General features: G+C 40.8%; 1 protein-coding gene across 1 annotated transcript; it reads left to right on the forward strand.

Moving 5' to 3' along the window:
• The first annotated feature begins 1005 nt into the window (after positions 1-1005).
• On the forward strand, positions 1006-17367 carry LRRC25 (leucine rich repeat containing 25). Its single transcript, XM_053465722.1, has 3 exons — positions 1006-1057; positions 13360-14291; positions 17184-17367. The coding sequence occupies exons 2-3, from the start codon at positions 13375-13377 to the stop codon at positions 17347-17349; spliced, it is 1083 nt and encodes a 360-aa protein (XP_053321697.1). The 5' UTR covers positions 1006-1057; positions 13360-13374; the 3' UTR covers positions 17350-17367.
• The last annotated feature ends 54722 nt before the right edge of the window (positions 17368-72089 follow it).

A 72089-nucleotide genomic window follows, 5' to 3' on the forward strand; every position in this document is an offset into this window, starting at 1 on the left:
CTTCCATAGCTGTACAAAGGTGTATTCTGGTAAACAGAATAAATAAATCCCAGAGACGGTTCCCATGTACAGGCATCTAATGGTCATCTATATAGCAGCTTTCAAAATGAACTCGGTAATCTGCAAAATTAGACTCTGAACTGGGGAACTCAAAATACTCTGCGAGTGAAGGATAAGGAGCGTAATGGATTTCTTCAAGTTTTCACATTGGACTTTTGGGTTTTTGGTAAAACCTTTCCAGATCTAACAGCATGGACAGAAAAAGGACAAGCACAAGTAATGAAGAAGCATCAAAATAGCAAAAACTTTAAGAACACTGTGATCTTAAGTAACTTTTAAAAAAATAAAGAAAATGGGAAAACTACCATATTTGTCTTCATGTCGACAACAATGAGCCTTCTCACAAAATTATGAAAAAAATGCTACTTTTGTCCTCGAGCAAAATATCAAAAACACTAACCGGTTTTAGCAAGAATTTTTTTTATGTTTTTTTTTTTTTTAATTGTATGTCCTTAAAGATCAAGCGTGTGCCGTTTCCACTGTAATGAAGGTAAAGGGGCAAAACAAAATACGATATGACTGTGACTTGAAGTACAAATCCGAAGTATGCCTAAATAAGGCATAAGCAAAAAGGTTGTTCGTTATTCATGTTGCATATTTATAATGCCATAATCCTTGTATAACAAATGTTAAAAATGTTGGGGCAGTTAGTTTCAACACCGGATTATTAGCAAAAAATAAAAACTACATCATTGTTAAAAAAAAAAAAAAAAAAAAGTTTTTGTGTGATCTGTGGCATCTGCTTGAACGCTAGTGCTAACCTACAGAACAATATGAGTTTAGAGTGAGAGCTAAGATAAGCAAAAATGGTAATGAGTTGGAGTTGGAGTTCCCGTACGTGACAGAAAGGAGAAGTATTTGGTGTGCTGCAAGAGCATTGGTTCCTTATTTTCAAAGACTGACATTCAAGTAACATAAAATAGTCACAGTAACCTCATCAGACTACAGAAAAGCAGTTTACTCTCAGAGGTTTTGAAAGAAAGCACTGGGACTCAAGGTATGTTATGCACATATGATAAAGATGTCCTCAGCACCTACTAACTAGACTTGTGTAGCAATTAAACTTTATTTAAAGCTGTTTAAAGGGGACATTACATCCTTGAGACCCAAATGTGCCTGTCCTCTTTTCTTTCCATAATATTCAACTTTTCTAGAAGCTCAGACTGTTTCTCGGGTATGATTGTACTACCTTTCATACAGCACTTAAATTTACAATGATCATGATGCTGAAGTTAGTTTCTTATTTGGACACTTTATTTAATACATTTTTCTTTCAGTTGTGTAAGATGTGGCTGAATACTGAGAAATCTTACATTAGTCTTATGAATAGCAGCCAATTCGCCCTGTGGTAATAAGGTGTTTAGGGCAGACAGAATACATAGTAAGCCTGTGCATTTGGATGCGTACAAATTGAAAATGTACCTAATTTTGGTAAATTCAGTGAGGTCATCTCCACAATCCTCCAATCAGGGGAGAGTATGTATGATTGTACATATGCGAGTATGATTGCTATTCTATTATTGTATGTATTTTACCTTTAATACTTCTTCTAGTTTTACACAAGCGCCCCACTTTTTTGGTTTTGAATTTGCAGTTAGATACTGGAGTCTTTTGTGGGTTGCAGTTGTCTTATTGGTTGGTATATCCATAATTATTAATTATTATTTAATTAATTTTTTCTTTTTCACTTATACACATTTTCTATTGAGAGTATGTCACCGCAAGAGCCGTCATGTTTGCTTTACTTGACCCGAGGGCAATATGGCGGTGCTTGTGGTGACATCCTCTCCTCAATCCTCCAATTGGGATAGAGGATGCCATCTAAGTGCCTTCATTTTACCCACAGTTCAGCTGCGCTTAAGGTGGCATCTGAATCGTTTTTTGGCCCATTTGCACACACACACACATATATATATATTTTTATTATTATTAATGTAAATATATAATATATTATTTGTAAACTGAATGCGGTTCATTCAGGAAATGTGAACTTTTTAGGAGTCAGACATAAGGTAAACCCATAATTGAATCCACCCAATATGTCATTATTTGTAGGTAATAATCTGCTTGCTTTACTTGCACCTTCACCTAAGGGACAACCAGAGAAATTCTATGCAAATATGTGTTTATTTCCCATGATCTTATAGTGAAGTTTTGTATTGCAATGGTGCTATATATTCACATACATGCTTCCCTTTTTAGTATATAAATTCATAGGAAGTAAGCCAGCTTCCGTATTCATGTATTTTGTGACATTGTAAATGCCATGTATTGTGCAAAATATTCAGAAACTATACCAACTGGTCTTTTCTTACACTCGGGCAGACTGAAAGCATTGAATAATACACAAAAAGAACAAATATTTGCATTCTGGAATTTTGAGAGGCTCATAGGTTAGCATTCACTATTTCGGAAGTCAGATTTTTAGTATAGCAACAGCTTGCACAGTGCAGCAATTTTCGCACAGCCCTATGCATCACAACTAAAACTTTACAGAGGAGCTTCAAACTATTTAAAAAGGAAATCCTAAACAAAATTAGAGAACCATTGAGACCAGATGTTTGTGTAGTTTTTGTATGTATACCCATTAGCGCAGAACAAGATCTTCCATGGTCTGCGGCTTCTCAGCTTTTATGATCTGTAGCCATGCATCAGGGACTATAGTTTGGTGCATACTTATAGGTTGACTTCTGAGATCTATTGCTTATTACAGTAAGCTGGCAAATAGTTATAAGTACTCATCAAGTGTGCATTGAGGATTGAATAGAGAATCAGGATAAGGTCTTGAAGATATTTTCTTTTTTCAATGTCCATTGCAAATAGTATAATAATTGCTAGCTGCAGAAAAGGTGCATTTCTATACTTAAATTGGTCCAAGAAAATGGGGTTGCACATCAAGTATGAGTCTTGTTCATTAAAAAGTTGGTATCATCGCCCATAGAGAGGCACACACAGACAGACATATGCATTGTGTAGGGTCTTTTTAAATTCTTTACTTTTTATGTCTAATTGCAAGTATCAACAGTTTATACAGAATATGCAGTTTAACGCAAATTCCTTTTGAACGTCAAACCTAGCCTTCAGTAATTTCCTGTATTGCTCCATTTTTTCAGTGTTTCTGAAAAGAAACTCTTCCTGTTCATTTACAGTAAATAGAGAAAATCTGGATTGAGAAATTATGTGAAAAGTCAGTGCAAACAAGAGATTAGGAGGGTGGAAGTATAGTAGTCTGGCATACCAACACATCCAATTCCCTTCCCATGAGGCTCAGCCAACATCATGGGAAGAGCAGTTAACAGTAGATGTTAGCTGTGAATTACAATTCCCATGATGCTCAGTCAGCCAGGTGTCCACCATGACTAGGAATTGTGGGAGTTTAAATATACAACTAACACCTGTCACATCATCTGTTCAGTTCACATGAGGCTCACCCAGACATACTGCTTCCAAGATGCTGGCTAAGCATCATGGTTAGTGCAGTCAACAGTAAAGCTGCACATGCTAGCTGTAAACTACAATTCCTATTATTCTCAGCCAGTCAGGTATCCACCATAATGCTGACTGAGTATCATTGGAAGAGTAGTCAACAACAGCAGATATTATTTTTCATTAAAAAAGGCTAATGTTAGCCTCTCTCACAGGACCATTGCACACTGCCTTTACACACACCCTGCCCATAAACACACATATACACATACGCTGTCCTTACACACGCACACACACACACACACATATACATACACTGCCCTTACACCCACTTATACATATACAGCCCTTACACGCACCTGTCCATACACACATATATGCTTCTCTTACACACACATATACACATACACTGCCCTTACACATACCTGCTCATAAAAAACACATATACACATACACTGCCCTTACACACACACACACATTCACATACACTGCCCTTACACACACCTCTCCATACACACTGCCTTTACACACACACCTGCCCATAAACATACATATACACATACACTGCCCTTACACACCTGCTCTTAAACCCACATATAGACATACACTGTCCTTACACACACGTATAAACATATACTGCCCTTACACACAACTGCCTTTACACACACATATACACATGCATTGTGCTTACACACACATATACACATACACTGCCCTTACACACTGCTTACAAATACCTATACTCCTCTTACACACACCAGTCCATACACACACACGCACACACAAGCTTCCAAACATATACAATACATATACACTGACATTACACCCCTTTCTCCCCATCTCTTACCTCTTCCATCATCCTTCATCCTGTATCCTGTGGCGGGAGCGCGAGGTCTGTCACTTTACTGCTTCTTCATCACTACACGCCGGCTATTGCTGCAGAGCACAGGGATGGCATCATATCCCCGCACTCGGCATTATTTGCCAGCACGTAGTCATGAGGGAGCAGTAAAGTCTTGCGCTCCCTAATGTTGATCCGACTAGAGGAAGATTGTGATCTCACAACTAGTTCTGCAGGCTGCAGCTGCTGCAAAGCGGGACAAAGGTAGGCATGGTCTGGGAAGGGGAAGGCTTTCTTATGTTTATACTCAACAGAGGAGTAGATGCCTATGGTTCATATTTACAATGAGCAATTCTGGTATTATATATATATATATGGGGCAACATATAATTGATCCACAGGGACTTTTTCACATTCAGAACTCTGTCCCAGGATTTCTCTTTATGAATATGGTCCTATGTCTCCTGAGGTCTATGGTTGTGGCTCTGTTGCATAGGTCCCATCGCCGTTTCTTTAAAAATGTAAAGTTCGCCGAACCGTTTCTTATGGGCAGGTGTTTTTTTTCTTTTTCATTTAGCCCGGCTGCGGGTAAACAGCAGGGTTAGGATCCAGGTCCTCTCCAGCGCTGCAGGGACCTGGATCCTCCTCTCTGGCAGCCTGGGAGCGTCTGCGCAATGCAGACAACTCCCTCTGCAGCCGGTACGTCCGCCGGGACTTCTATGAAGGAGCGACGGCATTACATGACCTTCCGGTGCTCTAGCATAGAAGACCCAGCAGAAGTACCGGCCAGAAGCAGTGGAGGTTGTCTGAGCATGTCGCGCAGACATGCATTGGCTGCCAGAAATGAGGATCCCCCGCAGCACTGCAGTAGACCTGTATCCTCCTCTCTGACAGCCAGCGAACATCTGCGCGATATGCGTAGACAACGTCCGCTACTGCCGGCACTTCCGCCGGGGCTTCTATGATAGAGCTCCAGCAGCAGAGGTTGTCTACGTGCATCATGCAGACGTACACCGGCTGCCCCCAGTAGACACCAGGGCAGAGTGGGATATCAGGGGGGGGGATAAAGCATATCTAGGGGAGCAGAGTGGCATATCTGGGGGCAGAGTGGCATATCTGGGAAGCATAAAGCATATATGGGGAGCAGAGTGGCACATCAGGGGAGCAGAGTGGCATATCTGGGGGCAGAGGGGCATATCTATAAATAAGGTGCATTATGAATAAAAGGGGGACGCATTTCTGTTTGTATAAAATCTATGCTGACCATGCTGCATAATAGATGCCAAAAATGTTAAAATAAATGTATTCCTGTTTATTAGATAAAATACTGTTTACCATTCCACTAATGTGTATTTTTTCTATAAAATAGCACCAAACTTTAAGGGTGCGGCTTATAATCGGATGCGGCCTATAATCAAGCCAATACAGTAAATGTTACTTATTTATATCTCTTTGTGTGTGAGACTGCCTGAGTCTCTTTGTATGTGAGACTGCCTGAGTCTCTGTGTGTGTGTGAGATTGCCTGAGTCTCTGTGTGTTTGAGATTGCCTGAGTGTGTGTGTGTGTGAGGTTTTTATTTTTAGTAAGAAAGCTCAGAAGTGGTTACTAAAAAATTTGAATCCCACAACTGCAGTCCCATGCTACTAAAGCATAGTTCCCAACATTTGAAAAAAAATCCAGGTATACTTTGAAGAACAGCTGTCAATTATTTTACCACACCCTCTACCCCAAAGCTCCACCTACTCTGCCCATCCCACATAAATAGCATAATACAGATTATATCACCCTGGACTTGCAAATGCACAGGACACTTTAGTTTTAGGGTAGTATGTATGTAGAGTAGAGTATGTAGCAAGGGGAAGGTTCTAGGTTTCTATGTATCCTGGGATTGAACCCTGCAGACACCTGTCCGTGTGCATGGCTAATGTGCCATTACGGGGAGGGCCCAGGCCAAGAAACAATATTTTTTACAACTGCTCTATATGAAAACAAATAGATTTTGCTTAACAACCAAATCCTGGGTCAGCTCTCTTGCATAGACTGTCAAAATATAAAACACTGCCCTTACACACATATATAGACTACCCTTATGCACATATACACTGCCAATTCACACATATACTGCCCATGCACACAAACCCACTCCTGCCCTCACTACCCTTACACATGCCTGCCCATACACACACATATACACTGCCCTTACACATGCTTTCCCATACACACACACACTGCCTTACTGCCTTTAGACATGTCTGGCCACACACATATACACTGCGCTTACACACTGCCTATTTACACCAATACACACGCATATATGTGTGCCCTTACACATGCCTGTCTATTTACACACATATACACAACCTTTACATACCTGCCTATACATCTATACCCTGCCTTTACACTCACACACATATGCTTTCCTGTTGGGGTTAGCTTTAAAGTGTGGCACTGTTTAACATAATTTTTGTATAGGCTACTAGAGCTATTTGAGTGCCTCTCTATAACTTATTTTTTATACACACACACACACATATACACTACCCATATTGACATTCACTTCTCTTTGCAGCCACATGATTACATGTCCTAACATACACGCACTTTAAAATTCCGAACACTTTCGTATGACCCCCCCTTTTTCTTTATCTCTCCTATTCTTTATCTCTATATCCATGTCTCTTATTCTCCACTTACTCATTATCTCCCTCTGTCAGTGGCGGAACTACCGGGGTCGGGACTGTGACCAGGCCCTGGAGTTCTGCCAGTCAGGGGGGCCCAAGGGGTGCCGAGCGGTTGCTGAAAACGACCGCTCGGCAACTCTTGGGCCCCCCTGACTGACAGAAATCCAGGATGCCTCCGCTCCCCGCCGCTGCTGCCTCCTGCCTCAGCGCTGCCCAGAGTGAAGTGTTGGGAGCGTGAGGCATTTGTCTCGGGTGCCGGCGCTTCACGCTGTGCGCCGGCATATGACGTCATATGCCGGCGCTCAGCAGTGAAGCGCCGGCACCCGAGACAAACGCCTCACGATCCCAACACAGGAGTTGACGGTAAGTGACCTACAAAGGGGGGGTAGGGAGGGAGTGGGTAGATCGTGAGAAGGGAGGGAGTGGGTAGATCGTGAGAAGGGGGGTATAGGGAGGGAGTGGGTAGATCGTGAGAAGGGGGGTAGGGAGGGAGTGGGTAGATCGTGAGAAGGGGGTAGGGAGGGAGTGGGTAGATCGTGAGAAGGGGGGTAGGGAGGGAGTGGGTAGATCGTGAGAAGGGGGGGTAGGGAGGGAGTGGGTAGATCGTGAGAAGGGGGGTAGGGAGGGAGAGGGTAGATCGTGAGAAGGGAGGGAGAGGGTGGATCGTGAGAAGGGGGGTAGGGAGGGAGAGGGTAGATCGTGAGAAGGGGGGGTAGGGAGGGAGAGGGTAGATCATGAGAAAGGGATAGATGGGTTGGGGCCCTTAACAGATTCTCGCACTGGGGCCCTGAGGTTTCTAGTTACGCCCCTGCCCCCTGTATCTCCCATGTTTAACATTTTATCCTTCCTTTCTGATAGTCTCTCTCTCCTTTCTCGTTATCTCTCCTCCCCATTTTCTCTCTCATTTCTCTTTAGTTCTTTCCTTTCTCACTAGTATCTACCCCCTTTCGCCCTAATTGCCCGTCTTTTCATTTTCCTCTGCATCTTCTCCCCATCTCTTACTTTTCTCCAACACCCATGTACATGTATTGCCCTTACACATAACTGCCCATCAGGGCCGGCCGAAGACTTAACGCCGCCTGGGGCGAAGTTTAAAACGCCGCCCCCCCTGCCGACGCCAGGGGGGCGGCATTTTAAACTTCGCCGACGCCATAATCTACGACCCCCCTGCCCCCTGTATCTCCCATGTTTAACATTTTACTTACCTTTAAACAGTCCTGCGGCGAGTCTCCCTGCTCTGCCACGGTGCCGGCTTGTAATGCTGAGCGCCGGAAATTGACATCACTTCCAGCGCTCTGCATTACAAGCCGGCACCGGGACCGAACAGGGAGACTCGCCGCAGAGGAGAGAGAGAGAGGGGGGCGCCGAGCGGGTAAGCGAAAACCACTCGGTGCCCCACTCTCTATCTCCTCCGCTTCAAAAAAAAAACAAAAAAAAGCGCTTGGGGCTGCAAAGTGCCGACCCTTCTAAAGTGCCGCCTGGGGCAATTGCCCCAGTCTGCCCCATTATAGGGCCGGCCCTGCTGCCCATACACACATAGATTACCCTTACACACTTACATACACTGCTCTTACACACTCATTGGCTGGGGTGCAATATTACATCAAATGGAGCTTGTATATAAAAATAGGTATGGATTAGAGATATGCAATCTAGTATGTCTAGGGTATATAGATAAAAAAAGGTTTGGGGAGTTGCAGGTCATGACACTCCAATTGGTCTAATATTACCTCAAAGGAAATAAGGAGGATATCACTGTAATGCATTTTTATCATGCATGATTAAATTAAGGAGCGACGGCATTACATGACCTTCCGGTGCTCTAGCATAGAAGACCCAGCAGAAGTACCGGCCAGAAGCAGTGGAGGTTGTCTGAGCATATCGCGCAGACATGCATTGGCTGCCAGAAATGAGGATCCCCCGCAGCACTGCAGTAGACCTGTATCCTCCTCTCTGACAGCCAGCGAACATCTGCGCGATATGCGTAGACAACGTCCGCTACTGCCGGCACTTCCGCCGGGGCTTCTATGATAGAGCTCCAGCAGCAGAGGTTGTCTACGTGCATCATGCAGACGTACACCGGCTGCCCCCAGTAGACACCAGGGCAGAGTGGGATATCAGGGGGGGGATAAAGCATATCTAGGGGAGCAGAGTGGCATATCTGGGGGCAGAGTGGCATATCTGGGAAGCATAAAGCATATCAGGGGAGCAGAGTGGCACATCAGGGGAGCAGAGTGGCATATCTGGGGGCAGAGGGGCATATCTATAAATAAGGTGCATTATGAATAAAAGGGGGACGCATTTCTGTTTGTATAAAATCTATGCTGACCATGCTGCATAATAGATGCCAAAAATGTTAAAATAAATGTATTCCTGTTTATTAGATAAAATACTGTTTACCATTCCACTAATGTGTATTTTTTCTATAAAATAGCACCAAACTTTAAGGGTGCGGCTTATAATCGGATGCGGCCTATAATCAAGCCAATACAGTAAATGTTACTTATTTATATCTCTTTGTGTGTGAGACTGCCTGAGTCTCTTTGTATGTGAGACTGCCTGAGTCTCTGTGTGTGTGTGAGATTGCCTGAGTCTCTGTGTGTTTGAGATTGCCTGAGTGTGTGTGTGTGTGAGGTTTTTATTTTTAGTAAGAAAGCTCAGAAGTGGTTACTAAAAAATTTGAATCCCACAACTGCAGTCCCATGCTACTAAAGCATAGTTCCCAACATTTGAAAAAAAATCCAGGTATACTTTGAAGAACAGCTGTCAATTATTTTACCACACCCTCTACCCCAAAGCTCCACCTACTCTGCCCATCCCACATAAATAGCATAATACAGATTATATCACCCTGGACTTGCAAATGCACAGGACACTTTAGTTTTAGGGTAGTATGTATGTAGAGTAGAGTATGTAGCAAGGGGAAGGTTCTAGGTTTCTATGTATCCTGGGATTGAACCCTGCAGACACCTGTCCGTGTGCATGGCTAATGTGCCATTACGGGGAGGGCCCAGGCCAAGAAACAATATTTTTTACAACTGCTCTATATGAAAACAAATAGATTTTGCTTAACAACCAAATCCTGGGTCAGCTCTCTTGCATAGACTGTCAAAATATAAAACACTGCCCTTACACACATATATAGACTACCCTTATGCACATATACACTGCCAATTCACACATATACTGCCCATGCACACAAACCCACTCCTGCCCTCACTACCCTTACACATGCCTGCCCATACACACACATATACACTGCCCTTACACATGCTTTCCCATACACACACACACTGCCTTACTGCCTTTAGACATGTCTGGCCACACACATATACACTGCGCTTACACACTGCCTATTTACACCAATACACACGCATATATGTGTGCCCTTACACATGCCTGTCTATTTACACACATATACACAACCTTTACATACCTGCCTATACATCTATACCCTGCCTTTACACTCACACACATATGCTTTCCTGTTGGGGTTAGCTTTAAAGTGTGGCACTGTTTAACATAATTTTTGTATAGGCTACTAGAGCTATTTGAGTGCCTCTCTATAACTTATTTTTTATACACACACACACACATATACACTACCCATATTGACATTCACTTCTCTTTGCAGCCACATGATTACATGTCCTAACATACACGCACTTTAAAATTCCGAACACTTTCGTATGACCCCCCCTTTTTCTTTATCTCTCCTATTCTTTATCTCTATATCCATGTCTCTTATTCTCCACTTACTCATTTCCCTCTGTCAGTGGCGGAACTACCGGGGTCGGGACTGTGACCAGGCCCTGGAGTTCTGCCAGTCAGGGGGGCCCAAGGGGTGCCGAGCGGTTGCTGAAAACGACCGCTCGGCAACTCTTGGGCCCCCCTGACTGACAGAAATCCAGGATGCCTCCGCTCCCCGCCGCTGCTGCCTCCTGCCTCAGCGCTGCCCAGAGTGAAGTGTTGGGAGCGTGAGGCATTTGTCTCGGGTGCCGGCGCTTCACGCTGTGCGCCGGCATATGACGTCATATGCCGGCGCTCAGCAGTGAAGCGCCGGCACCCGAGACAAACGCCTCACGATCCCAACACAGGAGTTGACGGTAAGTGACCTACAAAGGGGGGGTAGGGAGGGAGTGGGTAGATCGTGAGAAGGGAGGGAGTGGGTAGATCGTGAGAAGGGGGGTATAGGGAGGGAGTGGGTAGATCGTGAGAAGGGGGGTAGGGAGGGAGTGGGTAGATCGTGAGAAGGGGGGTAGGGAGGGAGTGGGTAGATCGTGAGAAGGGGGTAGGGAGGGAGTGGGTAGATCGTGAGAAGGGGGGGTAGGGAGGGAGTGGGTAGATCGTGAGAAGGGGGGGTAGGGAGGGAGAGGGTAGATCGTGAGAAGGGAGGGAGAGGGTGGATCGTGAGAAGGGGGGTAGGGAGGGAGAGGGTAGATCGTGAGAAGGGGGGGTAGGGAGGGAGAGGGTAGATCATGAGAAAGGGATAGATGGGTTGGGGCCCTTAACAGATTCTCGCACTGGGGCCCTGAGGTTTCTAGTTACGGCCCTGCCCCCTGTATCTCCCATGTTTAACATTTTATCCTTCCTTTCTGATAGTCTCTCTCTCCTTTCTCGTTATCTCTCCTCCCCATTTTCTCTCTCATTTCTCTTTAGTTCTTTCCTTTCTCACTAGTATCTACCCCCTTTCGCCCTAATTGCCCGTCTTTTCATTTTCCTCTGCATCTTCTCCCCATCTCTTACTTTTCTCCAACACCCATGTACATGTATTGCCCTTACACATAACTGCCCATCAGGGCCGGCCGAAGACTTAACGCCGCCTGGGGCGAAGTTTAAAACGCCGCCCCCCCTGCCGACGCCAGGGGGGCGGCATTTTAAACTTCGCCGACGCCATAATCTACGACCCCCCCCGGTACTTACCTTTAAACAGTCCTGCGGCGAGTCTCCCTGCTCTGCCACGGTGCCGGCTTGTAATGCTGAGCGCCGGAAATTGACATCACTTCCAGCGCTCTGCATTACAAGCCGGCACCGGGACCGAACAGGGAGACTCGCCGCAGAGGAGAGAGAGAGAGGGGGGCGCCGAGCGGGTAAGCGAAAACCACTCGGTGCCCCACTCTCTATCTCCTCCGCTTCAAAAAAAAACCAAAAAAAAGCGCTTGGGGCTGCAAAGTGCCGACCCTTCTAAAGTGCCGCCTGGGGCAATTGCCCCAGTCTGCCCCATTATAGGGCCGGCCCTGCTGCCCATACACACATAGATTACCCTTACACACTTACATACACTGCTCTTACACACTCATTGGCTGGGGTGCAATATTACATCAAATGGAGCTTGTATATAAAAATAGGTATGGATTAGAGATATGCAATCTAGTATGTCTAGGGTATATACATAAAAAAAGGTTTGGGGAGTTGCAGGTCATGACACTCCAATTGGTCTAATATTACCTCAAAGGAAATAAGGAGGATATCACTGTAATGCATTTTTATCATGCATGATTAAATTAACTGCTCTATTGGTATTTCTTTGCTGACCTAAATTCTTTCCACTAGATAGGGGGCATTTTCCAGCTGTTAACCAGACAAGGCAGCAGACTCTATCATAACCAGACTTTATAATATCATAAACATACTTGTTTTTATTTTAATATCACACTATCTATTAGACTTGTGCATGCAAGCAAAATTCAATTTTTGTTTCGTTTTTTGCCGCATTCATTTTCAGGCAATTAATTTTTTTTTCAGCGGTTTTGCCCAAGACAAAATTCTGGGCATTTTTGATTGTACAAAATATTGCATATTCTATTTTGTTCTTCTTTGTATGGTATTGTGATATCATATTGTAGTGGTTTGTCAGGGTTCACATAACCTTATATGCATAAGAATTGCATAGCGATGTTTCATTCCTTTTCCTTTTATTTCATATTGTTATCGTGCAGCAACATTGACATATTTAGCTTTTGTGCAAGAGGAAGAGTGGTGTCGTTTACAGTAACTGCTGTCACAATTACTGAAATATTTCATATAGACTGTAACGTCAGGCCTAATTCGCAGAGAGTTTGATGCATTTTAACCCATTGCAAATCAGTACCTGTTATAGAGAACAACAATACTATACTGTATATAGGATGAGACCAAGGACTAAGATTTGAGTCTTTGAAGAAGTTAAAAATGGGAAGACTAGGTGGGCCAAATGCTTCTTATCTGCCATCCAATTCTGTGTTTATAATACCGGGTATTATTCTGTGTTTATAACTACCTCTAGACTTAATATGAATAAGCAAAAGCCTTGGCAACACAGCATTTCCTTTTGTCCATTATAACATTTTTCATTGGTTTTGTCTCCCACAGGTCCATAGGAGAAAAATGTTTGTCCTATTCCAGTTTACATTCTTACTTTACACATTCAGTAGTGCCAACGGCGTGTGCTTTTCATTTAACTGCTCAGAAAAGGTTAATCTCTCTGGGCATGAGAAATTTGAAAATTGCAGCATGCTGAAGTGGTCAGAATTCAACAAGTGCCACATGTTATCAACACTGATCTTAAGTCACAACTCAATCAGCAGTGTTGAAACTTTTCCAGAGGCTACATTTCAAAACCTTGTGAGTCTAGATATGTCTGACAACAAACTGACTAAACTCCCAGATGACTTTCTTCAAGATGCAAAAGACCTTGTAGAACTCAACCTTAGTAAAAATAGGCTGAACAGTTTACCCCCTAATTTTCTGAAGAATTCTCTCCAACTAAACATATTGAATCTCCAGGAAAATCAGTTGTCTGACATACCGTCTACCATTTTTCACCATGGCCTCCAAAACGTGACTTTTGATTGTACATGTAGTTTGGCACATAGTGTAACACTATATAAAAAAAATATTTGCCAAAATTATACGAATTGCCACCAGTCCTTTAATTGCAAAACAGCTTCAGGATGGTCCCGTGTTGATGATTTTTATAAAGAAAAATGTGGACCACCAGTTCTGTTGGCTTTATACATAGCGGTCCCAATAGGGATATTGGTTTTCGTCCTCAGTGGGGGTTTATTTTTTGTGTGCTGGAGAAATAAGAAATCAACTTTTCTTGAAAGCAAGGAGAATTCAGACAAGTCACCTGCTCGTAGCCAGCCCCGTTACATGACCAGGACTATTGATAGTATGTCAACAGCTTCAAACCAGCACAGATGTAGCCAAGACTATGAGAATATTTTTGTTTCTGAACCTATCAAGACAAACCATTTGAAGCCCTATGAATATATAGAATCTGAGCCAAGCAATGTCAAAAGGTAAGGATTAATGTGTACATGATAAAGAAACAATACATTTTTCCAACCCTCTGGAAAAATGTATTGTGAATTATCCACATCTTCCACTTTTACCAAACCTTCTATAAAATGTAAAGCAACATATATCAAATACAACCAGGTATATACCTTTCAACCTATTCTAATGATAAATTTGTCTGGCACATGTGACACATCCCATCAAACCTAAAGCCAACTATACATAAAAAAATAATACTGTCACTAAATTATATGCACAAAATGTAAATCACATAGAGCTAAGATTACTGGCCCCTTTAATATCTGAGCCCCTTTAATATCTGAGCTATTTGACATAAAAATGGCACTAGACATGGTTGTCTGCTGGCCCATTGCTGTATGCTCTATTAACAGAACTACTTGCTGTCCTAATAAAAAATTCCAACGACAAAAAAGGTATAGACATAAACTCAAATTAAAAAATATTTAGATTTCTAAACCATCTTTATTATGTTGGTTGCATTCTTCAGTCTTCAAATCTGTGAATATACAATCTATAATTATAAATAACCTTTAAAAATATTTTAATAGATTTAGGCAGATTATGGGCGCTATTAATTATATTTTTTTCATTAGAAAAAATCTTTTCCATTAGAGGCAGTGATTACATTCATGGCCTATCATTCCTTGTGGGGTCAGGATCTATCTAAATTTTTTATGAAAGATAGGAGCTTTTTGTTTTCGATTGCTGTACAGCTTACTTTGTGGAGATGTGGAAAATAATGTTGTACTGTATACACACATCCATCCAAATATACTTTTGGGTTTTTCACAGTGTTCTATCACTGTGAATATTGAAATGAAATATTTAGATAACAGTTTTAGAAAAGTCAAATAAAGCACTTTTATGTGATTTTCTTTAAATTCTGCATATTCTTTCTTTTAAAATGAACATTTGCTTACCTTAGCAGGGCCAAACATGAATTGTGGATTAATCTCTAATTAGTTTAGACATCTCTTGCATTCTAAGGCCAGTATTGGCTAAACAACATTCCCATATCATTTCCCAGTAATACATCCGCAGGTAATCTATCCATTACTACCTCAACAACAGTCCCTTATCCTGTCCCTCGATTCGGGTGGTCCATGGTAGTGGGGAGGGTATGGTAAGCAGCGCTGGCTGTGTGGATAGTAACCTCCTGAGATTTTGAGGCAGGCATTTGAGTTGAACCAAGGTGATAGTGGCCAGTAGTCTCCTACTTTATTGCTGCATTTGTAGCAGACTTTCTGGGTTAGTTGTAATGTAAGTTGAAGCTGAGCATTTAGAAGGCAATTTAATTTGGTGCGTAGCCTTGTGAGGTTATTGAATTCTTGTAATCTCATCTAGATCCGTGCTTGATCAAGTTACCCCTACGTAGAGCTTTATGTGCTTTCCAGCATAGAGTCAGACAAACGTCTGGTATGGAATTATCTTTAAAATAGTGTCTGAGTGAAGTCTCCAGGTCTGAGTTGGCGAGAGTGTCTTCTAATAAGGTCTCATTTAGTCTCCATCAGGATATGGAAGGAGATGTAGCAGGGGTCTAGAAGGCGATCATCACAGGTGCACAAGCGGTCCATGGGGTTCACTGAGTCTGGGGAGAAGGATGTAGTCAAGGCTAGAATAGTTCTTGTGAAATGTGGAATGTCTGGATGTTGTATTCGCCAGGTGTTCATTAGATATAGAGAAGCTAAAGCTCTTTTGCAATTTCATAGTAAAGTCTGAAAGACTGTAGAGTGGCCTACAGAAGTATCAATTAAGGGGTCTAAGGGAACATTAAAGTACCAACCAGTGTACAAAGTATCTTCTTTGAATATTGAGTTAATCCTGTTTAGTGTGGATTGTCTAGAATTAAGAAGGTAAAAAAAAGTGTGTATTTTGCCCTTCACCAAAAGAAATCTGCCTTCTGGGTCTTGCATCACGGCCATACCACCCTGAATATGCCCAATCTTGCCTGTTCTTGGAAGTAAAGCAGGGTTGGGCCTGGTCAGTATATCTTGCATCAATTTGATCAGTTGAAAATGAATGCTTTTGTCCAAAAATATATCCACACCCTTGGTTTTAGCCTCAGGATTTGAGCTGAGGTACCGGTATATTTGATTGTAGCATCTGTTAAATAGTGCAGGTGTCTTCTGTTGTTGGAAGTGAGTTTCCTGTATTAATGGAATTTGAACACGTAGTTGGTGTAGATCATGGAAGAGCCTTCTGCGTTTTTGTGGTATGTTTAGGTCATAAACATTCTACGAGCATTGGAGTCAAGCGTGGAGTTATTGTATACAGACCCAGAAAGACCAGTCCCCCACCCAGAGGGATACCACAATTGACAATAAGCGAATAGAAAATAAACAGCAAAATAAAGTATTAACTACACAGCTCTCTAGGGAACCATGTGCGTAGAAGGTTTTATGAGATACAAATGTGTGTGTGCGAGGATAGCCCCAGTAGGACCGAAAAAGTGGGTTACAGATTATGTGTCACACCTTGGCATTGATGCCCAAAATAGAGCCCAATCCACTGGTCTATATATTGTGACAAAATCTGTTTGAGAGGGCACAGATTAGTAGTAGAATCTATGTACTGATAGAGCTAAGCCAGGGTGAACATCTATATGCTACAAATCAAGTTCACTTTGTTTATATGTGAAGATGTGAAAATGTGGCTTTCCCACTTTTTTAGATTTATTTTCGTACTACATGATGGTGTGTGTGGGTTGTAGGTCATTATTGAAGAGCTCTTAGTAACGTCACATCACACGACATGTTCATGCATTCATGCGTGTTATGTAGCATTTGAATTGTGAGCGAAATAACTTTTTACCTGCCAGATGCACCTTATTGCAAAGCATTATTTAATGTCAATCTTTCATTTTTTTCCTACAGCAGTACTGTGGTAGAAGAAGACATATATTTGGAAAGTGATGCCAATGAGATTGAACAGCCTGTTTACAGCAATACGCAACCCATTTATTATAGCTACACGACGCCAAACGTTATGAACTGCTCAAACAAAGAGGATGAAGATGTGTACATCATACCAGACCAGTGATATACAGTAAATGTGTCACCTTACTATATCATATGTGACCTAGAATGACTACTAACATAAGAGGCATCATGGAATATTTTTCATTTGTCATGTATATACCATGAGTTCAGCATAGTTTTCTCATGTATTACATAATCACAATGTACTTACAATTGTAAATATTGAGAAAAGTTTACATTTTGATCGCTTGTGTGGCAAAAGTCTGAAGTGCAGGGGGTCAAAAGTTACTAGGCATCTTGAACAAGAGAATGTTAACTGATCGAGTTTCTCCAACAGGTTTAGGGGTGAGAACCATTTTACATCTAAGGGAATCTCGAGATTTATTAATATATTTTATTATTATTATTATTATTTGTGTCTTAAGCCAATTTTAGTAAGTCATTGAAATCAAAGGATGGCCTTTCTTAACCTAAGGCTTGGAAAGATCTAGCACAACAAAAAATATAGACATAATGGTCTAGAATAATTAACATAATATTATAAGTATTTTCCTGCTTTTACTATTTTGTGTACATACATTTTTTTCTTAGCTTCATGGCATATCATTCCTTGTGGGGTCAGGATCTATCTAAATTTTTTATGAAAGATAGGAGCTTTTTGTTTTCTATTGCTGTACAGCTTACTTTGTGGAGATGTGGAAAATAATGTTGTACTGTATACACACATCCATCCAAATATACTTTTGGGTTTTTCACGGTGTTCTATCACTGTGAATATTGAAATGAAATATTTAGATAACAGTTTAAGAAAAGTCAAATAAAGCACTTTTATGTGATTTTCTTTAAATTCTGCATATTCTTTCTTTTAAAAGGAACATTTGCTTACCTTAGCAGGGCCAAACATGAATTGTGGATTAATCTCCAATTAGTTTAGACATCTCTTGCATTCTGCCCTAGGGTGCAGTAATAACTACTTGTATACGTTCAAATATATTTGTGTATCTAGAAGCACAGAGGAGCATTGGTGCTGTAAAGACAAGGTTAAGTTTTCACTTATAACTGGCAAGACGTGTACGATAGTAAAAACGATTTACTATTTTTTGCAATATATCTTTAGTAATGTTGTATACCATCTCCTCTTCTTCCAGGGTCTTGCTTTGTTCAGGAGCTCATAGTTGTCCGAAAGTACATCCTCTTTGAATTCTATGGTTTTACATTTCAGGTCATAATAAGAATCATGTGTTCCTTAGCAGGTCTAAAAATTAGGTAAATACAATCTCAGATAAACAATACGACGTATTACACCGTGTCATGATTTATTCAACAAAAATAAAGCCAAAATGAAGAAGCCATCTGTCAAAAACTAAGTACTGTAGTAAGGTACCTCTTAGGACACTTCTAGAGGAGCGGGGACAGTAGAAGATCAAATATGTTTCCAGGCTTTTATTGCACCAAATCAATCGAACAAACACACAAAGAAAAACCTACTATTTAGGAGGCTTACTAAACAGTAGTCTTCCCTGACTAACAAAGAACTGACCAGCTAAGCTGGTTTCCAGTATAAAATAAAACAGAATATATGTCAAATAGATTCCCAAAAGTAGGGCTGCAACAACTAATCGATAAAATCAATAATAATCGATAATGAAAATCGTTGCCAACGAATTTCATTATCGATTAGTTGAATCGATTTTTATCGATTATAAAATGAGGGTTTTTTCAGAGCAAACGTTCTGAAAAATACCCCTCATTATATAATCCGTTTCAGTGACTCACAGCAGCAGCTCCTACTTACCAGTCCATGTAATCACTGTGACAACTGGCCCCGCCCCTTCCTTCTCCAGAACCACATGGCTGTGACACTCATCTAACTGTAAGTATAATATTAATATTTGGGCTGCTGAAAGTTAGGGGAGGTGGGGGTTAATTTAGGGGCTGTTATGGTTAATGGGGTGTTTAGGGTTAATTTAGGGGCAGTTATGGTTAATGGGGTGTTTAGGGGCAGCTATGGTTAATGGGGTGTTTAGGGTTAATTTAGGAGCAGCTGTGGTTAATGGAGTGTTTGGGGTTAATTTGAGGCAGTTGTGGTTAATGGTGTGTTTAGGGTTAATTTAGGGGATGCTGTGGTTGATGGGGTCTTTAGGGTTAATTTAGGGGATGCTGTGGTTAATGGGGTGTTTAGGGTTAATTTAGGGGCAGTTATGGTTAATGGGGTGTTTAGGGTTAATTTAGGGTAGTTGTGTTTGATGGGGTATTTAGAGTTAATTTAGGGGTAGTTATGTTTAATGGGGTGTTTAGGGTTAATTTAATGATGTGGACTGAGGGTTTATTTAATTAATTTAATAAAGTTAACTTAAGGTGCAGTTAGAGATAAAGGGGGGGCATACTAAGGGGAATATAAATCATGGGGGCAGTGAAGATTAACCCAGTACTTATTTATAAAAGTATGGTGTCAGTGCGATGCGAACGGGTCTGTGACTCTACGAGAGGACTATGAGATATCTGGGGGGTATAAGGCATATCTGGGGAGGACGGAGAGACATATCTGGAGGTATAAGGCATATACGGTATATAAGGCATATGTGGGGAGGGCAGTGTGGCATATGTGGGAGGCAGCATGGAGTGGTATATGTGGGAGGCAGCGTGGCATATGTGGGAGGCAGCGTGGAGTGGTATATGTGGGAGGCAGCGTGGCATATGTGGGAGGCAGCGTGGCATATGTGGGAGGCAGCATGGAGTGGTATATGTGGGAGGCAGCGTGGAGTGGCATATGGGGGAGGCAGTGTGGAGTGGCATATGTGGGAGGCAGCGTGGCATATGTGGGAGGCAGCGTGGCATATGTGGGAGGCAGCGTGGCATATGTGGGAGGCACCGTGGCAAGCCTGGGCTCAAATGTGCATAAATTGGGGGGGCTGATTGGGAAATAAAAACAAGAAATGCATTTTATCAAAGTTTTTTTTTATTCTGCTGTTTGTATTTAACATCATTTGTTTATTAAATTATTTTAAATAAATGAAAAATTTACATTCATTTTTTTTATCGGATTAATCGAAAAAATAATCGCCCAACTAATCGATTATGAAAAAATAATCGTTAGTTGCAGCCCTACCCAAAAGTCGTCTCTCCTACCAGCCCACCTTGTAGCACACTGGAACTGAGGTACACCTCCTGTTCCTTCCAAGATGTAGACAAATTTTCAGTGGGCTGTTTCCTCCACCCTGCATTTATCTCACAGTGCAGACTTAAACCTGGGGCACCTGTGTTAATAGGACCAGCAGTAAACCATTGGACCATTAGTCATTGCAGGAGTGTAACTAGAAGCCTCAGGGCCCCGGTGGGAGAATCTGTTAAAGGAGCTGGCGCTGGCTGCTTGAGAGGTGGAGCTGGCCGGGCCTGGAGGGGTGTAGCAGACTGCAGTAGACGGGGACCAGCAGGAGGCAGGGTTATCATGGCTGAGCCTGTCCCTGTGAGAAGAGGGACAAGCTGCTTTTCAGGCTTCCCGGCTAGCTGAAAGTAAAGGTAGGAGGAGCAGGGCCCGGAGGGGTGAGAAGCTAGGGGAGGACTGAATGGCACGGTCTCCTAGATGATGGAATATAACAGCTTGTGCTGGCTGCTGCATTCCGTGTGCTTGGGCCCCCCTGACTGGTAGAACTCTAGGGCCTGATCGACCCTGGATGTTCCACCACTGGGATAAACTGCTCTTTCCAATCTCCTGCTTACATAGATGCCATCTTTGTCCCTGTCACAGTAGACCTTAAAATTCAATCGTTTGTATAACCACCTTTAGCAGCAATAACTTGAAGTAATCTTTTTCTGTTTGACTTTATCAGTCTCTCACATCGCAGTGGAGGAATTGTGGCCCTTTCTTCTTTACAATGTAGCTTCAGTTCATTGAGGTTTAAAGGCAATTGTTTATGCACAGCTCTTTTAAGGAGCATTTCAATCGGGTTAACGTCTGGACTGGGCCATTGCATTTTCTTTTTCAGCAATTCTGTTGTAGATTTGATAATGTGCTTGGTATCATTGTCCTGTTGCAAGACTCCATTTTGGCAAAACTTTAGCCGTCAGACAGAAGGACTAAAATTTGGTTTTAGAATACTTTAGTATACAGAGGAGTTCATGGTAGTCTCAATGACTGCAAGGTTCCGAGGTCCTGTGGCTGCAAAACAAGCCCACGTGATTATCCCTCCACCACCGTGCTTGACAGTTGGGATGAGGGGTTTGTGGTGATATGCTGTGTGGTTTTCTCCAAATGTGGCGCTGTGCATTATGGCCAAATATCTCCACTTTGGTCTCATCTGTCGTAAGGTCATTGTTCCAGGATTCTTGTGGTTTGTTTAGATGCTGTCGGAAATGGGATATATTTGGGGAAAAAGGGGATTCCAGGTGCCGACACACCTTCGTCTAGGGGTTAATAACTTAAATTCAGGTAGCTCGAATAATCGCAAGAAAATACTTCTTTGATAGGAAAATGGAGGGTTTAATGCTGTAATGAAGCCTATGAAGGCTAACACACACAGGGTTACATTGGGAATGAAGTTGTGACTGCAACAATGACGGAAAGATTGTAACAAACTGCAGCAAGGATGGGAAGATTGTAACAACTAATGACATACAAGGAGTTCTTATAGGGTGGGATCAAAGGTACATTACTATTGGTTAACTAATATCAAAAGACAATGCTAACACTATTACACAACATACAATTTACAATCCTATAGATAAACTAATCTCAAAAGACAATACATACAATTTACAATCCTATAGATACAATCCTAGGGATACAACATCAAAAGACAATACTAACACTATACAATGTACAATCCTATGGATGAACAAATTAAAAGACAATACTAACACTATCACACACTATTTACAAACAGACTATACAGACAATGTAATTCATGATTTACAGTTGTCCTTTGATGTGGGCTTCGGGGGCTGCATTTGCACTTCAATAAGTCTCTGTCTGTCCTTTTTGTGTGCATGTGAATTGAACTGGCCAAATATTGTTTGGTTAGGTCAGATCACTTTAAGTCCTTCTACACCTATAATGACTGTAATTTATATTTTTCATATAATTATGTTATACTGCTCCCTAGGGTGTCTGACATAGTCTGCATGCTACCTCCACAGATGCAACTTTGCAAATCTAAGCTGTGCTGTTCTTTTTAGAGAGGATTTTTTTTTCTCTCTTCCAAACAAACCATCAGTCTTTTTCTAATTGTACTGTCATGAGAGTTTAGATTTAACATGCTAACTTAGGCCTCTAGAGTCTGCCATGTAACTCTTGGTTTTTCTTTTGCAATTTATCTGAACATTGCAGAGTCTGACCTTTGGGTGAATTTGCCCGTACGTCCAATACTGGAAGGATTGGCAACTGTCTTAAATGTTTTCCATTTATAAATAAATACTGTAGAATGATGGACTACAGTATAAATTGCTTGGAAATTGCTTTATAACCCTTCCCAGATTGATGGCCAGCAACAATTGCTTCTCTAAGATCATTGCTGATGATTCCTCTGCATTATGTTAACACATACCTGAATCCTCCAGACCAGCAAACTGCTAAAACCTTGCCTTTTATAGAGGCGGCCTCATTTGCTGATGATCAATTAATCAAAGGCATTTGATTAGCAGCACCTGTCTGCTTCTAAACTTCTATGGAAGCAGTAACAGTGTACATGGGTTCTCCATTTTGGCTTCATTTTTGTTGAATAAATCATGACACTGTGTGATATGTCATGCATTGTTCATCTGAGGTTGTATTTACCTAATTTGTAGACCTACTAAGGAACAGGTGATTGTTATTATGTCCTAATATGTAAAATCATAGAATTCACAGAGCTTGCACATTCTTTTTCACATGACTGTATATTTGTTATTAACCAGAATGAGGAATCTGCACACTTCAAAGGAACTCAAGTGCTTAACTATGCCAGGAAGGGCCAGCTCCCCAGTAAATCAAAAAGATAAATAAAGGCTCCAGGCACTCAAGGGTTCCAGCGTCAGGCAGATTTGTTAAAGGAAGAAAAAAACAACGTTTCGACCTCACAATGAGGTTTTTTTCAAGTATATTTGTTATTGTCACGCACCTGTTAACCAAAACCCATTCAGCCCAATCTTCACCCTGAGAGGTACCTTATGGGAAGACCCCCAAAGGGACACATAGGACAGGAGAGACACCAGGCAGAAAGCAGGCAGGGTAAAAGCAATTTATAGATAGTCTCTGAGTAAAAATAATATCAATAGCGTAGATAATTATAGTAGGGCTGCATCTGCTAAATGGAGCATCGGAAGCAAGCCAGGTGGGTACATGGAGAAGGTAGTCACACAAGCCAGGTCGGTACACGGAGAAGGTAGACACACAAGTCAGGAATCGGTACAGAGGATAACACAATACAGGAGATCACTGCTAGATTGTTTGAACACGAAGACCACACAAGGGTAACAGCAAGCAGGACTTCTGGACCTTTAAATCCAGCACCACCTCATGGTTTGCTGTGTTGCAGCGAGCGGGAGTGACGGTGCCTGGACAAAGATTCCCCGGAGGGAAGGTAAGTCACTTTAGACTTTAGTAGGCTGGTAGTAGGTGGTAATGGGCATGGATAAGGCAGAATGTGGGAGAAGAGGTGACATGAGAATGGAGAATTGAAGAAACTGACCTGGTTCTTACGCAGGGGAGTCAGGTCAAATTTTTAAAAACAGTGTATTTTCTGAATCCAATATGCCTGCACTTGTCTTCTTGAACAAGCCACTCTTGTGAAGATGACTTCAATGTTTTATTTAAAGTATTGTTGCACATATAATGTCATATTGCATAATATAATACAGGTTTTTTGAAAAACCTGTAAAAAATGGATAACTGAGAAGTCCTAAAGTAGTACTAGGGCCACCATTTTCTTTGGTGATTTGTGCTTACATTTGAAAGACCTGCAGCATCAATTACAAACTGTAAGGAACTTACAAAAACAAAATAAACAAATAAAAACTGGCAGGTCTTATTACAAAGAAATATATACACAAACATGTATTTTTGTTTGTAAGTTCTGGGGTTTGTTAATTTGTCTTATTATTTAAAGATACACTTAAATGAGTCTCCTGCTATTAAACAGGTAAATAGTATATCAACTTTCATATACTATAAAAGCACCAATTGGGAACCTTATGTATGACCACAGCAGTGTAGAATAGGAAGGCGTCAGCTCCAGACTCTGCCCCTTTCCTCTTAGACACTGAGATTGGGACACAAAGCCTGAGAGTTCCCAGATATGTCAACCAGTTTTTAAAAGAGTCCACTAGGTCTGCAGAGCTGTTGAACATCCAATCAGAGCACACTGTGTGCCCTAAAGCCCAATCTTCCTAACTGCTGGTCTACACTGGACTAATAAAGTTAAGCATACATACTACATAGAAGAAGCTCCACTCTGCTAATGTCTGTGACAGCCCACAGACAGCGCCATCTATGACAGCAATGGAGCAGCTGAAACAACTACCAATCAAGTACCAGTAATTCTGGTTCAGGATGGAGTGAGTCAGGGCCTCCAACCACCATGGGGCCTTGGTATACTCCACATTAAAATGAAAAATAGAAAAACTATTACAGACCACTAGAGGGCAGATATGGCTCATTGTTGGAATACTGTATATCTGCTATCCCAAGCTTTTCATGCCACTGCATTCCAAATATTTGGGTTTTTTGTTGCTGTTTTTAGTGAGTGTTGGATGATTGTTTACTGGTAAGTGAGAAAAACTTTTTTAAGCCACAACCAACCACTACGCTAAAACATGATTGGGACACATAGAAGGTTAAGCTTCTCATGCAATTATCAGTTTATTTATGTACTGACAAGCACATTGAATTCTGTAAACTATCCACTAGCATACACTTTAGTATAAAATGTGCTGCTATGGGATATGTTTATTTTCAGGTATATGATGTTATATACCGTATCTGCACGATTATCACAGAGAAGGGTCATATAAGAGGTCATGCTGTGACATGAAAATCAAATTTGTATGTAGTTGATTGAGTGGTTATCATTGTGTTTGACTTTGCATCAGCATGGTTCAGTGATCACTGTTTGTGTTTGTATCAGTATAACCGACAGAAAAATGTTTTGCATCGGTGTAGCTATTTATGAAGGGGGCTAAACTTTAATATGGAGTTAAAATTCCACAAATATGTTACTCACAGTACTATGATCTATTAGGGCTATTGTTCAATTCTTTCCATAGCTGCTTAAAAAAAATCATTTCCAGGTCAGCCCTGTGAAAGGCCACCACAAGAATCAGAATATACAGTAATGATGTTCTTTACTATAATTGTCTGCTGGATATTGGCCTAACAATTTCTTTCCAATAGGAAAAACTGGGTCTGAATTTGATTAAAGAAATCAAAATGCCTTTCTCAGAAGAACCTAAATCAACTGTAAGCAAACATCTGGGGCAAAATCAGAGATTGCATCTTCAACCAATGTTACATCGATTTCCAGAAGAGAAGCACAGGGAGGCTTAGGGGCATTGTCACTGAGTTGTTCAAGCTTGTCCTTCACCCTGCAGCACCTAGGTCCTCTCCCTCCGTTGCCCGGTGGACATAACAGCCAATTTAATTTATTATTAAGAATTATGTTTTGTGCTCAGAAAATACATGTATCAGAACAAGCCTGTCCACTTAACTGCAGCATCTCAAGGTTTAGAAAAAAAATCCAGATGTTTTGCATTGCAGGAACACCAGCAACAGCAGCACTACACGTATGGATACACACATCCAGCAGCATGCTGTGGGACTGAATGTCTCCAAAAATGTAATCCCTATCAGTAAGGAAGGTGAAAAAGCAGCAATAGTAGAGCACTGAGTAGACACTGGGAGATAGTCACATCGAGCCCCATTGTACAGGACAGAAGTTCCCTCCAAATTAGAAAAAAAAAAGAATTGATCCCTCAAAGTAAGGAAGGAGAAGGACCCGCTGCAGAGCAGGCACAGGGAAACAGACCAATGATAGAAGATTGGTTCCTCCCCGTAATCCTACAAACAAACATTGATCCCCCAGACTAAGGAAGGCAATTGAGCTGGAGAATTAGGGCAGGGCAGAAGACAGACACATGCAGCCCTATGGCACGAGACTGAATCTCTCCCAATATTAATATTAATAATTTTGTCAAAGGGTGTCTTGTACAGCGGGCAATTACTTTCAAGGGATCCATGTATAAAGTGGATATAGAGGCAAAAGGTGATCATTGTTGACCTTATTTGCATGTGCCTACCCAGAATCCCTTGTGGTTGTGGCAGCGCCATGAGATTTCTGAGGGTAAAAACAAGCCTTCTGGCTTGTCTGGTGTCTGTAGATGAGTGTTTAATAAGGCTTCTACTACCCCCACAATATCAATAATAATACCATATTTGCTCGATTATAAGACGAGGTGTTTTCAGAGCAAATTCTCTGAAAAATAATCATTGTCTTATATTTGAGGTCGTCTTCTAATCAGACCTCAAATAGAGGCATACCTCCTAACATTTCAAATGTGAAAGAGGGACACTTTTTTTTTTTTTTTTTTATCTCGCGGAACTCACCGATACAAGCAATTGCACTTTACAATGTTGCGCTTTCATCGCCACTGAAAACACGCTTCGTTTTTGTCAGCACAGTCATGCATATTAAAAATAACCAACACATTGAATTGAATTCCCATGAAGCTCAGTCAGACATACTACTTCCATGATGCTGGCTGACTGTCATGGGAAGTGCAGCAACAGTAAAGCTGCAGATGCTAGCTGTGAACTAAAATTCCCATGATTCTCAGCCAGCCAGGTGTCCACCATAATGCTGGCTGAGCATCATTGGGAGATTAGTCCAAAGCAGAGTTTTTTTTTTAAATTACAAAAAGACTCATGTTAGCCTCCCTCTCAGGACCCTTACACACTGCCTTTACACACACCTGCCCATAAAGACACATGGACACTTAGTGCCATATGAGATCTGACCAACAGGTTATTTAGCCAGATTGACTATGAATAAATGTTATCACTTAATCACTTAAGTGAGATGAATGGATCTTTTCTTATTTATTTTCAGCAGAGAAGTGTATAAAACAGGCTTAACCCCTTCAATCCCAGGGGTTTTTGGTACCTCAAAGCCCAGAGAAATTTTGCCATTTTTGGGGTATGTCGGTTTAGCCATGATTCTCTTTTCCTGTGAATAGTGTACCCATGTAAACTATATATTGTTTTTTCAAGGAGAGATAGAGCTTTCGTTGAAACCATAGTTGGATGATTAGCTGAAAATTTAGAATGAGAAATTTAGTAAAAACTAGCGAAGATTAGAAAAATAAACTAATTTTTTTTTACATTTTCCCTCTGAATCCTCACAAAATTAGGTAAAGTGATGGAAAATCCCCTCCAAGTTTATTAATTCAGGTGTCCTGATTTCAGAAATACCTAATTTATATAGATTTTCCAGAATTTGCCAGCTCCAGGGAGCATACTATTAGGTGTACAATTTTGTATAATTTTTATGCCTATGGCTTAACGGGTTTGGGGGTTGTGAACGGGGGCAGGAGGGTTATACTGGCTAGATGTTATGCTAGGGCAATGGGAAGTATGGTTTTTTAATAATTTTTTTATTATCTTTTTTTATATATTTTTTTTTTTTTTTTATTTTAATTTTTTTACATTTTTTTTATTTTTTATATATTATTTTTACACAGAAATGGTTAGAGGTCCTCCTAGGGACCTCCTGAACATGCCAGTGATGTCACAATGACATCACAGCTCACATTATAATTTTTTTTTGTATTATTTATATTAATATTTTAATGATTTATTTAATATTATTTTTAAATCACTAACCGTTTTTTTTTTTCTGCTTTTCTCTTACAGGACGGGAGGGGGAGTGAGAGAGATGGTCTCTCACTCCCCTTCCCGCGATCCCCCTGCACCGATCACACTGTGATCTCTATGCAGGTCCTCACAGACCTGCATAGAGATCGCAGCGTCTCTGTGCCTCATCGGAGGGCAGGATATCCCCGCAGGGGATATCCTGTCCTCCGATGACCTTCCGGGTTACGTCAGCAGTGACGTAACCCGGAAGGGAATGCCCGATCGCGCGTTTGCAACTGCGCGATCGCGCGATCGGGCAGTTTACCGGTAACAGCTTACCGGCTTTCATGCCGGAAGCTGTTACGGGCGATCGGACAGCAGAAAGCCGGCAAAGCCGGCTTCTGCTGTCAGTGGGGAGTCCAGGCTGTCAAACGACAGCCTGGTCTCCCGTGCAGCGGCAGGGATGTGTCCCTGACGCTGCACGAAGGGCTGGACGTACCGGGACGTCCATAGGGGTTTCTTTGTGGGCGTTTTTTGGACGTCCCGGTACGTCTATAGGGGATTGAAGGGGTTAAAAGATAATTCAGTCTCTCAGAGAACGCAAGATCAGAGTAACATGGAAAACAGGTGACGTCTCTTAGAGAACATGGGGTAAGTACTTAAGAATAGTTAACAGCTTTGTATAAGGTAGATGTACTCTTTAATAGCTTTAGGCTGTGAAACAGGTAACATCAATTGAATTTGAAGAAGAAACGTGGATTTCATAATCTTCAATTGGTCCGAAAGGGCAGAGTAAGTTCAGAATCTCATTAACAAAAAAACAGCAGACAGTCCATAGAGATTGTGAAAGATACAAGTTGTATCCAGAGTAGAAAAAACAGGGGTTGGTCCAAAATGGGTAGTCAAATTCACAGTCCAATTTCAGAACAGGCAGGAATTTCTGATAAGGATTTTATTACCACAGAGGTCTTGGAACACATGATTTTATTTCAGGTTTCTTAAGAGTTTGTCAGACTCTCAACACATTAATCGTGCCCTGAGTCACAGGTGAAGCAAACTTTTATAATGCTGTGAGGTCAGGTCAGAGATTCTTAAAGGAACATATTTTACTTTGGAGGCTTTTCTAGTAATTAGATCATGTTGGATTATGACACATACACTGCATTTACACACCCACATATACACATACACTGCCCTTAAACACCCACATATACACGTACACTGCCCTTAAACACCCACATATACACGTACACTGCCCTTACACACACACACACATATACACGTACACCGCTTAAAAACACACACATATACACGTACACTGCCCTTGCATACACACACATACATACATGTACACTGCCATTACACACACACACACACAAATACATGTACACTGCCCTTGCATACACACACAAATACATGTACACTGCCATTACACACACATATACATGTACACTGCCATTACACACACATATACATGAACACTGCCATTACACACACATATACATGTACACTGCCCTTACACACACACATACATGTACACTGCCCTCACACACACACATACATGTACACTGCCATTACACACACACATACATGTACACTGCCATTACACATACACATACATGTACACTGCCCTTACACACACACACATATACACATACACTGCCTTAAAAACACACATATACACGTACACTGCCCTTACACACCCACATATACACGTACACTGCCCTTACACACACACACAAATACATGTACACTGCCATTACACACACACACAGACATGTACACTGCCATTACACACACACATACATGTACACTGCCCTTACACACACACACACACACATATATACTGTCCTTACACACACACACACACACATATACACATACACACTCACAAGCTTACAAACACATGCATACACATACACTGCCTTTACACCCCATTCTCCCTATTTCTTACCTCTTCCACCATCCTTTATCCTTCTTCCTTCTGCCTCTATCCTGTATTCTGCATCCTGTGGTGGGAGCACAAGGTCTGTCCCTTACAAAAAAATACTGCAGTTTTTCTGAAGTAATACTGCAGTTTTTTGGACATGAAAAAACTGCAATACTGCACTTTTACTGGAGTATTACTGCACATTTACTGCAGTTTAGTGCATTTGTACTTCACTGTACTGCAGTTTTACTGCACATTTACTGCACTTTTTTTTATATTGCAAACCTACAGTTGTACTTCAATGTACTGCAGCTTTATTGCATTTGTACTTCCGTACAAAAATACCTGCAGTAAAACTGCAGTACAGTGAAGTACAAATGCAGTAAAACTGCAGTAAATGTGCAGTAATACTGTAGTAAAAGCGCAGTATTGCAGTTTTTTCATGTCCAAAAAACTGCAGTATTACTTCAGAAAAACTGCGGTATTTTTTTCGTAAGGGGTCACTTCAGACCTCGCTTTACTACTCCCTCATCACGTCATATCCCCACACTTTGCATTATTTCCCGGCGTGTAGTGATTAGGGAGCAGTAAAGCAAGGTCTGAAGTGACAGACAGAACTTGTGCTCCCTAATTTTGAGCCGACTAGAGGGAGATTGTGAACTCTCCGCTAGTCTGCATGGTGTAGCTGCTAATCGGGCGGCTGAGGTGAGTACAAAGCAGGACAGAGAAAGGGATAGGCGCCTAAATCGGGACAGTTGGCAGGCACGTAGAGGTCTGACTACAAGACTAAGATCCAGATCCCCGGAGCGCTGCAGGGGACTTGGATCCTCCTCTCTGGCAGCCGGTGGAGGTCACATGACCTTCCGGTGCTCATTCATAGAATTCAGGGGAGGGTAAGAGTGACATATGGGGAGTATAAGGACTTTCTGGAGGCAGAGTGGCATATATGGGGTTAAAAAAAATATCAGGGAGGCAGAGTGGCATATAGGGGGTGAAAAAGAATATCAGGGAGGCAGAGTGGCATATTGGGGCCTAAAAGGAATATCAGGGAGGCAGAGTGGCATATAGGGGGTTAAAAAGAATATCAGGGAGGCAGAGTGCCATATAGAGGGTTAAAAGGAATATCAGAGAGGGAGACTGGCATATAGGAGGTCAAAAGGAATATCAGGGAGGCAGCGTGACATATAGGGGGTTAAAAGGAATATCAGGGAGGCAGACTGGCATATAGGGGTTTTAAAAGGAATATCAGGGAGGCAGAGTGGCATATAGGGGTTAAACGGAATATCAGGGAGGCAGACTGGAAAATAGGGGGTATAAGGCATATCTGGGGGCAGAGATGCAAAACTGGGAGCAGGTTGGCAAATAAATGGAAACAAAAATGCATTTTTCTCAATCATAGTTTTTATTAAATATGAAAAAATTGTTTATATGTGAATTAATATTTACTAGTAAAACTTTTTTCTTACAGGGTTGTCTTATATTGAGGCTTTTTCTTTTTTCCCCTAAATTAATATTCACATTTTGGGGGGGTTGTCTTATAATCGAGCAAATACAGTAATAATCCCTCAGAGTACTACTTGGTACAGAACTGAATTTCCCCAATATAAAAAAAGATAATCCAACAGTAAGACTGAGCCACAGCAGAGGCGGGGCAGAGCACAAGGCAGACAGACATATACATATGGTAGAGGACTGAAATTTGAAGAAACAAGAATTGACCCCCCAGAGCAAGGAAGGAGACTGAGCCACAGCAGCAGGACTGCATAGGGCAGCCTGTGTCAGATAGACACATCCATATTCTACTGGATTGTACGGGACTGAATTCCCCCAAAATGTTAAATATTAAAAGAAGGAACTGATTGAGCCACAGCACAGAGATAGGGCAGGGCACAGAAGACACATTCAGCCAAAGGTCTGAATCCACCCCCCCCATATTATAAAAAAATACTAAAGAAGGAATACTAAAGAAAGAATAAAGAAGGAATACTAAGACACTAACAGTAGTAAGGAATTGGCAGAAAGACACATCCAGCTATAAGTCTGAATCCCTCCCCTATATTAGAAAAAAATACTTCTGGGTAAGGAAGGAGTAGTAGGGCACTGGCAGTATTAAGGTACTCATGCAGCTCCTTGATGCAGGACTGAATTTTAAAAGAATGGATCACCTCAGAGTAACAGCTGCCAATTTGCCCCTGAAGCAAACGCGCTGCTGTGTGTACAAAGGTGTTGGTTCATACAGAATTAGTGACATGTCCTTACCCCAGCTCACTACCGTATCTCAAAGTTTGCACCTTGCAGTGCCCATCCCCTGCACATTCTAATCCCACACTTTATTATATTACTGTATACCATGTGCGGTTGTGGTACTATTGTTTTGGTGTTTTTTTCCCAACCTTTTTTATGAGAGTATTATAATTATTTATCGTTTTATATAGCGCCATCATTCCGTAGCACTGTAGATAAGACGTAATAAGTAGTATGTAACATAACAACTTGACTTACAGAGACAAAAGGTGAAGAGGGCCCTGCTCAAACAGGTTTACAATCTAGATGGATTATTAGTGATGGTGGTTGTGGTAGTGGTGCCAGTGCATTTAGGGAACCTGTAGCATAACTATGCTGCTTCTGCAGAGTGGAAAGAGCAAAAAAGCTAACAGAAATTATCGGAAGATGTGTCGCTTGACACCTCATCCTGGTCATTGTCATCAGCACATGGTGGAGTAAGACCCACTTCTGCTGCAAGGGTTGGCCTTCCCTTTCATTCCTCACTTTCTTCTGCCCAAAGCATCAATTGGTTGGTACCATCCGACAGTGCCTGCACATTTTTGCTCTGGCGAGTTAGAAATATTTCAGTGGAACTGCTAGTTGTTTTATTCCAAGCTTCACCATAGAATATCTTACAAGCAATCTTCGCCTTTGATCCCACCAAGGCTCCCGAACATGACCCGTTTATGAGTCCTTGGTAGTGACTAGAATTGCCCTAACGATCGTAGTCTGGAGTGGACAGGGCCAGACTGGCCCGCCAGGAAATCTCCCAGTGGCCGCCCGGCTGTAAAGTTCAAAGCAGCCATTGTGTGGCTGTAAGACCTCCTCCGCCAGCCGTTTTCACTTTATTAGGAGGAGATCTTACAGCCGCACAACAGCTGCTTAGAACTTCGTGTCCAGAAGGCCGCTTTGAAGACATGATGTTCAAGGCGGGGCTCACAGAAAAGTTCCTCGTGGAGAGGGTCGTCATATTGAAGGAGAGCGGGAAAAAAAAAAAAATGTAAGTATTACCAAAAAAATAGGGGTTATAGGAAAGCGGACCCATATTCAAAGGAGGGGAGTGGCTGGGTTTTGGCATTACAAAATCAATATAAACAGGGGTGTGTGTGGCTGGGGGTAATACACATGGCAGTGGAGGCATCAATAGACAAGAGGGTGGTTGGGCATTACATTAACCAATAGAAAAGGGGTGGGGGTATCAATACACAAGGGAGGGGGTTGGCTGGGGCCGCACATAAATCAATACACAAGGGTGTGGGGCCATAAATGCACAAAGGGGGGCAATACACAAGGTTGTGGGGAATCAATAGTAAAGGGGCCCTGGCTGGGGCATCAATACACAAGGGGCAGTTAATGACCAAGCAGTGTAGAAAATAATTTTTTTATGCTTCAGTGTGGCAGAGCCTGTCCTGATGTGTGTGTTTGGGTATCCAGGTGGGAGAGCCTGTCGTGATGTATGTGGTTGTCTGTGTGGCAGAGCCTGTCCTGGTGTGTGTGTGTTTTGGTGTCAGTGTGGCAGAGCCTGTCCTGGTGTGTGTGTTTGGGGGTCGAAATGGCAGAGCCTGTCTCTGCCGAGCTCTAATGTCATCTTTATTCAGCACACATGGATAATGAGGAGTGAAGATTCTGTACATTCCCAGTTACTTATTTGGTTCCTGGGATTTCAATAATAATGGGGGATTCTGTTATTGTAAAGGAACAATTTAATATTGTTTTAAAAATAATGATTTATAGCTATTTGGATGATAAATAGTATGGCTCAGATAGGCATGGGTAAGGGGTGTTTTTTGTGGGCACAAGAGCTCGACCACGCGATACAATACATGGGGCTGATGTCCAAATATTTCCAGGGTTGTAATTCATTCCCATTCCGGCCCTGGTAGTGGAGAATATTTTACCACAACTACAGCCAGGATGTTTGCTAGTACTGCTGCTGCGTGCAGCTGGTTGTACATCTTCCTGTAGGCAAAAAGGCTTTAGAATACTCTGAATTGATATACTAGAGCATGGGCGTAGGAACCCCTAAAAATCTGATGGGGGGTAGCATTTTCCCCCATCAGATACCCCCTTTTTCTCCCCAATATCCCCTACCCCACTTTCTTCTCATCTCTTTTTTTGCAAACACATACTATAATATATAACTTGAAGCACTGGTAAAAATAATGTACGTTTAATACATTAAATATAGGAAAAAACAGCTAATATTTGTAACAAATTTTTTTGTTATATATTGAAAAATAGGACCCTAGGCAAGCATTTCCTTTGGCCGTGCTCCATGCTTCCTAGCATGCAATCACTCCCTCCGCTCCCACACCAAAAAAAAAATATTTGCCACACTGACCATAGATTTTGGGAAGACTGTGAGAATCAGTGCAGTCTTCCCTCCTTCCGACCCTACCGTGACATTGAGAGGTCCTCTGCCCCGTAATCATCCCCTTTTGTCCCCTCATTTACTAAGCCACACCTTTCTTTTACTTATTCCCTGTAGTTCAGGTATAGATCAAATAAACACATGGAAACAGCATGTGCATGTATAGATCAACTGAATAAGACCTAGAAGCCCTATTTTTGCAGGTATACATAAATAATGTATAGAAACATAGCATTGCAGATACAGATCAACAGAATAACACATAAACCAAATGGAATTCACATAAAAACTCAGCATTAAAGGTATAGATAGAAACCCCCTAAATTACGGGCATAGATCACAAGTTGCATACACCAAAGGCCAGCCCTGGCGTTCCCCACATAGAACCTGACCAGCACTCAGATTACACAAACAGATTACAGTCCATAGTGAGCCAACTTTGTCCCCAAACAGCCTAGCGTGAGCCAACTTTGTCCCCAAACAGCCCAACGTGAGCCAACTTTGCCCCCAAACAGCCCAGCATGAGCCATCTTTGTTCTATAAATACCCTGTGCCATCTTGGCCCCAAGGCTCAAACACCCTGCTTGAGCCATCTTTTCCTTTCCTTAAATCACATCCATGATACACACATCCATTAATGCATTCTCACAAATAATTCAATCAATTCATCCGCACATTAATTCATTCTTTCACTCATTCACACAATTCATCCACACATGGATTAATTCATTCTCTTACTCATTCACACAATTCATCCACACATGAATTAATTTATTCTCTTATTCGTTCATATGATTCATCCGCATATTAATTCATTCATTCTCACTCTTTATTTCAATATTCTTACTTCCCCCTTTCTTACTTTCTATAAAATGGCTAGTAAAAGGAACACAGAAAAACAGGGAAAAAAGGCAGAAAAGGGAAATTAGATTAAAACTGATAAACCTGAAAAACGCCTATCTTTTTTCTCACCAAACCCACCAAAAATATTAATGACTTGGAAAGTATGGAAGAATCCCTAAGAAACAAATTTATAGGAGAACTTAGAGTAAATAAGGAGACAATAGTCCAAGAAAGACCATTACCTTTAGGAACGATTACTCAAGAATACATAATGGACTGTCTCAATATACAATTTGAAAAAATTAAAGAGGGCTTGCACTCCAGTACTAACGAGCTTCGACAGGAAATATGTACCTTGGCCCAGAGAGTGTCAGCTTATGAAACTAAAATAGATACGTGGGAATCAAAAGGTATACCGCAAGAGGAAAATAAATGTGATACACTGGAACAAAAAACAATGGATCAAGAGGAAAAATCCCATCTAAATAACCCAAGGTTAAGGAAAATACCAGATAATTTAGAAAATGTTATTGAAGAATTATATAAGAAACTTGAAGTGTGTCTAATGGAATGCTCTTATTACTCTGAAAGATCCTATAGATTAATGAGACCAGACAATATAGCAGAACAATATCCACGAGACGTAATAATGTGCTGCACATCATACAGAATAAAAGATATTAAAACATTTAAGGGAGAAACAACTGGAAGATCCTTATAGGAAAATAAAGTTTTTTTTGGACCTCCCCTACCATATAAGGATAAAATAGGGCATTCTCGTGAGTAACACAGTCATTGAGAACAAATAATATCAGATATCATTGGGAATACCCTACCAAGATTATCATCATGGAAGATGGCAAATGGACTGATTTCGACACACTGGAAAAAGTGGATGCGTGGATTAAAGCAAAAAACCTTCAGACTTGTCGATAGCACTATTTTTATGTTTTTCTCCTCATTTGTTTTTATTTTTTTATTTATTTATTTTTATTATTTTATTTTTATTTTTTTTCTCCCTTATTACATGTAAAACACACAATTGAGGGTAATGTAAAATATACAAATTTGATTTTGGAAATGTATTCTCACATATTATTGTTTTGTTTTTGTTTTTTTCTTATTATATGTATACACACACAGGAGGGGAATTTAATTAATACATTAAGTTTGAATATGCAAAGTATTTACACAGATAATTTAAAGATTTATTAATACAACTGCACTGTTTTTTTTTGTTTGTTTTTTTTCCCCTTATTATATGTAAACACACATTAAGGTAATATATGAAGTTTGATTATGGAAATGTTTTTTCACATATAATTTAAAGATCTAAAAATTCAACATATACACACACAAAGAGAATTTAATTCATACATGATGTTTGACTATGAAAGTATATTCACAGATAATTGAAATTCTTCATAAGGCAAGTGAACTTATTTTATAAGGATAAAAATAATATCAATAAGTATTAAATTAAGCCAATACTATACAGATAGGAGACCTGCTAACACATGGGCTCAGAAACCCAATTTTGGGTATGATTCGTATTCAACTCAAGCTTTTAGGGTTAAAAGTAGGATATTAGATCACGGGTAGGGTCCTGTGATTCTAGGGGATAATTTTTATTATTATTATTTCTTTTCTTATGACGTTAAATGTACAAGGTTTGAACACCCGCTATAAAAAAATATATGGTACAGAAAAATTTCAATAGAGAGAAGTTGGAAGTTGCTTTCTTACAAGAAACCCAATGGAGGTTAGAAGATAAATTAGATTACAGGTTTGAACAATTTGGCATGACGGTAGCAGCCTCAATGGAGACCCAAAAAAAAAGAGATGAGTAGCTATAATGATCAAAAAACCTTTAAACTGTAAAATTATCCACTGAGAAATTGATAAAAAAGCGAGATATGTAATTATGGTATGTGAATTAGACAATAATCTCTATACAATGGTCAATATATATGCCCCTAATGATTCATATTATGGAAGATTCACTTAGGGCATATGGATTTGGGGACTTATATTTAAGGGCTATTATGATCTTGTACTCTATACCCACTGCAAGAACTACAGGGGCAAGAATACATTCTGACTGGTTTAGCATATATAATGGCACGAGACAGGGATGTCCTCTGTCACCATTACTATATGTTGTTGTGTTGTCAATACAACCACTGGCCCAGAAAATCTGATTAAACGAAAAGGGATTATCAATAGTGACAAGACACCTCAAGATAGCATTATACACAGACAATACGATATTAACGTTAGAGTCCCCAGAAAGTTCCTTATTGGAGCTGATGAAAGTCCTACAGCATTATGGGAGATTTCCAATTTTAAATTAAATATTGATAAATCAGTTGCAATGCCTATCAACATTAAAAAATTAGAATTGGAAAATTGACAGTTCAAATATAGTTTTGTCTGGTCAGCTGAAAGCCTGAACTACGTGGGTATTAATATCACTCCAAACCCAGAACACATTGCTGAAACCAATTTCTTGTCCCTGCTAAAAGAAATAGATAAAAAAAATGAAAGATTTAAAATATATGGAGGTGTCTTGGAGTGGTAGAATCAATGTAATAAAATCATACATACTGCCTAAGAGGCTTTATCTATTTAGGATGATCCCTCTAAATTTCCCCAGACCATGGTCGAAGATTATTCAATCCACATTTACCAAATATATATGGATAGGCAAAAAACCCTATGAAACACTATCGAAAAAACAATAAAGCAAGGTGGTTTGGGAGTGCCCAACATCAAAAAATACCATGATATATATACTGTTTGATAAGGCTGACAAAATTGAATCATATAAATATAACTGAAGAAAACTGGTATAAAATTGAATCAAAAAAGTGTGAAGACCAGTGTAAAAAGGTGTGTACAAGAAAAAATAATAATAAATAAAGTTATACTTCCCTTATAACCGGATACACAGCTGCAAACACGTAATAACACTCTCCAGGTGTTAAAAATGATAATTTTGATCCACTAGGGGGCGCTCGTGTTAACCGGTATTCAATTTGAAATATAAACAGAATAAGAAAATATAATAGTGTAATATTGCAAACTTGGTTGTCCTGTAGAAATATTATATTCTATTATATTTTCTTCTTCTGTTTATATTTCAAATTGAATACCGGTTAACACGAGTGCCCCCTAGTGGATCAAAATAAAATTGAATCAGCCATTTCAAATTCATCAGAATTAAGTATTTTTTTTTAAGAAAGAAAACAGCAGAAATTAGATAGCCTAGTAATTTCTTGCAGTATGACCTACTGGGATAGGTTAAAATCTCGCCTCAAATTAAGAAATAAAATAATCAACAAAAATAAAAGTATTAAGTATGAATATAGATGAGCTAGACTTACGAGAGTGGGAAAAGAAGGGAATCTGCCACATGAAGATCTACTAAAAACTAAATACTCTCTAGACGATAGAGAAATATTCACCTGAGAGTAAAAGGGTATGTTAAAGCTACACTACCCACAGAATATACAGAACCCATGAACAAAATAAAAAGACTATTGGATGAATCAAAAAGAGACCCCCCTTTTTCTCAGTTTAAAAACAGATATAAAATCCCCAGTTATTCGAGTGTGGGATGAGGAACTCGGTCAAGAAACAACTCAATCAGAGAGGATAAGACCAATGTACAGAATAAGGATGCATATACATTGTCTAAATATTTTAGAAACCTTTTATAAGATGATACACAGATGGTATCTAACACTATGTCTAACAGACTATGCTACAATTGAGAATGGAAAAGGGAATAGATAAATGGATAAAGAACAGTACTGAACAAGATAATAAATATAAAAAAATATAGAAGACATAAAGGAAAGTTAATCAAACCGGTACACAGCATATTAGAGAAATTTTCGATTTATTCAAATACAAATATAACGATCATAGATCAAACTGTCCTTGCTTGTGAGTTGGCAAACAATGTGAGTTTGTACCAGTAAACTTGCAAAAGTTGGGCAAAAATCAAACTCATACTCGTAAAATAGAATTCTCATGTGCCCCCTTACCCCAGCTTGACGGGGAGAGTAACTAAATAACCAGGGAGATACTGCCCATATCTACCCCTCCTCACCCCTTAGCCCATTCTTAGTGAAATAAGGGGTCAAGCACAGTTTTAACCCCTTGACTCCACAGCCCACCAACCCCCTGTATTGTGGAATGGAGAGGTAAAAGTAAAACAATAAAAAACAACCTATAAAAGTCCCCCAGGTAGAAAGAATAAAGTGTATAGAAGCACCCTTTGGGTGCCAGGAGCTTGAAAATCTCTGGAGGAAAAAAATCATTACTCCAGGAGGCTTACGGTTGCTAGGAAGAGAGACAGATGATGGGTATATGAGTACTCATGTTAAATGTTAATTTTACTTACCTTTAAAATTCAAAAACTGTTAAAGATAAAGCATTAGGCTAGTACTTAATACTCTACTTAAAAGATCTTATGGGAAGTGGTTGAAGTTCCTCTTTAAAGTGACAGATTAGTGTCACACCAGTGATTCATTCAAGAACTATGTGTGTGTAGCTGCCACATAAATGGTTAATAGTTATTCACCAAAATATATGTTTGCTTTGAAGCTGAATGCTTCAATTATTTCTTTATTACATAACCATTAACGTAGCGTGGTGTATGATCAGTGTTACATTATTTAATCATTCAATCAACTCGGCATGTGCTTGAATATCCAAAGTTCACCTATTGTTATTTGAAGGTGTGTGCATGAGTTGTTCCAAACATTTATAGATATTTAAACTCCATGAAAAAAAGAGTAAAGTGAGGGCAATTTCTAGAACAAAGATTATTTGGGAAGTGAGTCATGGCAAGAAAAGGTAGTCAGTTAATGGGATGATGTGTGTAATTCATACTTGAACTTTCCTTCAATTGTATCTGGTCCAATTAACCAAGCTCTTACACATTAAAAATGACACCTGCTTAAGATATCCTTTCACCTTTAGAAATCTTGCTAGAAGGGGCTTCCTACACACACAATCTTGCTAATCAGGGGTGGTTATGTGCAGTTGCGTAGCAACATAGTAATGTATGTGTAAAAAAACAAGAATGACTAAAGTTACATATATTTTTTGGCAGGAATTGTTAGTTACATATAGTCTGGAGAGGGTTGGCACCTTATGGCCGGGAGGGGGGGCAAGTAAAGCCAAGTGGCCCCATTGGCTCCTTGCCCCCCAACATACACACTGACAAAACATATGTACACACACTTATGCAAACATACACACTCATGCTAACACACATACACATGCTCACACATACTTACACTAACATACACTTAATCATACTTACACCTAATTACACACGCATGCTAACACACACTCCCTCTCACACCAAATACACATCCATGTTAAAACACAAAACATACATATCCATGCTAACACACAACACTCACAGGGGATTGCAAGGTGACTTATAAGTCACCCCAGATATGAGTAAATGAAAAGTAAGAAAAGAATGGAACGGTGATTCCAAGGACCCCCATATATGTTTTGTGCCTCCCATGGGATGTGAAAGAATGGAGGTGAGAGGGTATTCTGGGGAAAGAGGGATTGTGGTTGTTCACCCACTGATTTTATTTTACTATTAAATGTAGTGCTGGGTGTGTGAACTTATGGTACATTTGACAAACACTTAGTCAAGTTAAGTGTTAACGACTGGACTTCCTAAAGAATAGAACCAAAAGATGTTTTTAAACTCAGTTAAATAAATATATTTAAAGTTTTTTTATTTGCATTAGCAATGTACAAATTCTAACAGGTAAAATGTAAAAATAAAAGAATCAAATTCCAATATTTGACCATTTTATGTTTTATGTTAAATGATTATATAAATAGGTAAGTATGATTTGATACAACATCCCTCCTTATCCTGCAAAAAAAAAAATAGGTTGTGTTGATACACTAAATGACAAAGAGAGAGATTATGGTTAAAATATTAGACATTGCGAAAATGTTTAAATGTCTTTTATGCTTAAATGTAAAAATGCATGTGTCCTTTAGGACCAAATATAAAGTGGGCTATTAAGATAGTAAACTCTAAAAAAAGTATTTGGCTGTTATCCTAATCTACTCCTGGCTGTTAAAAGGCAACGCATATAAACCATGATATTTAAATCATGATAAGTGCAATTGTAGCATAACAATTGCGATACCAAAAAAGGGATACATTTCGAATATTTAAAACAGAAAGCATCTGAACAAATTTAAAAGGAGTAGTTCTGGTGAGCAGTGTTAAATGAGGAGCAGGAAAAAATATTCTTTTTTGAAAACTTTGCATAAGCTTGGCTTTTATATAACTGTATTACTAAATAACAAAAATATCTTTCTAGCATTGACACATTGGATATCTATTAATGGTGCAAGTTAAAAAAATATTTTATCCATTATTATGTGCACTGCATTTTTAATATTACTGAAAGGGGCGGAGCCCAAAGTATGCCAAGTTATGTGGGGCTGCTTGACCCTGCGGCATTGAGCTCCAGGGTACCTGGTACAGATGCCAGGTGTCTGCAGCTCATTTACCAGCAGTAAGCCAATGCACTGTGCATAGGCAGTATTTTTACATTATCCTGTTTCCCAAAATGTGACAGGGTGGCAGAAATTATTGAACTTATACAGCACAAGTAGAATTTACCATTATCCTTCTCTTTAAGTGACTCAATCTAAGGAATTTTAGAAACATTTTCTTTGACTTAATAGCCTAAATAGTTATAAATATTTATCAAACGCAGGCCCCAACATGTGATGTGGAAATACTGCTTGCATCAATCGTCTGCTTTAAATCAGTCACTGTTACACCTAATGACTATGCAAAGATATATTAAACTGATAACGTCTGTGGAATAAAAGGAAATATGTATTTAACCACAACAATGAAAAAGACTGATGCCAGTCCCCAAACCATCCTTAGACATTTTTATTACACACATACTTGTGTAACGGCCAGCGAATGCTATATGTTTCAACGATAGATCAGGGATATGAGCTTCATTTTATTTGAATGTAAAAAGAAAGCTTATGCGATAACTTGACAACAAAAGGGGCAAAGCCAGCAATGGTTAGTTAGTTAGATGTTAGGAAGAAATAGCTAGAAACCAAAGGTGTTTTAGAAAGAAATAGAATACATATTTGAGTATAGTTTAAAAAAAAACATTTTTTCTAGCTGGGAAATTACCAGTACTTTTAGCTATGAAGTTGAAATCACCAGATACTCCAACTTTGCAAGAGGTACTATTTCAGTTAGAACAACACAGACTATATGAACAAATGCCTTACAAGCTTGAACAACATAAATAAACATTAATAATTTATGAGTAAGGTTACAAAAAGGAAAAAAGAAATAAAACACCACCCAAAGTCTACTCCAGAACCATGACTGGCCCTTTCCTGAAATACTATAGTACAATTTAAAGGCTCATCTCTTATGGGATTTTAAGACCACTTAGCTGTTTTGTTTGTTTAAGATAAGTGACTTTTCTGTTATATTATGATACCAACCCAATCAGTAACACCCCTCATTTTTTGTAAGAAAAATGCATTTGATTTCCTTTCTATGATCTGACAAAGATTATTGTTCTGTTAACCAATACAGCTATGACTATATATGCGGTGTTGGCAATATGCGACTCTGTATTTGCCTAATATCTTTTTTAATTAATAGTTTATTTTAGTGCAGAAAACGGGCTGTTGCAGGGTAGATTGGAGTAGCTGTAGCAGACATTTTTTTCCCTGTTCGTGAGTGGAGTTTAGTTGATTAGGACAGTTACCCATTTATGCTACTTGCCAAACATGCAATTTGTGGACAAGTTAATTTTTAAAATGATCTTTGTATTATATCATCAATTATTCTGTATTGATAAATAAAACTGGTAATAATATGATATTATAATATATAATATTGGGAAAAGTCAGTCTTGCTCCAAAGGGCTGTATGTTCCTATCATTGGTCAGTGTTTCACCCAGGCCCAGCTTTGTCTGAGCCAAATGACTGGGAAACAAAATTAATTGCCCAAAAACTAAACAAAATGTTGTCAGAACCGATTTTACTTGCTGTGTGCATGTCTAGTGCCAATCAGTATCCCACCGAGACACTGTGCTGTCCTTCTTTTGCAAGCAGTTATGATTATAGACAGAGTGGATACTGACCAACAAACTACTGAACTATGGAATAAAGAAGAAAAAACAACACAGCACTCTACCCTCTCACCAGCTGCAATGTGAACATATGTAACCTTTTATTACACCTTCAAAATAAACAAAAAAGTGGTTCATGCACTAATGTGAAAAATATGCATCAAAGTAGTAACACGAAAAAAATGGTCACTGCATCAGAAGAGGAGGAGGAGGAGGAAGAAGAGGATGAAAGAAGGCTGCAGGAAAGGAGACAGGGACGCGGGAAAGGTAGGGAGATATTGAGAATGTGAGAAAGCATGAGTGAAAGTATGTTTGTAGTTATGGTGTACCACTATCAGTGCCTGGCTTAGTATAAAGTTATGGGAGTTAAGGTGTACCACCATCAGTGCCTGAGCTCAGTATCTAGCAATGGGGGTAATGCTGTACCACTGTCTGTGTCTGGCTCAGTATATAGATTAAATAATATTTAACATGTTTTTATATATTATTCAAAATTTACCATTTTAACGTGTGTAAATATTGAACAGAAAGTTTAGATATTAGATTATTTTATTAAAAAGTCTCTAATCCAATAATTTCTACAATTTAAGATGTATAAACTGTCTTAAAGAGGGCAATGGCATATTGGAATATATGGTCAAATCTGCAAAATGCATTACATCTATAGTAAACAAGATAGATTTGTTTCAATGGTAGTAGAATTAGGTTTAAACTGGTGCAATACAAGCCTGCAAGTCTCCCAATAAAATCAAAATTATTTGTTTAAGAATTCTAAGCAAATACTGTCCTACCACTACTCAATTTGCTAATTTCTGGCAATGTCTTTGTGATTGTTGCTGAGAAGTGTTGTTGAAAAAGCAAGAAAGAAGACAGAGAATATATATTTATCTTGGCAAAAGAAAGAAGTGAATGAGATTTGTTATTAGGGGGAACTGCAAAAGGATTGGCTATTGAACATTGGTTATCATTTAAAGGTATATGTGTATTTACCTTTTAGTTTGCTTATATGAAGAAACAGCATGCTCAGCATACAAACTACGAATAGATATATTTTCCTCTGGCATTATTACTGTTGCAGATCCACTATAGTGAAGTTTCTTTTGGCCTCTTTGTGCATACACTGTATGACCAAAGGAAATGTGGAAATCTGATATCACACCTAAATGAGCTTGTTGAACATCCCACTCCAAAACCATGGGCTTTAATCTGTAGTTGCTCCTCCCCTAATATAACAGCCTCCACTCTTCTGGGAAGGTGTTTGACACATTTTGGAATGTGTCTGTGGGAATTCTTACCCATTGAGCCGAAACAGCATTTGTGAGTTCAGGCACTGATGTTGGACGAGAAGGCCTAGCTTGCAATCAATGTTCCTCCTCATCAGACTTGTCAAACTGTATTCTTTATGGACTAGACTTGGGTGCCAGCGAAGTCTTTGTGTTCATCTTCAGGGGGAAAAAATCTTCGTATTCTGCAAATATTCACCCGTTCCTATGTTCATTCCTGGCAAATATTCGTATACGTTATTCATATTCATTTCCATCTTCGTTTTCTCCCGGTTTCCTAGCAGGGGTTTATACGGGGTTAACAAGCATATTGCAGCAGCAGCTTTAGCGCCATGATTTTGAGGTCCGTGTGCATGACTCTATTGGTCGTCGGTAGGGGGCTCGTCTGGCATCAACGAAGGAAGTGCATCCGAAGTGTACTTTGCCCTAAAATGAAATCCCTGTTCCTCCCAGGCCAAGTTGCTCATAGCAGTTGTCTGAGACTTAGACAAATGCTCTGAGCAACTTGGCCTGGGAGAAACAGGGATTATTTATTTATCATATAACATCCATAGAAGTTTAATAAAATAATAGGGGATTTTAGACCACTTTTACATACTTGGCTAACATAAATGAATGAATGAATGAATACGTGCGTGATTGCATGGATGTTTAAGTGGGGGGAAGCATTGCACAGGGAGGCTGTTTGAGGATACCACAGGAAGGTTGTTTGGGGGGCAAAGGTGGGGAGTCCTATGCTTCCATTCTGGGTGTTGGGCAGATCCTGTGAGTGAAATCTGGGTGCTAAGGGGAGGGGCATTAATTCACGAGAGGGTGCTGGCTGGGGGCATCACATAAATCAATACTAAAGGGGGGCTGGGCGGTGGGATAAATGCACAATGTGGGGCTAGCTGGGGGCAACACACAAGGGTCTGGGCGCATTAGGGTGACTGCATTGGCCATGTTTTCCTGAACACATATAGCTTTTACATTCTGCTGACCAGCCCAGATAAAATGCTGCACTGCAGTTTGGGGATTTATAGACTCAAGGAAGGAACAAACTAGTCAGATATACATCCCCATACTGCAGGGCAGCATTTTATCTATGCTGGCGGCATCAATACACAACTGGGGCCATTACACAAAAGGGGGCAAAACACTAAAAGGGGGGTCAACGACAAAGCAGTGTGTAAAATACTTTTTTTTTTAATTATTGTTGTAGCTTAGACTTTCTGATGGGTGTTAAAGCTTGTCCTAGTGTGTATGTCTGGGTGTCAGTGTGACAGGGCCTGTCCTGGTGTGCTTGGGTGTCGGTATAGCAGAGCCTGTCCTGTCGTGTGTTTGTTTGGGTATCAGTGGGGCAGAGCCTGTCCTGGTGTGTGTGTTTGTGATGTAGACGTCTGTGACGTAGATTGTGTCCTGCTGTTTGTGTGTTTTTGGTTATCAGTGTAGCAGAGCCTGTCCTGGGGTGTGTGTGTATAGGTGTTGGTGTGGCAGAGCCTGTCCTGTCGTGTGTTTGTTTGGGTATCAGTGGGGCAGAGCCTGTCCTGGTGTGTGTGTTTGTGATGTAGACGTCTGTGACGTAGATTGTGTCCTGCTGTTTGTGTGTTTTTGGTTATCAGTGTAGCAGAGCCTGTCCTGGGGTGTGTGTGTATAGGTGTTGGTGTGGCAGAGCCTGTCCTGGTGTGTGTGTTTGGGTGTCGGTGTGGCAGAGCCTGTCCTGGTGTGTGTTTGGGTGTGGCAGAGCCTGTCCTGGTGTGTGTGTTTGGAGTGTCGGTGTGGCAGAGCTCGTCCTGGCCGCACCCCCACTTTAAAGACCTAAAGTGGGGGGAATAAGTACGGCCTATATTCGGGCCAACACGGTAAATAATAATATCTAATTTTAAATTTAATGGGTGTTAAAAATAAGGGGGTTCATTTCTTGTTATATTATCAACGTTATTTAATTTATTATATTTACCGTATTTGCTCGATTATAAGACGAGGTTTTTTTCAGAGCAAATGCTCTGAAAAATACCCCTCGTCTTATAATCGGGGTCGTCTTCTAATCAGACCTCAAATAGAGGTCTGATTATGAGACTAAGATCCAGATCCCCCGCACCGCTGCAGGGGACCTGGATCCTCGTGTCGTCCCCCCCCCCCAATTTAACGCCCCCCCCCACACACACACACTTACCGGTGCTTCCGGAGGTGAAGTTGGCAGCGGGGGTTTGTATGCGTCCGTCGCAAATACCTTCCCCGGCTGTCAGAGATCAGAGTTCCCCGCACCGGTGCGGGGAACTCTCATCTCTGACAGCCGGGGAAGGTATTTGCGACGGACGCATACAAACCCCCGCTGCCAACTCCACCTCCTTCCGGCTGCCGCGGAATGAGACGTCAACCCGCTGCCCCGGCAATACAGCAGGAAATTGGAAGCACCGGTAAGTAAGTAAGTAAGTAAGTGTGTGTGTGTGTGTGTGTGTGTGTGTGTTTGTGTTTGTGTGTAGGGCATTTCTGGAATGCCTTATACCCCTATATGCCACTCTGGCACTTAGGGGGTTAAAAGGCATATTATGGGGCAGAGTGGCATATAGGGAGGTATAAGGCATTTCAGGAGGCAGAGTGGCGTTAAGGGGGCATTTAATAGAGCACTCTGCCTCCTGAAATGCCCTATACCTCCCTATATGCCACTCTGCCCCATAATATGCCGTTTAACCCCCTAAATGCCAGAGTGGCATATAGGGGTATAAGGCATTTCTGGAGGCAGAGTGCTCTATATAATGCCTTTTAACTCCCTTAATGCCACTCTGCCTCCTGGAATGCCTTATACCTCCCTATATGCCACTCTGCCCCATAATATGCATTTTAACCCCCTAAATGCCAGAATGGGATATAGGGGTATAAGGCATTTCTGGAGGCAGAGTGGCACATAGGGGGTCAAAAGGCATACCATGGGACACAGTGGCATATAGAGGGTTAAAAGGCATATCATGGGCCACAGTGCCATATTGGTGTGGCAAGCCTGGGGGCAGATGTGCGTAACTGGGGGACAGGTTGGAAAATACAAGAAATAAAAACAAAAAAAAATATTTTTCTCAATCATAGCTTTTATTAAAAAAATAGTTTACATGAATTAACATTTACTGGTAAAACTTTTTTCCTTTAGGGTCGTCTTATATTCAGGCTTTTTCTTTTTTTCCTAAGTTAATATTCAGATTTTGGGGGGTCGTCTTATAATCAGGGTCGTCTTATAATCGAGCAAATACGGTATTTATTCTACCTACCAGTGGCATCGCTACAGGGGGGCTACCCCTGTTGCCCCCCTGCCGAAGTTGGACTAAAGTCGCAATGCGGCTTTAAATCCCGTCTTTTTTTTTTTTTCATGCGCTCGGCGCCCCCCATTCTCCTCCACGAGACCTCTACCTCCGTCGCGATGCCGGCATTTCATGCTGAGCGCCGGAATATGACGTCGCTGGACTTAAACGTGAGAGAACTACAAAGGGGGAGGGTAGATAGTGAGTAGGGAAAGGGGAGGGAGAGGGGTTAGAAAGTGATAAGGGAGGGAGAGGGTAGAAAGTAATAAGGGAAGGAGAGGGGGTAGATTTTGAAGAAGAGGGTAGTAGGGTGGATGAATTTTCTGAATGAAAGTGTGAACCTTGGGGACCAAGATGGCACAGGCGGGTGTATATGGAACAAAGATGGCACAGGCCGGGCTGTTTGGGGACAAAGTTGACTTGTGCTATGCTATATGGGGACAAAGATGGCAAATCTTATGTGTGTTATCTGGGTGCTGGTCAGGTTCTATGTGGGCAGTGTGGACGCCAGGGCTGGCTTTGGGGTGTGCAACCTGTGATCTATGCCCGTAATTTAGGGGGTTTTAAATATACATTTAATGCCGTGTTTTTATGTGAATTCCAATTGATCTATACCTGCAAAGCTGGGTTTTTGTGTTATTCTGTAGATCCATATCTATATATTTCCATACACTGTTTATGTATACCTGCAAATACAGTGTTTGCATGTCTTTCTCAGTTGATTAATACCTGCAATGTTGTTTCCATGTATCTATTTGATCTATACCTGCAATGCTACGTTTCATATATTATTGTATACCCGCAAATACAGGATTTGTATGTCTGATTCTGTTTATTTGATATATACCTTCAGTGCTGAGATCACAAGTGAATTTCAGCTGATCTATACATGCAAAGCTTGGTTTGTGTGTTAATGTCTTGATCTATACCTGCATCGGCAGCAGGGACTAATATTTATATATATCGGCAATTGGGGCTAATATTAATATATATGGGCAGCAGGGGCATCAATACACAAGGGACAAAAACACTAAGGGGGGCATAAACGACAATGCAGTGTGAAAAATCCATCCTGATGTAGACGTCTGTGACGTAGATTGTGTCCTGCTGTTTGTGTGTTTTTGGTTATCAGTGTAGCAGAGCCTGTCCTGGGGTGTGTGTGTATAGGTGTTGGTGTGGAAGAGCATGTCCTGGTGTGTGTTTGGGTGTTGGTGTAGCAGAGCCTGTCCTGGTGTGTGTGTTCGGTTGTCAGTGTGGCAGAGCCTGTCCTAGGGTGTGTGTGTCTGGGTGTCGGTGTGACAGAGCCTGTGTTGGTGTGTGTGTTTGGTCATCTGTCTCCTGGCACTTAACTTACAGTAGGAATTATTTAATTTATATTTATCCAGAGATAAAATGCCCTCCTGAAGTTGTAGTTACTTCAGGGGACAAAACGTTCAAGGCCCTGAAATCATTTAGTGGAAAAGTTATTTATTGTGTTATAATATTTATTTCAAGGATTAGTTGCACTCAATTGTGGCTTCAGGCTTCCCATGTTGAATGATCAAATATTATTTTAGTCCAATAACAAAAGTATAATTCCATAGCACATTACTTTTGGCAATATAGATATATATACAGTGGGGCAAAAAACTATTGTCAGCCACCAATTGTCCAAGTTCTCCCACTTAAAAAGATGAGAGAGGCCTGTAATTTTCACCATAGGTACACTTCAACTATGAGAGACAGAATGAGACAACAAAGTCCATAAATCACATTGTCTGATTTTTAAAGAGTTTATTTGCAAATTAACTTTGCAAAGTATTTGGTCAATAACAAATGTTCATATCAATACTTTGTTATATACCCTTTGTTGGCAATGACAGAGGTCAAATGTTTTCTGTAAGTCTTCACAAGGTTTTCACACACTGTTGCTGGTATTTTGGACCATTGCTCCATGCAGATCTCCTCTAGAGCAGTGATGTTTTGGGGCTGTCGCTGGGCAACACGGACTTTCAACTCCCTCCAAAGGTTTTCTATGGGGTTGAGATCTGGAGACTGACTAGGCCACTCCAGGACCTTGAAATGCTTCTTACGAAGCCACTCCTCCGTTGCCCGGGTTGTGTGTTTGGCATCATTGTCATGCTGAAAGACCCAGCCACGTTTCATCTTCATGCTGATGGAAGGAGGTTTTCACTCAAAATCTCACGATACATGGCCCCATTCATTCTTTCCTTTACACGGATCAGTTGTCCTGGTCCCTTTACAGAAAAACAGCCCCAAAGCATGATGTTTCCACCGCCATGCTTCACCGTAGGTATGGTGTTCTTTGGATGCAACTCGGCATTCTTTCTCCTCCAAACACGACGAGTTGAGTTTCTACCAAAAAGTTCTACCTTGGTTTCATCTGACCATATGACATTCGCCCAATCTTCTTCTGGGCAGATTGAATTTAAGAAAGGCAATCTGCTCCACCAGATGAGGTGCCATGCGTGAGTATATTTTCAGTCATAGAAAACACACGCTCATTTTGAACAGTGGTTGGCGGACATAATAGTAGCTGCTGTGCAACTCGTGAGAGTGCAGGCCACACTCTCTTCTTTTCATCCCAGTAGCTACAAGGATCAACATTAGGCGCCGAAGAAACTTCACAGAGGTAAAGTTTGACCATTTCAGCAGCACTACTCTCCTTTCTTCTGCTAGCTCTGTCAGTGGGTCCGACTATACTTCCAAGTCCCTCTTCCCAAAACGCAGCTGCTCCACTCAGCTGTGTTGTGCTGCTTGCGGCACTGCTGCTGATGCTACTGCTAGGAGTAGCAGAAAACATCATCTCTTCCTCCTCCTGCACCTCTCCCTCCTCAGGCAAGCTCTGAGGCAAGATTATGGATTGCCCTCTGCTGCTCCAAAATCCACTCCAGCATATCTAAAGGGGAGTTCCACCGCGTACTCATATCTTGTTGTAGACAGTATATGGGATGCTTCATGCCAGCACTGGTGAAATGTCCAGACACTTTCCCTCTGCTTATTAGCTTCCCACAATGTTTGCACTTTCCATAGTGCCATTCTTCTAAACTTTCATAGTGCTCCCAAATTGGGGCGTGGAGAGCCTTGGACAGTGCACTTTTGGGTGCTGTTTCTATTGCTATGTGTGGGTGAGCAGCAGTAGGACTAGTGAACACTGGGAGATGGCACATTAATCTTACTCTCAGTTTCTTGGCTCTCTACACTGCTACTAACAGTGGTTGTTCTTGTTATTGGCACAGTTACAGAACTGGTGGTGGCACTGGTAACTGTGCCAGTACAAACAGGAGTACTGGCCATAGAAATGCTATTGGGACTGCTAATTTTTTGAATTCTACCAGATTTGGTAAGTTTTGCTGTAGGTGGTGATGATGATAGTAGCGGAGAAGGTGTCAGGACCCGGGCAAGCAGGTCGGGTAGGAGCCCATGTGCAGGGGATACTGGGGATTCTGTCTGCACCCCTTTATGCATATTGATGGGTAGATAGTTACAGACAGGTACACAGACAGATTAGCAAGACTGGAAAACAGAATAGAGGGGAGCTGAGGCAGAGACAGGGGTTTCTGAGGCAGGGGCGGACAGCACATAAGCCCGCTGGCAGGGCGGACGGGTAGGAGGCCCACTAGCAGGGCGGACGGGTAGGGGGCCCACTGGCAGGGCTGAAGGCAGGAACGAAGGCAGGAACAATACAGGGTCAGGTACAGGTCCAGAGCAAAGCAGTCTTCCAACATTAATGCCAAGGCCCTGACTGAAGGGCAGGGCAGGTCTTTAAAGGCAGGGCTCAACTCAGGAAATAAGGTTCAGCTGTACCTGGTAATTGGGTTTTGAGCACTCCAGAGGGAGGAGGGAGGTCACTAGTGGTAGCAGATGGATATACCACTTAAGCTATGGTTCACGCAACGAAAAGTGGACCCTGACAGAAGGTGGAGGCTCAGGGAAAAATTGTGCACTAGTCATTCGTACACTGCTCCCCAAGGAATCTGATTCCTGACCACTCATCTCCTCTATTCTTTCCTCCACTTCCGCTGGCTCAAGTTCAAGTTCTTCATGAACCAGATCAAATGGCATTCCTGCTAGGCTGGAGCAAAGACTGATATCATGACTACTACTAGTAGTAGTACTAGCAGGAAGAACAAAGCCTAATTCTGCACTTGGCCTCTCAGTCTTATGCTCCTCTGGTACCTTGCTAGATTGAGTTCCACTACTATTTCTTGTCTTTACAAAAATTTACTGTCTTTACAAAAATATTGTAAGGACTTGATGGCTTGCTAGAGGCGGTGCTAGGAGGAAATGGTGTGGTGGTACCGGTGAGAACAGCAGGTGCAACACTAGTGGTGGTGGTTTTGGGAGGCGGATTTTCTACAAAAAACAATTGCTTTGTATTGGGAACACCACTCTCAGTCTTGCTGCTAAATTGCTTGGTACCTTGCATGCTGCTCGTGAATGAGGAAGATACTGCTGGGGCAAAAGGCACTCTTACTCACTGGGCTAGTAGTAGTACTAGTTGTGCTACCCTTTAACTTTGAATGTGCTTCTGGTGCTTTAGGCTTTCTGTAAAAAAAACATAGAGCTGGTGGGCCTAGCAGCACTACTACTGCCTGCTATTGGTTATTGTTTACTAAAAGTAGTAACAAATGTGAGTCTGGGTTGTGTAACAGTCCTTTGAGAAGGACTTAAAAGAGATTCTCTTTCCAAGTCATTCACTAATAATAATTAGTGAATATGGAATTCAGTTGGGCAGTTGACAATTAAAACCAGCAGGAGGTGCTATACACTAAAGGGAGCTACAGTGATTTAATTTAGTGCATTTTCTACAAGTTGCAGGGGAGGTTTACCTAAAACTGACCAAATGGGGAAAACCGTGACAGACATTAGGGGTGGAACTACCTGCAAAGCAGTCTGAAAACTACAGCTCCTCTTGCTGAATACATCCCTTAATGAAGAGTGTCACTGTCCCAGATCATTCAAGATACAGTGGCTTGATTCATTAAGCCTTTAAAAATCCAGAATAATAACTGTAAAACCATACTCGCTAGTAAGGAAATCAACTCCTAATGGAAAGAGGGGTGTACTCACTAAAGGGAGAGTCATCAGGGCAGCCTGCATGAGTACTTGCTGACTTCACTAAACATTTTGAAGATTCATCCGCTTGTTTCTGAATTTATATTTTTTACCTTATCTTCCAGTCCCCGGCCTCTGAGCCTCTGAGTCTGCCTCCAGGTCTGCAGTGTAGTCTTGCTCTGCATGTCTGCTTGTTACTGCTGTGCCGGATATGATGTCACACAAGTTTCAGGAGGCTTACATCAGGTAAGGGAGCCTACCGGCAGCAGTTCACATTGCTGCAAGCCAGAAAAAGACTTGTGGCAGGCGATAGTGTAAAGACTCCTGCTTTAGCCCCAGAGTCTCCAGATTCAGGACTATGGAGTTGAGATTCAGGCCTTTAGCCACAGTAACCCCCTAGCGACTGAGGTATGATATGTTTTACTTTCTCCTTAGTTTATGTTTGGGAGGCTGTCTGCAACAAGCTAAAATGCATCAATGTAATGTACAAAAAGGCTTTCACCAAATATGAAAGGTCATTCTGTCAGTTTTTATCGGGGAAACAGTTTTTGTCAAAAATCTCACTAAAAAACAATGTAATATTGTTTTCTCTAGCAGTAATAGATGACCCTGTATTATGGGCAGTAGCATACCTAGCGGGGGGTGGGCGGTCCGCACCGGGTGCCGCTCAGCAGGGGGGTGCCAACTTGCCGGCACCAGGCACCGCTCCAGAGACGGACAGTAATGTCCGCCGCTGGAGGAGCAGGCTCAGTTGGGGAGATCAATGATCTCCCTTTAACCGGCTTAAAATCACTCAAGGGAGCCGGAGGTCTGTTAAAGACCTCCGATACCGCTCCCTTGCGGTGCGCGTGGCAGCTGACTGCTGTAAGGAGAAAAGTGACAGAGGGAAGGTAGGAAAGCATTCAGTGAGAGTGGATTAGTATGTGTGGATTGGTAAATCTGGATTGGTAAATTTGGGAGAGTGATGGGTGTTATGCTGTACCATTTCCAATATGCTCTAAAGGACATCATAACTCCCATCAATCTATACTGTTCCATACAGTGGCAGAGCTGGGAGACAGAGGCCTCGCACTCCCACCGCAGGACTCCTGAAAGGTAAGTGAACTTCAAAGGGGGAGAGGGTAGATAGTTAGGAGGGGGTAGATGGGGGATAGGGGGTAGATAGGGAGAAGCGAGTGAGAAGGTGTAGATAGGGCAGAAGGGAGTGAGACGGGGTAGATAGGGCAGAAGGGAGATAGGGAGAAGGGAGTGAGAAGGGGTAGATAGGGCAGAAGGGAGATAGGAAGAAGGGAGTGAGAAGGGGTAGATAGGGCATCGGTCTAAGACGAGACAGATGACAGATTTATGTTTGAGTCTTTACATCAACAAAATCTTGCAGACAAAATGGGCCAAATGGTTCTTATATGCTTTCAAATATTTCTATGTTTTGTGTAAATAATTTGAGGGTTAATTCAGTCAGAGAGCAGAAGGGAGTGAGAAGGGGTAGATAGGGCAGAAGGGAGTGAGAAGGCGTAGATAGGGCAGAAGGGAGTGAGAAGGGGTAGATAGGTCAGAAGGAAGTGAGAAGGGGTAGATAGGGCAGAAGGGAGTGAGAAGGGGGTAGATAGGGCAGAAGGGAGTGAGAAGGGGTAGATTGGGCAGAAGGGAGTGAGAAGGGGTAGATAGGGCAGAAGGGAGTGAAAAGGGGGTAGATAGTGAGAAGGGAGGGGGTAGATAGTGAGAAGGGAGGGAGAGGGGGTAGATAGTGAGAAGGGAGGGAGAGGGGGTAGATAGTGAGAAGCGAGGGAGAGGGAGTAGATGGTGAGAAGCAAGGGAGAGGGGGTAGATGGTGAGAAGGGGTAGAAAAGGGGGAAGGTAGATAGTGAGAAAGAGGGTAGTAAGTATATTGGAATAAACATTGAGAATGAGTGAGAGAATAAATGAATGTGTGGATGCATTGTGAGAATGAGTGAGAGAATGAATGAATGTGTAGATGAATTGTCTGAATGAGGGAGATAATTAATGAGTTTGTGAGAATGCATTAATGAACAGTGAGAATGGGTGAGAGAATAAATGAATGTGTGGAAAATTTGTGTGAATGAGTGAGACTATAAATTATTGTGTGAATTAATTTTGTGAATGAAAGCGTGAATTAGTGAGTGACTGTACAAGTGTTTGTCTGTATGATAGATGTATAATTGATTTGTGGAAAGGCAAAGATGGCACAAGCAGGATGTTTGAGCCTTGGGGACCAAGATGACACAGGCAGGGTGGTTATGGGACAAAGATGGCATAGGCCGGCTGTCTGGGGACAAAGTTGACTAATGCTAGGCTGTTTGGGGACAAAAATGGCAGGTCATATATGTGTAATCTGGGTGCTGGTCAGGTTCTATGTGGGCAGTGTGGACACCAGGGCTGCCTTTGGGTTGTGCAACCTATCATCTATGCCTGTAGTTTGTTTTACCTTTATTGCTGAGTTTTTATGTGATTTCCAGTTGATCTATACCTGCAATGCTATGTTTCCATACATTATTATTGTATACTTGCAAATACAGGATTTGTATGTCTGATTCTATGCCTCCAGTGCTGAGTTCACATGTGAACAATAATAATAACAATATTAGTATATATATATATATGATTGCTGACAGCAATCACACTCCTATCATGCCCAGGCAACCAGTACATGCTAGAACCTGGACATGATAGGAGTGTGATTGCTGTTAGCAATCATACTCCTATCATGCCAAGTACATGCTGGAATCTGGTATGCCTGGGCATGATAGGAGTGTGATTGCTGTTAACAATCATATATCTATATATATATATATTAATATTGTTATTTAATTTTTTTGTCCTATTTTGGTGTGTTACTTACTTTCAATAAAAGTGATTTTTTTTATGGTGGGGGTCATATTCGGTTTCAGACAGGTAAATGCTGCATTTTCGGTTTCAGTCCAGAATTCGTTTCGGTGCATCCCTACTACTAAGCCAGACAATGAAGTGGTAGGCCTATACCACATCAATGTTTGGCTTAGTATATAGTGATAGGAGTTATGCTGCACTATTATCAATGTCTGGCTCAATGTATAGTGATAGGGATTACGCTGTACCACCATCAATGTCTGCCTCAGTATATAGTGATAGGTGTTATGCTGTACAACCGTCAATGTCTGCCTCAGTATATAATAACAGTAATGCTGTACAACCTTCATTGTCTGCGCCAGTATATAACGATAGAAGCTATGCAGTTTTAAAGTGTGTGTGGGGGGGCACATACAGGATCCGCCCCAGGTGCCAAATACTCTAGGTACGCCTCTGATTAAGGGTAATTCAGTGGGTGGGGACACTTTAAAATCTCATTGATTTTAACTTGGCTTTATGCAGGGCCACCAAGCTCCTCCTACAGAATAGGACCTTCATAACCTTCTAACGTATAGCAGATTTCAATGAGCTGAAATCACAACTCCCACTTTAGTGATTGGACTGTGCGTTTCACGCTGTATTTTCCTAGATTATTATTAATACCTTTTATTTATTAGAGCACCAAGAAAATATGCAGCGCTGTAAAATTTAAATGGGGCACTTAACACACATAACAAATATAAAAATAATTCATACAGACACATATGGAGATGAGAACTCTGACTCTGAGCTTGCCATGTAGCCTTATGGTACATTTATACAAAGTTCCAGGCAGGAATAGTTGGCTTCTAATGGCCCCGCTTGAGAGTGTAGAATCTAAAGGAATTGTATGGGTAACTGAAACAAATTGACAAGAGGGAATAGTACCGTATATTCCGGCGTATAAGACGACTGGGCGTATAAGACGACCCCCAACTTTTCCAGTTCAAATATAGAGTTTGGACTATACTCGCCGTATAAGACTACCCCTCTACCCAGTATACAACAACCAGCCAATCACGGCAAGCGATGTACCTTACCAGTGATTGGCTGGTTGTTATACAGACATATACATACATACACTGCCCTTACACACACACACATTATATATATATATATATATATATATATATATATATATATATATATATATCTACACATACTAACATATGCCTGTCAATACATACACATTCATACACTGCCCTCACCACACACCCCTGCCTTTACACACACACGTATATACATATATATATATATATATATATATATACAGACACACACACACACACACACATGTGTGTGTATATATATATATATATATATATATATATACACAAACACATACCGGCCCAGGGGAGGCGGCTTCTTCACTCGCCCCTCCCCTAGAGATTCGTGGCTTCGTGGGACTCTCCGGCTGGGTAAGTATTCGGTACTCGGTTAGTACCTGGCGTATAAGACGACCCCCGACTTTTAAGAAGATTTTCTGGGGTTAAAAAGTCGTCTTATACGCCTGAATATACGGTAGCTATTTAATTAGGAGTAAGGAATTTTAGCATGCAAAAGAGGATGTAGACTAGAGGTCACAAACTAAAAGTAGATAGTCAGAGGCTAAGCTGTAATCTAAGGAAGTTTAACTTTACTAGTAGTGTGGTAGATAAGTGGACGAACCTGCCAGCAGAAGTAGTAGAGGATAATACAATGAGAGAATTTAAACATGAGTAGGATAGGCATATGGTTATCTTGAATCTAAGACGAGACCGATGACTGATTAATGTTTGAGTCTTTACATCAGGAAAATCTGGCAGACAAAATGAGCCAAATGGTTCTTATATGCTTTCAAATATTTATACGTTTTGTGTAAACAATTTGAGGGTTAATTCAGTCAGAGAGCAGCGATGACTTTGGCTGTTTGTAACATTTGAGCAAAATAATGGGGCAAAATGGGCAGCTGTCCCTGCAAAACAAGAGATGCATGGCACTTGCACTGCTCATGTCGAGTGAGTGACTCCCACTCCTAACCAGCATACCTGTAAATAACAGACTGGGACACAATAACACTTCAGACCAACTGGATTTTGAATTGGCCATGCCTTTCTAACTGTAATGTTTAAACATCACCATAACATAAAACAAATCTAGCCTGGCAATTCTAGGGTCCCTCCAGCCTGCGCCATGTTCAGGTTCTAAAACTTCAGGACAGAGTACATTACACCCACCGTATACCACCGGTCGTTCACTTTAAAACAGTGGGTCTGATTAATTGTCTACCTTGGTACCCATTTCTATTGATTGCCACTCTAAAATCTGTCATCTCATTACCTGTGTCAGACTTGCCACACATCTTTCAAGCCAGGGCCCTTCCGACACTTTTTTCAAATGTATACCACAACTCTTCAGGGAGAGTGGGATTTTTTTCCAAATGTCAGTAAGTTAAAGAGAGGGATGTCCAGAGGCCGTTAACACTTTATACCACATTGGGTCTGCTTGGTGGGAAACTTTCAGCCATACAGCTACCACCAATGTCCAAGGGGCCAACCAGACAGCCCATATGTAAATCACTAAATTGGGAACATTTTCACCCTTTGAGAGGGGGCACGTCCTCTAGGGATGACAGGTTAATGTTAACCCCTTCTGGTTAGGGGACTCCAGAGGCCACTTACTTTGTACCTGTACAAAAAAATGTGAATTTAGATTCATGAAAAATGACCTCCAATATGCGATGTGGAATGTCTTTTAAGTGCATGCATCACCAGCTCATCAGCTAAACAGTGCAGTGCTTAACACCCAAACCGTTCATATGCCCCTCAACAATGCAAAAATATGGCTACACAATAGGTTGATCCAAAAGGAACATCAGAAAGTACAGAGTCAAATCTATTTAAATAGTTTAGGTGTCCTCAAACATACTGAATATTTTCTGGAGAATAGGTGGCTAAACCAACATTCTGCTCTTTCAGAGCTGCACTAACTATAACTGAGAGGTGGAGGGCTGTCAGAGAGAAGCTGAGGGACATACAGTACTTTGGAAACATTTCCAATCATATTATCTACTTAGAAGAACGACTGTTAATATTCAACACCAGAAAGTAAAAATCTGATGGTTCTATATTTGCACAATGCTGATCATGCTGTCTTGCTTTTTAAATGGAAGCCTTTCATTTGTGGTCATGTAACCGCTATAAATATCTGCAATGTGTCACTGACTCTGCAGTCATGCTCAGGTATCTGGTTTATGCAGGATCTTACAGGAAGGTTTTTATTATAGAAAGTAATGCATTTCTTGTATTGCAACATTCCAAGAAGTGCCGTCTCTTGTGTGATATTTGCCTTTAAATCTGGACACTGCTGCATTGAAAAGCTAATTATGCACTTCTGAAGAGAAAGTCTGGTAAAAGTGCACACCTATAAGATATCCAGCAATATATATCCATTAACAATCAAACAATATTCCTATGTAGCATAGTTCAGCATACCTAGATAGAATATCAGATAAAGCAAAATTAGTAACTATATTATCCCCATAACTAGGAGGCTCTTTATGTACTGTATGAACTGTTTAATAAGAATGAATCTGTTGTACAGATTCACAACTTGAATTGGCCTCTAAGAAAGTAAAGATATTCCCAATTAAATAGCCTGTTTCAAGCAAATATTTTGACTTTCATATATATCAGTAAGAAAATCTCTAGTCAGGATGTTTAGATATCATTAACTTAGAGGTTATGTGATCCTGAGAATCTTTCATTCATTCTAAACCATCGAGACTATGAGTCAAACTATAATTTTGGTGGCAATATCCTGGACCTCCTAGGCATAGACACCAGGTTCATTTCAAGTCCCAGAAGTAGCAGTAGAACATAAGTAAGTGGATGCCTGATCAAGACCATGAGCTTTTTAGAAATCCAATTCCATCTGTATTAATATGTATTTGCGGAAGGCTCTCCAAAAAAAATTGGAGTGTGTCTGTGGAAAGGCACAGCTTGATGGACATGGGAGTGTATGTATGGAGTGAATTGCAGGTTGATGAGTGGAGTTACTGGGGCTGTAGCTCAAAGTGGCATTTAAAGCAGAACACTGTTTAGATGGAAGGCTAGGAGTTAAGGCTTGTGGTTGTTGGAGGACAAGGGGGGAGGTTATACACCAAGAGGTTTAGGACATGGTATGAAACAGTATTGGCAAGGACAAGTTCAGTAAAGGTCATAATACTATTAATATGTTAATAGTTATATTGTTGTATCTTGAAAAGAAATAAATGGCTGTGGCCTGTTTTATCCAAATTCAAGTTTTATGTCAGTTATTTCTAGAAGTAAAGGTTTGGATGGTGATGGTAGGTAATTCACAGTACCCTTATTCAAGGATGGTGATTAAGCACAGTCCTTTGGGGCAATACGGCAGAAGAACAACAGCCAACTGTGTTTTTTGATGTATAAATGCGCAAGTCATGCGCACCCCAAAATTATAGAATTAAAACCTACTTCCCAACTGGAGCCCTGCCTGGCTTACACTTTTCTGGCCAGCCCAACTACTCACTGACTTTCCCTCCAGACCCAGCTAAGCAAGGTTCTGGAAAACCTGTCAGAGACAAAATGCACAGGTTCATACAGGTAGTGCCACACCCAGCTCAGGCATAGTCTTCAGGGCCTCTCCTTGCCCTGGAAGTACTGGGGAACTTTCCCTTTCCTCAACAGTCTTCCTGAATCTGTTGCTTGAGGGAGTTTAACCCCTTAACGACAAAGGCCGTACATGTACGGGCTTGCAGTGCAATGTAATAACGTCAAAGGCCGTACATGTACAGGCTTGCAGTGCAATGTAATAACGACAAACAGCTGCATTGCCGCGATTGACGCCTTTGCAGCATCCACGCAAGCCTCACAAGTGGAAAGCCCTCCCCACAAGAAAAATGGCCGCTGCCGCACCGATCATCGGCTAAAACAGCTTAGGAAGCGGTCGGAATTGCTTTCTAAGTATAAACGGTAGCAACCCAACCCCAGATAGCCTTGTGATTGCTCCGAAGAGCAACCTCAAGCGTCATCATGTACATGACATTGCCGCCTCTCACAAGGCAACGTCATATTGGGGCAGAATGATCAGCTTTGGGGAAAAAAATGGTTTTGAAATAGCAAAATGCTACTGGTGCTTATTGCCCCATAACATGCAGAAAAAAACATACAAATTTTGGGTATTTCTAAACTCAGGGCAAATAGTAGAATCTAGTTAGCAGGCTTTTTCATTATTTTTTCATTAGATGAGTAAAAGATTTTTTTTAAAAGTAAGAAAAAGTCATTTTTTTTAATGCAACATTTTTTTAATCATTTTTTAAATAGTAAATTAGATGATATGATAAAAATAAAGAAAGCCCTGTTTGTCCTGAAAAAAAATATAATATGCGTGGGTGCACAAACTGAGAAAGAAGAAAATTACAGCTAAACAGCAACACTGAAAAATGTTAAAAGAGCCATTGTCCCAAAATGTACTACGAGTAAGAAACAGTCTTGTCAGCAAGGGGTTAAATATCCAGCATGTATACCTAAGCAGGCTTCATAATGCTTCACCCCAGGGACACATACACAAGATTTTTACAAAATACACACTCATGTAAAATGCCATATATGGTGTATATATATATATATATATATATATATATATATATATAAAAAAATCCCTGACTGGATCCTGCAATCATCCATTATTTTGCAAATTTAGAGTTTGCCCCACCCTGCTCTCCACATGCTTCACCCCAAGGACACATACACAAGATTTTTACAAAATACACACTCCTGTAAAATGCCATATATGGTATATATATATATATATATATATATATATATATATATACAGATGTGTAAAAATGCTGTAAACAAAGAATGCGTTAAAAAATAGACATGTAAGGTTATTTTTATTATTTAACAAAAAGTAAAGTGGGTGAACAGAAGAAAAATGTAATGCAAATGCAATTTGCCTCCAAAAAAACAACATTAATTCTTTTGGGTACACTTGCACACAGTGTACAAATTCTTTTGTACCCTTCTCCTTACTGATATCTTTCAACAATGAGATCCCTCTGAATCATACCATCTTAGCTGCTAGAACTTCCCTGTCACTGATACAACCCCATACTACATATCACCCTTTCTCTGTGCCTTATATTTGTCCTCACCTCATTCCCTCAAGATTGTGGGGCCCTATCCACCTAATGTATCGGTTTGTCTAAGTCGTTTAATTCTAGTCCTGTCATACCCCTTGAATATATGTATTGTATTAAACACTGCGTAAATTGTTGGTGCTGTATAAATAAAAGATAATAATAATGGACACAATTGAAACTTTATATTTTCTCAAATGTCAGAATGCAGGTGAAGAAAATGTATTGTCACAATCTGTCAAACAATGAAAACATTTACCATAATAAGAAAACATGATCAATGTATGAAATAATGTCAATACATTATTGAGTAGACATACAGTATATAACCAAATCAATTAATACAATTTATCAAAGAAGATTAAGTCTCATAAGAACATGAAATCGTATGCCCAGGCTATTGTATCTCTGGTGAGGTCATATAAATCACAGCCATATCGTGATATCATAAAGTTCTCCAATATTTTATACTACATCCTAAGGAGTTAATGTGTAAATACAATTACATAGGTTCAATTAGAATGCTGAACAATAATTTTGGGATAGTTTCAGGTCCACATTATAAAATGATCTCACTCTAATTAAAACATTATATTGTATTATATAAAACAGGCTTATATCTTGAGTCATCTCATCAGTTACTGGCATTAAGTGTCAAAGTACTATATCAAAGTTGCCAGCATGGAGATATTTAGTACATCCAGGACAGAGAAAATACTGATGCATTTAATTGGAAAGCTGGTTTAATTATACTTTTTGATATCTTCAAATTGCCATGTTATCTATTTTTAGGCCTCACCTGATAAAGTGCAATGTTCAGGCTTCAGAAATGCTATGTGGAAATGAGCTTGATGATAACATGTGTAAGCAATGAATAGATTGATTCATCTGAAAAGAGCTGTCATTTTCATTTGTGTGTGGCAGTTCTTCACCCAAGTTGTGCTTCAGACTTAAGCCTTTTCCAGGCCCCTCTGGTCCTCAAGGTTGGAGGACCTCTCCTCCGGCAGTATCAGTGACCACAGGTTGCGGAGTATGGCCCAAGCCTTGGTATATAGTTGCAACTGTAGAGAAGGAGGAGAGCCTAATTCCTCAATTACACTGTCTGCAATGACCGTAGCCAAAGGCAAAGGTTATAGACACACACCTCTCTGTCATCCAATCTGATGAGTGCCTTGGCCAACAACAGGGAGGAATGAAGACCTGCAGCACTATAAAAACTCCACAAACCAGTACCACAGCATGCCCCCCAACTGTCCTGATTTACGTGGGACAGTCCTGATTTCGGGTCTCTGTCCCGCCCATCCCTTTCTCTGTCCCGCTTTGCAAGGGCAGAGGCGAGAGCGATACTCACCTCAGGTGCAGCTGCGGGGGGGGGGGTTAGGTGCACAGCCGCCCAATCAGCAGCTGCAGACTAGCTGGGAGATTGCAATCTTCCTCTAGTCGGCTCAACATTAGGAAGCGCGAGGTCTGTCACTTCAGACCACGCTTTACTAATCACTACGCACCAGCAAATAATGCCGAGCGCAGGGATATGACATCATCCCTGCGCTCGGCAGCAATAGCCGGTGTGTAGTGATGAGGGAGTAGTAAAGCGAGGTCTGAAGTGACAGACCTCGCAGCCACCGCAGGAAACAGGATGGAGGCAGAAGACAGAAGGATGGTGGATGGTGGAAGAGGTAAGAGATGGGGAGAAAAGGGGGTAAGGGTAGTGTATGTGTACGTATGTGTTTGTAAGCTTGTGTGTGTAAGAGCAGTATAGGTATTTGTTAGCTGGTGTGTAAAGGCAGTGTATGTGTGTATATATGTGTGGGTAAGAACAGTGTACGTATATGTGTAGGTAAGAGCAGTGTACATGTATGTATGTGTGTGTGTGTAAGGGCAGTGTACATGTGTATGTGTGTGTGTGTGTAAGGGCAGTGTACATGTATGTGTGTGTGTGTATGTAAGGGTAGTGTACATGTATGTGTATAAGGACAGTGTATGTGTATATGTGTGTGTAAGGGCAGTGTACGTGTATGTGTGTGTAAGTGCAGTGTACGTGTATATGTGTGTGTGTAAGGGCAGTGTACGTGTATATGTGTGTGTCTAAGGGCAGTGTACGTGTATATGTGAGTGTGTAAGGGCAGTGTATATGTATATGTGTGTGTAGGGGCAGTGTATGTGTATACGTGTGTTTATGGGCAGGTGTGTGTAAGGGCAGTGTATATGTGTGTGTAAGGGCAGTGTAAGTGTATATGTGAGTGTGTAAGGGCAGCGTATGTGTATATGTGTGTTTATGGGCAGGTGTGTAAGGGCAGTGTATATGTGTGTGTAAAGGCAGTGTTTGTGTATATGTGTGTTTATGGGCAGATGTGTGTAAGGGTCCTGGGAGGGAGGCTAACATTACCCTTTTTTCATTTAAAAAAATCTCTGCTGCTGTGGACTACTCTTCCAATGATACTCAGCCAGCATTATGGTGGACACCTGGCTGGCTGAGAATCATGGGAATTATAGTTAACAGCTCGCATCTGCAGCTTTACTGTTGCTGCACTTCCCATGACTGCCAGCATCATGGAAGTAGTATGTCTGGCTGAGCCTCATGGGAATTCAATTCAGTGTGTTGGTGATATTTAATATGCATGACTTGATGTGCCGACACCGGAAGTTGTATACGCGTATTGCGTAGATGTCCCCCGCAAGACACCGCAAGACACCCGGGAGTCTGCTCCGGTAAGTCGGGGGGGGGGCAGAGGTAAAACGCTTAGACAATGTGCTTAGACAACCTCCCGTGCCGGACCCCCCCCCCCGTGGGAAGTGCTGGCAGGGGAGGCTGTCTGAGCGTATCGGGGAGTAGGATGCAGGTCCCCTGCACCACTGCGGGGGATCTGTGTCCTAACCCCGCTGCCTGCCCGGGCATCAGGCGCTAGACCCCGAATATAGGCCGCACCCCCACTTTAAAGACTTAAAGTGGGGGAAAAAAGTGCGGCCTATATTCGAGCCAATAAGGTATATAGAGAGCATCTTAGTTGAAGCCACTCAAGGCTTTTATTACAGCACCCTGGCAATTGCGGTCCCACCTCCTTGATGAAGGAAGATCCTGTACTTTTTGTTTACATTGAGGGATGCAGTATAATGTCTTTATTTAATTTGATGAGTTTCTATTCAACTTCAGTCCCCCAACTGCACTTGCAATCAATTTAAATTGATTTAATATTAGTTTAAATATTAGCATGTGAGGGCTTTCAACTTATGTCAAGTTTGGTCAGTCACATTAACCCTTAAAAAACTGAACTATTCAACTTCTTAGCGAAGATACAAACCTTTGCTAAGTTTATATACCTTCTTATATATAATCCTTTGTACATCGGTGTCTGATGGTGTCAACCTGACATTTATCCCATTTGATCCAAAGACATGATGTCCGAAGACATGGCAAATCTTAGTGTTTAAACTTATAGCTCTACATCCAAATGTGTATGACAAACAATATCTGGCAACACAACCAGCCTCTTTCTATTGTAGGCACATCTCTTGACATTCTGACCTACAAGAAATTACGTTTTTGCTTATACCTTGCTTGTGGGCATTATAAAAAAAAAAAAACCCACATTGTGCCCTATCTACTTATTTTTTTCTAGCAACAATGTCCATGGTTAGATTTCCGATTTAGGTGCTTTCTACATTGTTTTTACTAAGACCAACTAATTCATAGCGGTTAATGACACAGTACTGAATACATAGGAAAGAGGAAACAAAATGTATTAACTATGGAAACAGTTGGCAAATGGTTAAGCACTCGTCGTGGTATTGATGTAACAAAAGCGGTAAAACACATGAGTATATCATTTAATTCATTCCCTTTATGTGGTCTGTTTCTCCTCCCAGGAGTTCAAAAGATGTTCAGAACTTCACATCAAGCTATTCTAGTAATCAACAAAAACAACAGGATTCAGTGTTCTTAAACACAATGGTTATCTGCTTTTTTGTTGCTTGTTTCATGAAAAAGATTCCCATATGTTATGAACCTTTTTTTCTAGCATTTTTTTTTATTTTGCAAAATAAGGGTGCATTTCATTTATAGGAAATGTCTAGATATGGAAGGGGTTATCTACTGGCCTATTATCAAGTTAATGGTCATGACTATCACGTAGTCAATGGGCCAGGTCTGTTAGGCCTATCAGCATTCTTGCCTAACAGTGTATTAAATGATAGCTCTAGTAAGGATAAAAATAGTCTATCACTGATGAAAATCAAGCCAGATTTACAGAAAGGTACACTATATGACCAAAACTCTGTGAACACCCCTGGTAATTATTGAGTTTAGGTGCAGCAACACCAATTGCTAATAGGTATGAAATCAAGCACATCTCCATAGTCAAACATTGTCAGTAGAATGGGTCCTACCGAAGAGATTCATGACATGGCACTGTGATAGGATGCCACAAGCCAGTTTATGACATTTCTGCCCTGCTAGATCTGCCTTGGCCTACTGTTAGTGCTATTATTGTGAAATGAAAGTATCTAGGAGTAAAAACACACTTACACAGTGGGGCCATCGAGTACTGAAGAGCATAAAAATCACCTGTCCTCTGTAGCATCACTCACTACAGAGTTCCAAACAGCAACATCAGCACAAACACTGGGCGTCAGGAGCTTCACGGAATGGGTTTCCATTTTTGGCAAGAAATGGTGAATTGCAAGTTTTACTTGGAATCTGTTGGGAGGGGGGTAACCATATAAACTGCACTCTTATGATTTGATGTTTTATACCTATGTTGTTTGTTAATAAACTCTATGGCCACATCTTCCAAAAGAATGTCATGTGTGTGTGTCTTTATTTGGGTTATGGGGGTGTGGAGAAGGGTGAGATCACTCGATGTTACACCAGTCAAGGTGTTGCCATGCATCTAGACCAGATAATGCTTGTGATGCTGCAGAGAGCATGTTAAAGCTGTATACAGTAGTGCAAGGTACTTTGGAAACAAGATCTATAAGTATTTTATGTCACTACACATTTTACTTTTTAATGACAACATCCAATGCCCCTCTAGAAATGACACTCTAAAAAATACACACAATAAGCTCACTGCCTGATGCCTGTTAGAAGAGGAAAAGTCTACAACCAGAATACATTATTAACTTCAAAAAGTACATGAAGCATTTCTAGTTTACAGAAAGAAAAACTTTGTCACAAAAACAATTGATTTTTTTTTACACAATCTGCAATGTCTAATTTATATGTGAATGCACATGGAAGCAATATTAAGTCCTATCAGGTCAAGATCATCATAAGTTCTTTGAGCAGCTCCTTAACCATGCACATTCACAGCCGTTCCTTGAGGAGAAAGTGCTTAGGGGACCAGGCCCATGTGTGAGTGTGGGGGAGTGTATGGAGTGTGTGTGATGTTTGGGGGGGTGGAGTTGTTAGGGATCACTATATAGGGACTGTGCCCCCTCCTCAATGTCAGTCATTTTGCTGATAACGGCTTGGGAGCAAATTCTTCTCCCAGAGCAGCACACATTACAGCCAAGGCATGAATGTTGAGGGCATACTGGCAGTCCTGAGAACTGAAGTGCAGCAGGACTGTGGCAGACACCTGCAGGCTCTAGGAAGATAGAACATTGGTGATTAAAAATAGAAGACAGATTAGAAGACGCGTAAGTGGTTGGCCTAGAAAGTAGAAGGTAGGGAAACATTTAGAGAGTGTGAGAGTGAGTGATAGAGTGAGTGAACGTTGGTGCAGGGCAATTAATTTTGTTGCCAAATTAAAAATGCCCTTGAAATTTCGGCCCAACCGAATTGGTAGGAAACTAAAGTCATTGCCCGAAAACGAATGGGCCAAAATTTAGTCGAAAAATGTGTCCAAATGGCTTTTTGGTTAATTTGGTCCATTTGTCTATTAGAATGTTAAATACTCAGGTCTTGAGGAGGTTCGAAGAATCACATGACACAATGACCCAGATTTTTCATATGGTTTAAGTGTTATCTATAAAATTATTTATATAAAAATCATGCCACTGAAAAAAAAATGTATTAAAGAAATCTGAAAAACTGTAAAACTGGACAACTTTTTTCAAAATAATCCTAATCAGTGAACACAAGAACAGACAGGGTTTGCATCATTCCTACATTATTATTAATTTAATAATTTTTAAGCAATGTCTCTATTAGCAGTAACTGTTTATTTTTGTATTATTCATTCAATGATAATGGAAATATACAAACATATTTCTCACACTCTGTCACACTCTTACTGTCTCCTTCAATGTCTCCCTAGTACCTCCATGGATCGCTTTCGCATCCGTGTCTCCTTTCCCACAGCTCCTCTTTTTCTCTTGCATTTTTTCGTCTGTCTTTTTTCTTCACCTGCAGCTCCATCAACAAGGACTTCTGGAATGTTTCCACATCAGGGCAGAGCCTCTGCACACTGCATGGACAGCCTCTTCTCAGTTCCTTCAATCAGGAAAGACGGTATGCATGGAGGCTCCAACCTTATGTGGAAGTCCACTGGGTGGCCTGGTTAACAGAGAAGCAGATGAAGAAAGACAACACGGGGAGAAGCAGAAAAAGAAAGAAGACAAAAGAAGAAGCAAGACAAGAAGCAGAGCTCCGGGAAAGCAGACAGGGATGCTAGGTAGCCTGAGAAGAAAGTAGGAAGACCCATTCCAATAATAACACTTAATATGATTTTATTCTTTGTTTATGACATGTTATAGACATCTAGACTAATATATTCTGGAAAAAAATTAAAGAATGAAAGACACACAAGACTAGAGAAAGAAAAGGCAAATGGTTGAAATTAGAGATTGACAAACTCAAACAAGACAAGTAAGATTACTTAGATCTCAAGAACAATCTACTCAAGACTCAAAATGTTAATTTGTGTGATATGCAATTCTTAAGAAATCTTTCAGCTTATAAAACATTAGCAATCATTTGCCCAATTTTTATATTAAAAACATGAATATGGCAAGTACTTGCACTAACAAGAATTAGATGTTTGGGTTGGATGTATGATCAGCTTACATCTTGCTTTGATCATGAAATATGGTTGCAAAATGTGTACATGCATTTAAGCAGTCAGCAATAATTGTGAGATAAATTGCTTACTTGAGTATGATTTCAGTATGTAATCATTTTATTTAAAAAGTCTACATTTTAAATAGATCATTGAATGTAGCATCTTGTGTTCACCTATAATGCTTAAAGGGCAATTGAAATACTGTACATTTTTAATTTAGACCTTGATAGTTTTTATGCATTCCATATTTTAGGTTTCTTGCTATACTTGTGATATATTAGCACACAAAGGCACTTTGTTACTTGTTGGAAATGAATGTGTTTTCTTAAATGTATGTAAGTTAATGTTGGGTGTACATATGTATGAAGTAAGGGGGATTTAACAATATTATGACTAGTGATACTAGTTTGTAAGTATTTTGCCCCAGCTGGGACATTTCCCCTCTAACCACATTGTATTAGAATCTCTCTTATTTACTCTAACTTTAAATGCCCACTAAACACCCACCTGCAAGAAAAGCATACCATTTTCTTCCCAATATCATCAACTCAAGGGCACACAAGAAATGGCGGAGGCAGGCCTGGCACTTTAAGGCCAGTGGCTGCCTGATTAAACAAGTGCCGAGTGTGTGGTGCTGTTGGCCAAAAGCCCATCAGACATTTACCAGATGCCTTAAATTGGGCCTTCCTTAACTTGGGTCCTGACAAAACCATCAATCTTCAAGAACTCCACTGACTTTTCCATCTTATCCTCCCTACAGTCAAATCATCCTTACCCAAGCAGACTGTTTCCTTCCATCTCATCCACTATCAACCTTCTGTTGATTGTAAACTCATCAGACCGGGGCCATCTTCTCCTTCTGTCCCAGTATGTTTTAGTGAGTGTTAATATTATTGTTAAATTGTATATTGTCTGTTGAATATTAATATTAATTGTCATGGTCCCCTATTGTAATAGCTGCAATGATTGTGCTGTTTTACTGCTGGCTTTCTGCTGACTAATCAAGCGGAATGGTGCATGACATGAGCATCGGTTACCCTTGGAATCAGTTCACATTCTTTACATCCTACAACTTGCTGTCTCCTTGCAAGAGAGATTCCTAAGGTCTATAAACATCCCAAAAGAATCCCCAGTCAAAGACATTTAGAAAAAAATTGCAAACAAATTCTCTTCAGTTTCTCACTATTTTCATATAGTTTTTATATTAAATGATTGACTATATGTATAAAAACGATATCAAATAAAAATCTATAATATGTACACGATACATAAAATAGCCTTCCAATTTGTCAGCGCACATGGACAATGTCTAGGAATGTTATAGTCTCTTTAATTCATCTAACATTATCAGCTGTTGTGTCTTTTAAATAAGATCTATCTTAGCTTAGCATTACAATTTTATGTTACCCATAAATTGGTTGCATAAGAACTGGAAATATTGTAGGTATTGCTTCCACTAAATGACAACGCACATGTTCACCAGCTGTCTTGAGAAAACGCACTAGCAGATCATAAATCGGCTCTTTTTTTTGCTTTGATGAGGACAGCTTAGTCAATACATAACCATAAAGGTAGCTATTCAGTAAAACTGTTTGAAGAGTAATTTAAAGAAAAACACTTTGTGTACTGATTGAGCTTCATAAATGCAAGGGTGATTCTTTAGCTGGCACAATTCAGGAAGAGTTAACATCTAATTTGTCCACTGATGAATTGTTTTATTGCTTCTTTTTTATGTTTGTGATATTTGGACCAATTTCACAGTCCATGAGAACAGTGAACTTGTGGTTGGATATATGGGTGTGAGTTAAAAACAAGTAGTAAATCTTGCACACTTTGGAGCTCACTAGGCTAAGAATTGTGCATGAAGCTTTATTGCAACCCTTTTGTCAGATAATTAAACCAAAAGACTATCCATAGCCCTGAGTGATATATTTGTTTTGTAAAATAAAACTAAATGTTGATTTTTCAGTGTTAAAACTTGTAAGCATACCTGGGAACTCTCCGGGCTGCTCCTCTGGTTCTCCGGGTCAAGACCCAAATCCTCCAGGTCGCGGGGTCTTGACACGCCCTGCTCCCCACCCCTTTTTTCATTTAAATGGGGGTGTTTCCCACTGCCGTCAGCGGGAACACCCCACGTCAGCCAAAACTCCTCCAGCGTCAATGGGAAGGCCGCCGACGTCAGCAGGAATTCCCACCAACCTCAGCGCGACTGCCCGCTGACGCCAGTGTGCAGTCCTGGCTGCGTCCCGCACGGGAAGGCTCCGTGTAGCTAGAGCCCAAAAGTTCCCAGGTATGCTTGTAAGGCCTGAGCACTTGTTTAGATGTGGCTAAGAGTTTACCGGGTCATCTTCATCTAAAAGTTTAAAAATAAACAGATCTAGATATGTTTTCCTTAACAACATATAGACTTCCATTGAAACGTTTGGGGTTACTTATCTTCTGGATCAGCTGACTAGAAGATTCTGTTGGTTGGTATGATGAAAGCTCGTTTGAGCAGGGCCCTCCTCACCTGTTGTCTCTGTAAGTCAATTTGTTATGTTACATACTACTTGTTATGTCCTGTCTACCCATTGTAGTAATAATAATGAAATCACTTTTCATACCATGCACTGGAATTACTTTTTATACATAAATACCGTAGAATGATCTACGAGGAACTGCATCTCCTATGATGTTTGGATAGCATTTTAAAAAAGCAAAACGGATTTGCCCATGGCTTTCTAAGCATCAAAGGAATTACAGTTTAGTAATAG

The sequence above is a fragment of the Spea bombifrons genome, chromosome 1 (assembly GCF_027358695.1).
Source record: "Spea bombifrons isolate aSpeBom1 chromosome 1, aSpeBom1.2.pri, whole genome shotgun sequence".
NCBI classification, from domain to species: Eukaryota; Metazoa; Chordata; class Amphibia; order Anura; family Pelobatidae; genus Spea; species Spea bombifrons.

What these genes read in the sequence shown, in the direction of transcription:
- LRRC25 (XM_053465722.1), top strand. Translation starts at nt 13,375, where the DNA reads ATGTTTGTCCTATTCCAGTTTACATTCTTACTTTACACATTCAGTAGT. An exon ending in GAGCCAAGCAATGTCAAAAG is followed by an intron (nt 14,292 to 17,183) that starts GTAAGGATTAAT and finishes TTTTTCCTACAG; the next exon opens with CAGTACTGTGGTAGAAGAAG.